Source organism: Cupressus sempervirens, chromosome 6 (genome assembly GCF_028749045.1).
Source record: "Cupressus sempervirens isolate cs-2001-9-10 chromosome 6, ASM2874904v1, whole genome shotgun sequence".
Taxonomy (NCBI): Eukaryota; Viridiplantae; Streptophyta; class Pinopsida; order Cupressales; family Cupressaceae; genus Cupressus; species Cupressus sempervirens.
This window is the reverse complement of record NC_143123.1, coordinates 9,718,008-9,790,096: the sequence shown is the minus strand read 5'-3', so window position 1 is coordinate 9,790,096 and position 72,089 is coordinate 9,718,008. Positions and strand designations below refer to the sequence as shown.

The following is a 72,089-nucleotide window of genomic DNA, read 5'->3' as shown; positions in this document are numbered from 1 at the left end:
TTGGATTCAATAATATTAGACAAGATAGTTGTTAGAGATGTGAAGGGTACACCTATCAATAGTGAATATAAGATTATAATTAATCAATTAATTCAGTAATAAGAATAAATATGATATATACCATAGATCCAAGTGAAAAGAATTAACCCTCTCTTTGAAAATTGAATAAATGTAAATGAATTTTTTTTAAATTAAAATGTATATTTAATTTAATAATTAAAACAAAATAGATAAATCAATTAAATAAATATTTATCAATTAATGGCTAAAATAAGATGCTAAACATGGTCAAAACATACTCAAACTCAACTACTAACATTTTCAATCTCATATCTCCATTATTAAAATAGATCTTATCTCAATATTAGATTATGCAATTACTAACCATTTGTTTCAATTATAATCTTTTCAGATGATCATGAGACCAATTCTCATTTCTCATTCTTTTCAATTTGATGTAGTTCCTCTTTCATAGTTTTCATCCAATTTGATCACAATGACTTCTTTTATAGTCTTTGGTTCAATTTCTAAATTTAAGCATGGGTCGACTACTTGTTCAACAATTTTACTTCTTGACATCACTCTACTCATCATAGCTCATAGTAATTTATACATACTCTAAATTTATGAGTACTACAAATGTTATCCCTATTGAATATTTGTCTATCCATAGAATTTGGAATCATTAAAATGAGAGGTTGGCCAAAGATAACCCCTAAGTAGGCATGGACCTTTCTCAAATTTGTAGGTGTAGATGACTTTGAAAATAGTTCCCATAGGTTTTGTGGCATCTCAATACTGAGATATTCAATTCACAACTTACTTGTTTTGGAAGAAAACCCTAGGTATGTATTGACCCATCCTATTTCTACCCTTTTAAAAATAGTGAAGTTTAGCCCATAATTAGAAATAGGTCTTGGGATCTCAAAAAATTGGGCACGACCAATTTTGGGAATCTGCCTACCAAGAATTCAGCTCCGAGTTCCCTTTTCTCCTATTTTAATACTATGTGCATTTAAATTTATCCTTTTCTCTTTCTACATCTACTTTTATTCTCAGTAAAATGTCTCTTGTTTCATTTAATCAATTTACATACTACTCTCTTTCATAGTTTTTCTAATTCTAAGCAATAAAGGAATAGAAATTCAAAAGAAAAAAATATTGAATTAGCATGGACCTATCATTAGGTAACATTGGTTTGACTTTTCTTGAGGTGGTTTCCTATTCCAATGTGAGCGATGAGCTATGAATAGGGAAATCTAGACTCTAGGTGATCCCCTTTTCATTCATCACACTAAGTATCATTTCTAATATGGATTTTAATCATTTTCTTAATTTAAAAGTCATAAGAACTTTATAGTAAAAAGAATGTGATATTTAGAAAACATTTTTTCTTCGTAGATAAGAGATCAAAGGAATTTAGTTGTGCATAAGTAGAAGATCTATGAGAGACAACATCATGAAGGAGAATAATAGTGGAGAACTTGATGGACATTTTGGGATTGACAAAATAGTAAACATGATTTCTCATAGGTATTATTGGGATCAGGTTTACAAGAATGTACAAAAAATGGTTAGAAGTTGCAGTATCAACTTTGTGCTTGGCTTATCTAGAAATTAGAGAGGTAATGATTATAGTTTACTGGTTATTTATGGAGGACACTTTGGAAGAATTTGGATACAAAGATCAAGTTTAGTTCTACATTTCATCCACAAATAGATGGACAAGCTGAAGTTGTGAATAGAAGCTTGGGTAACTTGCTCAGATGTTTGGTTGGAGATAAGCCTATTAATTGGGATTTTATTTTAGCACAAGAAGAGTTTGCATATAACAATTATGTAAATAGAAGTACCAAGAAGACACCTTTTGAGATATTACATGGATTGCATCCTAAGGGAACAACTGAATTGATAGATTTGAATAGTGAATTAGAGGGAAGTGTTGAAGCAGAGGAATTTGCATATTTCATGAAGACTTTACATGAGGAAGTAAAAAAGAATCTAGAAACTAGTAATTAGGAATATAAACAGAGGGAAGTTATGGATCATTTGAAGAAGCACAGATTTCTAACTTATCTACTTACAAGAAGATGAAGATGAAGAAGCTTGATCCTTATAGAATTGTGAGGAAGTTTGATAGTGGAATTACTTTTGAAGTTGAATTACTAGAAGATATGGATATTTCACCAATATTCTATATTGCAGACATCTTTCAATATTTTCAATCAAATGAGGAAATAAAGGATAACCTAGATTATCCCAAAAGGAAGATAGACAACACTGAGAAGATTTTGGATAGTAGAATAAGTAAGAGTACCTCGGGAAAAGACTACATGTAGTATCTAGTTTAGTGGAAGGATAAACTAGTTGAAGACAATTCATGGATAACACAACCTGAGTTGGATATTTATAATTCAAGCTAGAGTATCAGGATTTCCTAATGTTGACACCAGTTCTTTACTTACCCAGGGTGTTTGATGTAGGATCCTCTTGGGTCAATGATAAATTTTGCATCAACCAAAAATATTGTTTTATTTTGTGAAGTAGTTGTTGCTCCTTTTGGTTTCAAGTTGAGTGTGGTAACATCATGTTGAGGACCTATTTGAGATCCTTTTCCAATGAGAGCATAAGCTTTTATGCAATGTGCCTTGAGTTTTGTGTCATTTTTCTCTAGTCTTTATTTCATGTGATTTCATTTATCATGGCATGTAATTTATTTTGCCTAGTTTCCTTTGATGACATGGCATCTTGCACTGTTGGGAGATGACTCCTCATTTGTATTTGGACCTATCCTTAAGTGTGAGTGACTGATTAATGCCCATTTCTTGGGTTTTGGTTTACTTTTTATCCATGTATTCCATATGGATAAAGTTACTTCTTTACTTGGAAAGGTATGTGCACTAGATTATGGAGAATTAAATAATTTAGTAACTGCCACCCTTTCTTGTTGTCTTATAAATATCCAATGCTCAATGAAGATGTCACTAAAGGTGACAAACAACAATTCTAATTCTTTTTTTTTTTTTATAGATGACAATAACCTTCTCAATTTTGACATAAATAAACAAGAACTATTTCAATTCAATTTGCTCCCTGATGGATTTTTTCCACACAAATTGGTCATCACACCTGTATCTACACTAAAGAGATCTAAAATTTATAGTTTTGATGGATCTAGGTTTAGTTGTATAGAAGAAGCTTCTATAATGCTCAATGAAACTATTTAGATAAATATTCTTGTTCTAGTCCAACTCTAGTGAGTGATTCAGAAAATGTTGATGATGTTTTTGAGAGTAACTTTCTCACTTGTGAATTATGTGAACAAGATATAGTAGCTTGCAATTTCCCAAATACACCAAAAATTGATGGTGTTGGAGGTTTCCATAGCTTTGATGGGTTTATATTTTGTCCAATAGAACTCGAGAACTCATAAAGAACTTATGTCCAAAAAATTTCCATCTTTTACAGACAAGTGCACAACACACTACTTGCTTCAAGGAAACTCTGCTAAGAATAATGAGTAGTAAGCTATCTGGGAGATCATTTAGCTCTAGTCCATTTCTTCCATCAGCCATAGCTTTTCTTTTGTAATCTTTGGAGTATTTGAGAGAGAAAATAATGGGTTATGTAAATGTTGATAAAAATAAAATTGAGTAAGATACAAATTACAAAAGATAGTGTAAAAAAGTCAAACCTCAAAGTATTGCAATGCCACTTTGATGAGCTGGAGTAGAATGTAACTTTACACTATCTAATTTGCTTCTTTGATGAATTTCTTAAACCAACAGTGTAATGGTGGATTTGATCTAATAAGGATATTATATATGTATGGAACTGATATAGATTTTTGCATGAGAAGGTTATGATGAAAGGGTATTAATATATAAAATGTGGAATATGAAAAATGTCTTTCACCCTCACTTTCTACCCAAAATCAACTTCTTCTGGTGGTCGGTCATACACAATAGTGTCCTCACCATTGATAACCTCAAGGCATGTGGTTTCTAGAAGTGTAATAAGCTAGGGGGGCCTATTGTGGAAGTGGAAACCTCCTCCCCACCCCCTGATCTACAATGCGCGGGCTTGGGTGAGAGTGTTGGGAATTAATCAAATTATTGAGGGAATAGATCATTCTAAGATGAGCTAGAGGATACAAACTAAATGTCAGCCACCACCCCCTGAACTAGATGAAGTTGAATTTTGATGGATCTAAGTGAGAAGAGGGAGTCATTGAGGGAGTAATAATCTAAAATTCTCTAGGTGTTGTTATCAGAGGATACTCTAGGAAATGTGGATGTGTCTCAAGCCCTCCACCCAAACTAGTTGAAGATGAATTTTGATGGATCTACGTGAGAGGAGGGAACCGTTAAGGGAGCAATAATCTAAAATTCTCTAGGTTTTAGTATCAAAGGATACTCTAGGAAATATGGATGTGTCTCAAGCAATGAGGTTAAGGAATTTGGGCTTTTATGGGGGGTTGAGTTAGCTAAGAGTAGGGGAATTCAAAATTTGATTATGGATGGAGACTCTATGATAGTCATTAAAGCTACTAAACAGGAGAATAAGATGAGCTAGAATGCCACATCTATCATCAAGGATGCCCAATGTATCCTAAAAAGTTTTTATGACATTAGGATACAACATGTTTATAGGGAAGGGAACTAGGTGGCAGAGAGCTTGGCAGAATCCAAACATGGAATTATTAATGATCAAGTTTGGTGGGATGAGCAGGATCTTACCATGGTAATCAAATTGCTTGCTTATAAAGAGTCATTTAAATAATGATGTATAGCTTGACGTATGACAAGGGTTGTCCTTCCATGATGGGTATAGTTAAGATTATTAACTATCCTACTATTTTAGTTGGGTGTTCTATGATGGCCATGATTTTAGAAGAGGTGTTTAGTTATGGCACCATTTCTAGTGGAGAGATGGTAATCATTATTCATAAAGGGAAGAGGAAAGTTGATACTCCAAATAAAATTTGGGGAGATTTTTCATGTCACCTAAGATGGGTTTCCAAATCTCAAGACTAGGAGGTAATGAGATGTCACAAAGATTTGGTGATATGAACACTTAAGATTAACTTAATCACTACAATTCTCAAAAGGCCTTTATTCATTTGGGGCTCTCTTAGCTATAAAATCTATAGCATGATTTGCAAGGGTTTGTCTCTAGTTTTTACCAAAAATCTAATTAGTCATGTGGAGAAAATTGTGGTTGAGCTTAATGATGGAGATGAGAAGTTGGTTGTAGACTTGGATGATGACAAGGTAATGGAAGGGGTGAATTCGAGACTTGAACCATCAAGAGTTGAGAAGATTGTTAGGGATGACAAAGTGGCATGATCCTATCTAAAAGATGGCAAATTTATTATGTTTATGAAATGCATTAAGGGCCATGATGAAATGGTTACCTGACAATTTGTTGACTCCTAGACAAAGCATTGGGTCACCATTGACGAGGTCACTTTTGAGGTCATAGAAGAATTGATAGCCAATCCCACTCACCTCTCTTTGGAAGGGAAGTCATAGAGGAGACAACCTAGAGTTAAAGATGAAATGAACCTTAGGAGTTTCTTCTACTCTAATGAAGCCCCAGTACGCTTCCAAGGTGGTTTTTCTCTCAAGAAGCTTCAAGAACCATGGAATATGGTCTGCTATGTTATCATGTGCTATGTTACCCTGGAGGATAGAGTTGAGGTTTTTTATTACTACCATTTCCCTATTCTAAACTATTTGAACTAGGAAAAAAAAAAGAATGCATTTGTTTTCCTTTTCTCCTATTACACTATATGGAGGATTGTGTTTGGAATATAAGGAAAAAACATGAGGGGGGACCCCACGGCCATGACTAGGAAACACAAGGACAAGAAAATTGAAGTCATGGATGTTAAAAAAAGTGGAACCATAAGTAAGAGGTTGAGAGACAAAAAAACCCTCGACCAACCCTGCCATATCTAAATTGGATAGCTCCAGGAAAAAGTATGGTCCTCATCCTGAACATAAGGCCACTAGAAGGAACTATTGGGAACAAGAAGAAGAAGAAATGGAAAGTGAGGATAAAACTAAAGATATGGAGGAAGCCATCCCTTTACCTTCCAAGGTTTCAAACATGTTTAAAATTGTTACTCTAGATTTCAGAAAGTCTAAGATTGTTAAACATGGCACGATTACCTCATTGGTTAAGATGGGTACTTTGGGTAGCCAAGCCCACGTAGAAAGTATCGAGGGAGAAATGGAGGTTAAGGACATGATGCAGGGGGGATACCACTCTCAATAAGAAGAAACAATGACTAAAAATGAGAACACAGAGTAGGGGAATCAAGTGGTGGAGAAACTGGAAAAGTCCATTGTTGAGTTAGTTAAACAAAACGAGGACCTAGAGGAAAGTTCGATAGGGTTACTAATTTCTCGGTTTGCTTCATGCGCTCAATGGCCACTACACTCTACCGAATGAAAACCAATAAAGACCTGGGGACTGAGGATAAGGAGGTGGAGACAAACCACACCCTATTTGGCTTCCTGGCTGACAACTGGCTTCTACTTGCTGGAAAATTTGAGAAACCAGTGACGGTTCCCCTGCTAGTGTGGTTATGTTTTTTTTTTTTTAATATGGTACTTAGTTATCTTCTGAGCCTTCAGCCCCCTTTTGGTTTTTAACATTGCACTAACCATAGGGCCAATATTTATCAGATGGCCATGTTTGTGTATATTGTTAAGACTCTTTTTGCTTATTGTAGTATTTACTTCATTGTAAGGGTTATGGGTTGTTTTTTGAAATTTAGAAAGGGGGTGGGGTAATCTTGTGGTAGTAAATACCAATTTATCTTTGAACAATTTTTCTCTTTTGTTCTGGGTCAGTCGCCATTTTGATTGCTTCTTAAATTCAAAAAACATACTCAAACCCAAGTACTAACATTTTCAATCTCATATCTCCATTATTAAAGTAGACCTTATCTCAATGCCTAATTATGAAATTACTAACAATATGTTTCAATTATATTCTTATCAAATGATCATGAGAGCTATTCTCCTATCTCATTCTTCTCAATTTAATGTAGTTTTTCTCTCATAGTTTTCATCCAATTTTGATCACAATGGCCTCTTTTAGTCTTTGGTTCAAAATAGACTAATTTGTTCAACAATTTTACTTCTTGGCGTCACTCCTCTACTCATCATAGCTCATAGGAATTTATACATACTCTAAATTTATGAGTACTGCATACATTATCCAACAAGTAAAATCTGTAGAGTTCCAACTAGGGCATTTAAAATGCATCTACCTTAAGTTAATTATATTTGGTAACTATCATTGGCACCATGGAAAATGATAATTTTTCATAATTATATTAGAATTTTAGATGACAGCTATAGTTTCTTTTAATTACTGTTAATTTTCTTATTATGTCTAGATCAAAGACATGTTTCTAAATTTTCTCCACTAGGAAAAAGTTGCATAGTTCCAATTAAGACATTTAAAATACATATATTTGAAGTTAATTATATTTGGTAACCATGGTTTGTGCCATGGTGTCACAACCTACTATGCTAGTTACCAAACATTTGGGTATTCATATTGCTGTGTGGATTCATCAAAACAAAATTACTCCTTATAAAAATTATTGCATGAAATTAATTCCCAAATGTAAGTGTTAAAAATGGAAGATCAATTATTCTCTCCATCTTCTTTAGGTTATTAAAAGATGATTAGTGGGATTAAAAAGGGGATAGTGGTTTAAAAAATGTTAACTAAAAAAGGGGTAAATTTTTTATTGAATACCAAATAGACTAGAACAATAGAGGAAACAAAGATCACTAAACAACTTTATCCTGGTCCACAAGTTGAACCGGCTTATGAGATAAATCAGGTGGGAAGCATCCTATGATCAACAATGTTCAAATTCAGTGCATGCTTGGAGGCCTATTTAGCCAGGCAATTAGTCACACTATTCCACTCATGAGGGATATGCATAAAAGACACATAATCCAAAGAATTTCATAACTGAGTGATATGTTAAATAACTAGAGCCAAATGTTAATCCACATCCACAAGGTTCTATTTATTCAATAAATTCACAACCATCTATGAGTCAGTCTCACAAGTAATTCTTCTCCAGCCACATTGACATCATTCTTCCACTATAACCAAGATAACAAGGGCTTCCATAAGGTTATTTGTATGGTAACCCTTGTAGATAGAAAATAGAAACTAAACATCACCAAAGCTATCATGCCCAACTCCCCCAATGCTAGCAGATCCAAGATTTCCTGAGAAGAGTCATCAATGTTGAATATAAGAACTCTAGCCTGGGGAGCAGTCCAATGCCCCTCATGATTCACATTGAGAGCACTGCCTAGTTCTATTCCTAGAGCGTCTGTGGGGGAGAGAGGGAGTGCTGCCTTGAAGAGGACAGGAAAGACATGAGTAAATACTAGTATCTCCAAGTCCAAACCTCCACTAAAGTCACATTTAGCCATGAGTGTTTCATGAAGAGAATTAGAAATTTTCAGAGTGTGGGAGCTATTTTTGAGAAGAAGACAAGTAAACTTTTTTGGGGGGGCTTCCATCTTCCTCTTTCTTGATCAGAGGATTTCATTACTGATGCTTGCCATTGTGGAAAGAATATTTGATAAGATTTGGATTAAATAACATACTATATTCTATTGATTATGGTGGTGTTTGGGGAAGAAAACAAAGAACATACAGAGTTGGAGAGGAATGGAGTTGGCTAGAGAAGAAATTGGGGCACCATTAACTTCAAATAAATGCAAACCAAGTTCCTATTCATGCATTAATTCATTCATTCTTTCGATTCATATCTAAACATGTAATTGAATGTGAGAGAAAATATTGATATGTTTGTTAAGTTTACTTTAAGTAATTGAATGTATTGGCCTTGCATGCTAAATATTGGTGTACTTGTTTTGGGTTGCATACTTGAATACTACCTCTATAGACTGCATGTATAAACATTCTTATATTGTGGTTTTCCAACAAACTACTTTATATATTTCTTTGGATGAAAAAATATTTGTATTCATTCTCACCGTACTATCTCAAGATTTGATGCTTTGTGATTTAAAAGAGTTTACAAAAGGAAATGGGTGGTCTTCCCTATTGTTTGGTCAATCTTGGTGAAAGCTTAACTATGGGCTTGGGGAATTTTGGATTTGATAATATATATTATTATGCATGCCACCATTGATTAATTGTTTAGATGTAATCTATTGGATCTGTGCAATGACCTATTTACTCACCGAATTTTGATTTCTTTTCAAATCATAACAAGAACAAAAGTCTTTGATTTCTCAATGCTTCGATGTTAGTTGACTTAGGCAATGCTACCTTTGGAATGTAAGGCCTTGTGTTAGTCTATGCGAACAAAATAAGGTCTATTGGCACATACAATTGGTATTAATTATGACTAAGAAGAAAGATACCACTCACTATTTGAGTGGCTTAAACCTATATATATATATATATATATATATATATATATATATATATATATATATATATATATATATATATATATATATATATATATATATACATGTGTGTGTGTGTGTGTGTGTGTGTGTGTGTGTGTAGTTCATATCACATTCACATTAATGAAGATATTGGGAACAACAGACACAAGTCATTTTAATCCTTGATTTGTTTCAGACATAGAACTCCAAGATCAATAATTTTATTCAAATCGTTATTAAACTCTAGTGTTTAGGTCAATATAAGTGATACAATATTCATAATATCATTTTCATATTTACTCTCTTCCTATCTTTGAATATGTGTAAATCTTACAAGCTCATCTATATTTTGTTTATAACTCTACTTTGATTCTCAATCTTGCTACTTAAACCCAAATCTCAAAAACTATACGTGTTATGTAATTGTTTGATGTTAATTGCGGATGAATTAAGAAGAATACATCTCTAGATGCATAGAGCGTCTTTACTACTAAACCAACAATAATTTATATTTTGGTAAATGCCAAAATAATGAGGAGTTGATATGTCATATTCAGCCTATCATTTTTGTATGAATGGACTTACCAAGTTCCCCAAACTGTGACCACCACTTCTGGTTTAGTGAAAAATAATACTTTTAAATGTAGACACTTTGAGAACTATTGATATAATACATGTTTGGTTTTCTTAATTGAAGTGTCTATAACTTGCATCTTCTATTGTTTAAGATTGTGAAGTTTTGTATTCAAATTGTGATTTAGGAAACTTCTAATGCATTCAAGTGTAAACAACCTCTATATACTCAGATTCATGATTGATTAGAAAGGTGTTATATTTTTTTCCCTATCTTGCATATGGCTATAAATAATGCATAGAAGACTTGAACTATACAGTCTAGGGTTGATATGCTCATTTTATCTTTTGTATGCATGCATCTTTTACATTAAAAGGAGAGAGGTACTTAATGGAACACTATAGAAGGGCAGGACATCTAATTGTCTGAAGTTAATGTTTCGGTGTTTTTTTTAAAGAAAAAGGGGTTCCTTTCTAGATGATCTCTATTTTAATGTCTTTTATTTTTGTTTAATTTACTTCACTATATATTTTAGAAGCATCAAGGATGTGATCCTTTATAATGCATATAAATGAGTACATTGCTCATTATGAATTGAACTTAATGTACTTTATTCTTCATGTGATTCACCATAACCTTTGCCAGAACCTTATAAATAGTGTTATAAAGGATAATGGGTCTGAACTCTTCTAGTCTCCAAGGGTCCTCAATCTTGGGGATGAGAACATTGAAGGTCTTGTTTAGTTCCTTCAGTAGCTTTCCCATTCTTACGAAGTCACAAGCAACGTGGATGATGATATATTTAATAGTGTCCCAAAATTCCTAAAAAAAGGTAGGAGGGAAACCATCAAGCCTAGGGGCTTTCTACTGATTCATACTGAAAACAACCATTCTGTCTTCCTCCTCCTTGACCTTTCTCATTATCTCCTCATTCATTTAGTTATTAATCACTAGTTGAAACAATTTTAGTATATCATTTTGTAAAACACTATCAGCCTGGGTAACTAGAGGGTTGTACATTTTGTGGAAGTAAGAGTTGACTTTATCTTCTATTTGTTCCCCTTCGGTGATTTCCTGATCATTATCATCCATGTAGTTCCTCTTTCATAGTTTTCATCCAATTTTGATCACAATGGCCTCTTTTATAGTCTTTGATTCAAAATAGATTAACTTTTTCAACAATTTTACTTCTTGGCATCACCCCTCTACTCATCAGCACTCATAGTAATTTATACATACTCTAAATTTATGAGTACTACATACATTATCCAACGGGTAAAACCTATAGTGTTCCAACTAGGGCATTTAACATGCATCTACCTAAAGTTAATTATATTTGGTAACTATCATTGGCACCATGGAAAATGCTAATTCAACATAATTATATTAGAATTTTAGATGATAGCTATAGTTTTCTTTAATGAATGTTAATTTTCTTATTATGTCTAGATCAGAGACATGTTTCTAAATTTTTTGCACCAGGAAAAACTTGCACAGTTCCAACTAAGACATTTAAAATACATATATTTGAAGTTAATTATATTTGGTAGCCATGGTTTGTGTCATGGTGTCACAACTCACTCTAACAGTTACCAAACATTTCGGTATTCATATTGCCACATGAATTCATCAAAAAAAAATTCTCCTTATAAAAATTATTGCATGAAATTAATTCCCAAATGTAAGCGTTAAAAATGGAGGATCAATTATTCTCTCCATATTCTTTGGGTTATTAAAAGATGGTTAGTGGGATTAAAAAGGGGGTAGTGGTTACAAAATGTTAACTAAAAGAGGGGTAAAATTTTTATTGAATACCAAAGAGAATAGAACAACAGAGGAAACAAAAAGCACTAAACAGCTTTATCCTGGTCCACAAGTTGAACCAGCTTATGAGATAAATTAGGGAGAAGCATCTTATGATCAACAATATTCCAATTCAACACATGCTCAGAGGCCCTTTTAGCCAAGCAACCAACCACACCATTCCACTCACAAGGGATATGCATAAAAGACACAGAATCTAGAGAATCACATAACTGAGTCATCTATTGAATAACTAGAGCCAAATGCCAATCCACATCCACAAGGTTTCATTTATTCAATAAATTCACATCCACCTGTGAGTAGTCTCATAGGTCATTCTTCTTCAGCCATGTTGACACCATTGTTCCACTACAAACAAGATAACAAGGGCTTCCATGAGGTTATTTGTATGGTAACCCTTGTAGATAGAAAATAAAAACTGAACATCACTAGAGTTGTCATGCCCAACTCCCCCAATGCCACCCAGTCCAGGAGTTCTTGAGAAAAGCCATCAGTGTTGATTTTAAGAACTCTAGCCTGGGGAGGACTCCAATGCCCCTTATAATTAACACACTAAGAGTGTTTCCTAGTTCGTGTCTATCGGGGAGAGAGGGAGCACTACCCTAAAGAGGAAAGGAATGATGTGAGTAAATACCAGAATCTCCAAGGTCCAAACCTCCACCAAAGTTACATTTAGCCATGAGTGTTTCATGAAGAGAATTAGCAATTTTAAGAGTGGGGGAGCTATTTCTGGGAAGAAGACTAATAATCTTTTTGGGGGGGGACTTCCATCCTCCTCTTTCTTGATTAGAGGACTTCATTACTGATGCTTTCCATTATGGAAAGAATCTTTGATAAGATTTGGATCAAAGAACATATTAAATTCTATTCATTATGGTGATGTTTGGGGAAGAAAACAAAGAACATACAGAGCTAGAGAAGAACGAAGTTGGCTAGAGGAGAAATTGGGGCACCATTAACTCTAGATAATTGCAAACCAGGTTCCCATTCATGCATTAATTCATTCATTCTTTTGATTCATTTCTAAACATGTAATTGAATGTGAGAGAAAATATTGATATGTTTGTTAAGTTTACTTTAAGAAATTGAATGTATTGGCCTTGTGTGCTAAATACTGGTGTACTTGTTTTGGGCTGCAGACTTGAATACTACCTCTGTAGACTGCACGTATAAAAATTCCTATATTGTGTCTTTGCCAAGAAACCCAATGAAAATAGCTTTGTATTCATTCTCACCGTACTATCTCAAGATTTGAGGCTTTTTAATTTAAAATAGTTTACAAAAGGAAATGGGTGATCTTCTCTATTGTTTGGTCAATCTTCCCTATAAGCCAATTAGTGTAGCATCACTAGTACATTTGACCCCATTTTTTTACCAATATTGGTCAAAATTTTGACTCGGGTTGGTCAAAATTTGGACCAACCAATTGGTCAAATTTTTTAGTCAAAATTTTAACCAACTTACTAGTTGGTCAAAATTTTGACCAATCCATTGGTTGAAAACTTTCCAGAGCCCTGGAGCAATTTCTAATAGGAATTGGTCAAAAACTCCCAGGCATTGGTTAAAATTTTGACTAATGCTTGGTAGAAAACATCCGAGAATTGGTCAACATTTTGACCAATGCTTAGTTGAAAAATTCCAAGAATTGGTCAAAAGTTTGACCAATGCTTGGTCAAAAACTTCCAAGCATTGGTCAAAATTTTGACTAATGCTTGGTAGGAAACTATCAGGCATTGGTCGAAATTTTGACCAATGCTTGCTAGGAAACTGTCAGGCATTGGTCAAAATTTTGACCAATGCTTGGTCAATTTTTTTTTGAGGTATTCTATAAAACAGTTCACATGCCTTGCCTATGATTTGACATTTTGCATGCATCCCGCACTCTTTCATCCTGATGATGGATTACAAAGAGTGATCTGAAACAATGATGCTAAAAAACACGCACAATCAAATCCAAAACAAACTTGCATTACAAATGGATTGTGGAAATCTAATACTGTTAATTTTGCATGCATGTCTACCATGACAATCACAACTTAAACATATATAAATCTATTATACATACATACATACATACATACATACATACATACATACATACATACATACATACATACATACATACATACATACATACATACATACATACATACATACATACATACATACATACATACATACATACATACATACATACATACATACATACATACATACATACATACATATATATATATATATATATATATATATATATATATATATATATATAAGTTATGATATTCCTGGTAGACATGCATGCAAAATTAACAATATCAAATTTCCACAATCCATTTGTAATGCAAGTTCATTTTGGATTTGATTATGTGTGTTTTCTAGCACCATCGTTTTGGATCACTCTCTGTAATCCATCATCAGTCAGATGAGAAAGTGCAGGATGGATGCAAAATGTCAAATCATAGGTAAGGCATGTGAATTGTTTTATAGAATGCCTCAAAGAAGCTAAGAATATTGAAATACTTACAAGGGTGTGAGGCACTTCATATTTGTTGATCACATAATATGGTTTAAGAACTCCTCACTGATTAACTTGCACCATAGACCGACAATATTCGTCTTTTTTGTGGGCTCCTATCCTCTATGTGAGTGTTGATGTAGAAGCCGAAGCAAAAAAAAAAAGTGAAAGCATGTTGAATAAGGTTTCTAATTTCAACTTGGTCAACATTGTTTATTTAAGGGCTATGCACTGGGTAATTCTTCAATGTTTGGAAATTAGGGGTAGCATTGCATCCTCTTTAACTATTACATGTATAGCCCTAGGAGGAAATAGGTTGTTGCCTGCTTCTTCTAGCCTAGAAGGATATGACTACAATAAAGACTAAGCTCAATCAAATATTCCCAAGTTCATAATAGCTTCTACAATTTCAACTGACTAGCATATGAATGCAGAAAAAAACTGTTTACCAAATGTATGTAGTAGTGGATTCAATCTCAAGCACCAGAAGAAAACTATATATATAATACATTCCATTCAGACACATGAAAACAACAAAGATTTTGAGTTCATTTGAATATCCTTGGTTTAGTGTGGTAAGCTCAGCAAAATAATTTAATCAAGCCAAAGTGAAACCCTTAGATAGGTTGCCATTTGTCTTGTGATTTCCATATTCAAAAAATAATGTAAGTGGAGTGGATATTTAATATACGGTAAATAGTGAAAATAAAAGACAGCCAACAAAGCATGGAACTACAAGCCCTTCCTAAAAGGTAAGGTTTAAAAAAACAATATCACAAATAGTTGCTACAGCTTATGCTATAAAGCCTTTCTAAAATTATAAGCATGTACAGATGCATATGAATTCTCCCTAGCCAAGTACTCTAGAAGACTTACTAGGCTTACAAGTAAACTCATACATTTTTGGAGATTTCTATGGTTTAGTTTATGATGCTAGTTCAAGATGGAATGCTTCTCATTCACAAGGAAGATGTCAAAGCTATCCACTATCTAAATCAATACAAAGATATGGTGTATTCTACTAAACTAAATCAACTAGATAAGATAATGAAAGATCTAAATATTTCCAATGTACAGTATAAGCCTCATGCAAAACTTCACTTCCTAGAAGTAGAAACTTTCTTGTCTAAGGTTTTAATGATCTGGACCACCTTGTGCACAATATATATGATCTATTTTTCAACAACCTCACATAGCCACCAATGAGGATATTTGATCTAAAGCACGAGTAGATTTCTATTGGTAGAAGTATAAGACTGGATAGTAGGAAGTGTTGCAAAATAGGATAAGGTGACTCTAGTTATTTTTGTCCTTCAAATGGGTTGAGGTAAGTTACAGTGCCTTCATTTCGGTAGAGGTTTCTTTAGTTCTCACTTGTAAATCCCTGTAGTTGAGAGAGTTTAGTTACCAACAACTCTAGAAGTTCTTATTTGGTCGGTTGTGTATACTTGAGGAAATTAGTGATGAGTTAGTGCCACTATTTGTGCCATGGGTTTCCTATGTTTGGGAATCGCTGGTAGATGGGATCATTAAATAGTACCTAAGGTAGAGAAATCATCTTATAGAATTGAAAACAAAAGGTTTGTTTCTCTTAGAGAAATGCAACAGTGCTTTCAATAGTTCTGAATGCTTGGAGGTGTAAATCTATGGGCTATTAAGTCAGTTCCTTGGGGATTGGATTCTTTAGAACATGAAAATCATAGACTGGAACTTCAACAAGATTATCCAAATGTCACAACTGCAGACTGTAGTACTTCAATCTAATTCTCAAGGAGCCATATAATAGGCCACCATGGGGATAGAAACACAAGAAGTATTCAAGATTTAGGAATTTGCATTAGAAAAGTATGTTCATATTTATTATTTATATTAGATGGTTAGATTTCAAGTTGTATATGTTTGTGAATAAATATTAAAACATAAAAATATTAAATGTTATAATATTTCTTGATTATCATCTATGTCTATATAGATAGGTCACTTTAGTGGCATAAAACTAAAAGCTAACATTCTTGCAGCCAGTGAATCATGGAGAAAATTTTAACAAAAGTAAAGAGGGAAAATCTTTTTCAATATATAGTGATGGAAATTTTGAGGAGCCAAGATAGAATGGACGAGCTACTCGAATGAAAGTTGTAGCTTTAGAGTTGTAGGAAAAATATAGATATGTGCAAAACATTGTAGATAGAAGGAAGCTTAATTGTAAATTACTGAGCAGGGGTTATTACCATTCCAAACCTGCCAAACCCACCAAACCCCCTTACCAAATGCTCAAATAAAAACTTTTTGCTAACTAATATGGATTTCTACTAAGAGTAAGAAAACTTTTGGGAAGGGAGGATTCATCACATCCCATTTGCTAACTGATAGGGATTACTACTGAGGGATAACAATTGTGGTCAACATGCACCACAAAATAACCATCTTTAATAGAAAAAGAGATTATTGAAAATATATTTGTTCTTGAACATTGAATACAAAGGACTATAGAAGTAATGTGTTGCTATCAAGCAATGTAATTGTTGAAGAGTTCACTTTGGTTGTATTCATAAAGACTATGTAAGTGCTAGAAAGGAAGACAAGAGTTAATTTCCTTTGGCTTCTTGGAATGATCATTGGTGCAATCAAAACAATCTAGTACAAACTACACTATTTTTGTTAGAGCTTTTGAACTTACCTGTCATCCAACACCAAATGAGTTGGGAGGAGTAATAGATTCAGGGGTCCCGATTGCTAACTAATGAGATGATGAAGCAACTGATGTAATGGAAACTTCATTTTCTACAGCCAGCCAACAAGAAGTAACAACACATGATTATTTTAGAAGTTGTGAAATTGAAAAACTAACCCATAAATGACATAAATAGGAGAGAAATTCCCTTCACACTCGACAATTTTATATGAGAACAATCTTCTCAACCCATAGACTAAACTTGATGGAGAAGACCAATATTTAAATTTCCTACTATTTGATAAATGGTTTTTGGTATGTAGATAATAAGGGGAACTGCTCTATAAATCATACCTAGAAAGTAAAATGTTTCAGATGCCACAATAAAAGATGTGGAATGGAACTCATTGCTGCCAATAATAGACAAATTATATTTTCAATCAGACAATATGTAAAATATTTTCTACAATAAGAGTTACTTTTTGTCTTCACAATAACATTTGAAGAAATGTAGAAATAACTAATGAGCATAAAACAAGATAAGTATCAAAAACCTATTGCTTGTATGTTACATGGAAATACCTAAATGAAGTATTTGAATTTCCATATGAGGTATTCTAAGCATCTACTACTAAATACCATGAGAGAGATCTATTCACATTTGTACCTGGAATTACCTCCACAAGAAAACCCTAGGTTTATACAAAATAATTTATGAATATAAGAATGTTCCCATTATGATGGAGAAGGAACATTCTAGTTTTAACCACACCTACAAAGAAGAGTAAGGAACTTGTTTCAAATGGAAAGAGGATAGCATCATTTATACATTAGAAATAGAGTGATACCAAAAGGCATTGCTTGAGGTTTTGCCTGCTCATTGTCCTAATTTATGCTTGATAATTTATCTACATCATGGTCAAGTCATCCAATTTGTGGGCCTTTCACATTAAACAAAGACAAGGAACAAGTAAGATATATTAATTTTGTACAATAAGTAATAAACAGGTCAATTAATGATGAATATTGGACTCACTTGGGAGAAAATAGTGCTTGTAATATCTTGGAACAGTATCTAGCAACTACTGTTGCTTGATTCCCTCTTTATTAGTATGTTCTTGGCATGTATAAAGTCTCTAAAATTGCAAAAATAGTATTATACTGGATGTGGTCAAAATATGTAATACATAAATGCAAACCAAACATAACAAATAATATTGGTCATTTGATGTAATAACATAAATACAACCCAAACATAGCAAATAATTTTGAAGTGTCTTGGTTCAATGTGCTACAATGTGAAATAAACAGTCAGGAATGATATTTTCATGTCTTCATTAATAATATACCAAGTAAGCTACTATTTACTACACATGCAAGTACCTGATCAAGGCAATCTATATGAAGTTCCACGTTTGAGAGCTTAGACGTTTGTTAATTGAGGAGATCATTGAGCTTGTAGGCAATAGTGCCTAGATCATCAACAACATTCACCAATGCCTTTACTACATATTCTTTTAAATTTTTCAATTCCCTACACAAAGAATTGTGATGAAGCTTCGTTAAAACAATTCAAGAGGTGGTTATGTTTTATATCTAGTTCTTCAAATGCTTTTTTTTTTGGTTCATATCTATAACTCACTTTCCTACAAACCACGTACGGAACTAAAAATGCAATAACTACATCAATCTCATTATATATTATCATCTAATTACATACTTCATTCATTCATTCATCCATTTATGAACTATAACATTCAATTGATACAATCACATAGCATTCATTAATATGATATAAAATTCATTAATACACAATACTAATCAAGACTTCATTAACACATAACAATATTCATTAACATAAACTAAAAATCAATATTAATATGCATCATTCATAGATAATTACTTAAAACAAAGTTCTTTCATTATCCAACAAGGTTTATCAAAGAGCATTTTTAAAACATCATTTCTTCTTTTTGTTTTTCTTAGCTCTCTTAAGAAAAATGCTCATAGGAGCATCCACATCTTCCTCATTCTCCTCCTCTTTTGGCTCGTGTAATGTCAAATTAAGATGGCTCCTTCTCTTTGGAGGAGTAGGAGGCTGCTACACTAAAGGGGGCTTTGTTGCAAGAACAAGTAAACGAGATAAATTGGCATACTCTTTTTCTTTTTTTAACTGTTACGAGTCTATAATTAAGTACTAGTACAACATAACATGCATTTTTCTTACCTAAAAATGCCACATCATGTACATTAACATTTTGATCTGCCACCACATCAACATGTTGAACACTTGGAACATGTTCCCCTCCTTCACCATGATGTTCAACATGCTCTAAAATATTCAAAAAAAGGATACACGTCAAATTGCAATTGAAGTTGTTAAATTATATTCATAATTGCATAATTAATTTTCAATAGCAAATTAATACCTCGACCACTATAATGTACATCATGGCCTTCGTCATGAGTAGGATCTATGATAGGATATGAAGATTGTAGTACAATATTATGCACATTGTTATGCAATCAATTTACGTTCAAAACTAACACCAAAAAAGAATCTTCTCAACTATTCAATTTCATTTACTTTTCATCTGACCAATTTACTTGTGAGATATCATTTGGTGCACTGGATTCTTGGGTAAGGCTTTCAGATTCTTCACATAGGCATGCAGCCATGACTTTATAGCTTTCCTTCAAGGCAATTTTTCTATCTTCATTTGTGAGCTCCACATTGAATTCTGTGCCCTGTATTTTTTGCTTAATATTGTCAATTTTTCATGTATGGTTTCATTAAACAAAATTGTTTGCAAAATTATATAAATAAATAAATATGAAATTTCATTGCTCCTACTTACAAGTCGAGACTGGAGATTCATATAGCCACCAGAACCAAGTTTGTGTTGGCCAACCTTTTGTAGTCTTGCTTTTGTAGCCATGGATGTGTCCTGCAATCTATGAACAATTTCAAACATCTTAGATTATATATTTACAAATATCACTAATTAGTGCATGATTACAATGTACTTAATACTATCATGACATACCTTTTTTTGCCATATGCTGCTTCATTTACTCTATTTTCACATAGCCTCTTCTCCTTTGCATCTTCTATTATCTCATTCCACTCCATTAGTGGAATCATAGGAGGATAGTTATACTTTGGGTTCTCCTTAAGACCCCTTCTATGTTGATCCCTCACGGTCTTTATATGTGTAGTGCTTGCCCCTAGTTCGCATTTTGCTTTCATTGCCAAACTCTTTTAGGCTAGTCTTATGTTTGATGATTAGTACTATTATTTTGGAGATTATTAGATATTGTTTTACATTCACTTTATTATATGATGAGATTACTTGGTAATCTATATTTCACATATGTATGATGATTATTCAGTATTTTCAGTTATCGATGATGATTAGTTAGATGGTTTATTATCACATGTGTTTTCTTATGGATACTTACCCCATACTGCATGTGTATGGTGTGCGTGTTTGTTTTCTTTATGTATGGTGTTTCTGATGTGGTTAAGGAAGGGAGTCGTAGTCACCTACTAGTTAGGATCTACAGGATGCACCACTCCATGCCATTGCTTGTTTAGCTTAGAATGTTGTGTATGTACATGCGTGGATTTTAGGTAAGTTGCAGGTACTGGGTATCGACTTCCCTGAATTGCCAGGATGAGCGTACCCTATCGCATTATCTCAATGGTAAGAGAGGGGAGATAAATCTTAAGTCCAAATCCTAAACCCTTTAACCATTTGTCCTAATTGATAATTAGGACAAGTATTCGAGTTGAGTACCCTCCGAATACATCGAATAATGTTAATTCATGATTATAACCCCTTGTTTGATTTAGTATGTGTTTTGCTATGATGAGTTTTCGTATCTTGCCTTTATGAGTCTTTGGTGTATTTTCTATTAATTAAGTCTAATTAAAAGATTAATTAATGATTTAATTAATGGGAAATTATTATGATATTTTGAATATTTAATTATATTTAATTAATTGAGAAATTAATTGAATAAAAAGAATTAAATTTGGAGATAAAAGTTTAAGGATAAATTTAGAACGTGATAATATTTAGTTAATTTAATAATAATATATTTAGAGTTCATTTTTAAATAAATGTTAAATATTATTATTTGATTTAGTAAATATTTTATCAATTAAGTTTCAAAAATAATTTTTAAAAAATGAAAATATAATTATTTAATAAAAGATTTTAGATTGCATGAGTTTAAATAGAAGAAATTAATTAAATTTTAAAAAAAGATATTTTAATTTCATAGAGTGCACATGGGATTAAAAGTAATTAATTAATTAAAAATAGTATTCGAGTGAATATTAAATAAAGTAATTTAATAATTCATAAATGTGCATGGAAAAGATTAATGCAAGATAAAAGAAAGATCAATAAAAGTTAATTTTGAGTTTGAGTCTGGTGAGCAAGGAGTCCTCTCGGGTGAATGCACAATTAGTGCCTCAATTTGAGGAGAAAACTCCTTATCACAACTTTGGAGTTCATTTTTGAGGGACCACAAATTTTAAGAGACAAAGCTCGGGAGAAGAATCTAGGGACACGAATTTTGAAAGCAAATTTCAAAAGGAGGATTCTGGAAAAAATTTTAGAGAAAGGTTCTTGAAGAGGAGCAAATTCTCTCACAGTTTTTGGGTGTTGCGTATTAGCATCATGTTCAGGTAGGGTCTTGTGTTTTAATCACTGATTAATTATGCAGTTATCCCTTCCTGTCTTCTTTGTGCCTATGGATTGTAAATTGGAATTCTCTGTGATGAAAGCTTAAATATTTTAATATTGTAAATTATTAAATGCTTGTCAATATATTCGGCATACGTAGAGATTAGAAAAGTGACTAGGAATCCTTGTTTGCTAGATTAAAGAAATCAAGATGTAATTGGGAAGGGTTGAATTTTAAATTAAAAGAAAATTTTAGATTGAAAATTCAGATGGTTAAAAATATCTTCTCTATCGAAATATTGATGAAAACAATTTCATATATGTATGTATATATATATACATATATATATCTATACATATATATATATATATAGATATATACATATATATACATATATATATATATATACATAAAAAAGAAGAAGGTGGTTTTTTTCATAAACTTTATATTTTATAAATTTAATAAATTAAATAAATTTATTTAAAAACATTTATTTTTAAAATTAATTTTTTTTTAAAAATTATTAAAAATTTAAAAATTTATATAACTAAATTTTATATTTAAAAATATTTATATATAATAATACATTGGGTGGGGTGGAGAATATCCCACGCACCCCCCCCCCCCCTTATGACATATCACTGTCGCAGTGTACTCTGTTGCGGCAACAGAAGAGAGCTGCGACGGCCACACTAAGTGGTAGGCCGGCGGGCCTTTTAATTTGTGTTTTATTTATTTTTATTTTTTAAAGTTTTAAAAATTGTGTTATTAATATAATTATTATTTAATTTTAATTATATTAAAAAAAAATTATATTAAAATTTAAATTATATTGAATTTATATTATTATTTATTAATAATTCTATAATTAAATAAATTATTAATAAAATTAATATAGTTCTTTTATTTATTATTAATTAATTTAATTAAAGTTTGATTTAATTAAGATTAATTAATAAGGAAATTTGTTTAAGTAAGTTTAATATTATAATATTGATTTTAATAAAAGCGTAGATTATTATAATTAAAGATTAATGAGTATTATTAATAATTTAATTATTACTCTTAGATTGTTTTAGGACTTTGACTTGAAATCAATTAAGGGTAATTGTTCATTTCATTTGGATATAGGAATGGGATAATTTGTAAGGGTAAACTATGGGTTCTATCTATTTAAAACTTACGTTCAACTAGAAATGGAAACCTTGCATTAACTCAATAGTAAATTATCAATCAAATCCAACTATAAGACGATTTTCTTGAACACAAACACTAAAAACTGAAACCTTATTGTTTAACTCAAACTATGTGTTTTCAAATCAAACCTACTATGAAACTATGATGTTTTCTATATACTGGTCATGGTTGGGGTTTGGGTGGTCCTAGAGTGTTGACTAGTTTAGGATGTTTATCAGAGGCTCAAGGGTTATGTGATTGTGTTGTCATGTTGATTTGATCTCGATCTTTTTTACCCAACCATGGTAATGTGATGGTTTGCTCTATGATATGGTTGTATTTAATACTTGTTATTGTTTCCAGTCTTCTTATGTGAAGCTGAAGTGTATGTATATGAGATACCTGACTTAACCATTTTTGAGTCATTGATCAATCATGTTTGATTTGCCTTCCAGTTGCTTTGAGAGGACTGAGATGTTTTGGATGATTTGTTCTTGATGATGTCATATTGTGACATGTTTTGACTTGACCATTACAGAGTCTTCAATTAGTATTGTGATTTATTTTGGGGATGCTTTATGGTTACTCATTGGAGAACCGATGGATATTGTGAATTATCATTTGATGCTTTTCAGTTGCTCATGGAGAAATGATGTGATCATTGTGGACTATCTTTTGATGCTTTCTAGTCACTTGTATAGGGCTGAGGTGATCTTATTATGATTCTTTGATTTTTGATTTCATGAGCCTAGGGTAGGATATCTATGTGTAGTGTCGGGAAGTGGCTTGCAATGGGGACCGGGGCCCTAAGAGGCTGCTAGTGTAAACCCATTGTAAGTTGTTTTAATAAGTGAAAACATTTACACTAAATGAGAGAAAAATGAACCTAACAAGATAATTGTATGTTCTCTCCCATGCCTTGAGTGCTAATACAGACTAGGATGGGGTAGAGAGAATGCTTGGTTGTGACCTTGCATTCCGTAGTATGCCTCGCCAATTCGAGAGGATACTAGTGGCCACAGGGATCACTAGGGACCCAAAATTCTTAAGGGATTGCTCGGGTAACTTCTAAGTAACTTTTGCAATGACACTTTTCCGCTTGCATAGTAGGTTTCCTATGTGTCTTTGTGTGCCTCTGGGTCTAGATGTCTATCTATGTTAGAACCTTTGAGTTAGTGTACTTTTAGGATTTTCCAGACTTAGAGAGTACTTGTGTTTTGTGTTTTGATATCTTGTTTGGGACTTGAGACTATCTCCTCAGTGCGGTGGGAGTGGACCATTTAGGTTCCATGCGATCAGGTGGTAGTGCTTTTTACTCTTACCATTGAGATCCGTCTGTGGTCACCGTGGCTGGAGCTTTCTTGGTTGGCATTTACCTTCATTCTGTTCATGGATTATTATGATGGATAGTTAGATTTTATTATGGATGTTTTATCATTATGAATGTATGGATGTATCATGCATGGTGAATGATTTTATTTATTTGACTGTACTTTCTATTATGGATTTGAGGATGATGTATCTTTATTTTTACATATGTATATTCTTTTAAGCCTTTCATACCCTATGACATGTACAATGGATGATTGAGCATTCTAAATTAATTTTCCAAGAGGCATTCAGAACAAATGTATATTATATGGACATTGGACTTTCTAATTATTCTTTCATGTGGATGTGGTAGTTGTTAGACTTAGGATTAGATTAAATTTAAATGTGACTCAACATCTTGGAATCCTTATGGAATGTAACCTGTTATTATGTTTGTTGATTACATGTTATTGCTTCCACTACTATGTGTTTGATGTGTATGTTATACATTCTTACTTCAAAAAAAAAATGTTTAGAAAACTTAGTAAAACTTTAGGTTAATTTTTTTGGATCCCTTGGCGGGGTGTTACAATATGCTTTGATGCTCTTTTGAGAAGTAGGCCAATGTCAAAAATGTTTTTTCCAAATTTCTCCTCAAAAGATGTAATCAGCTGATTTTTTAATTCCACAGATTGTAAATTCCACCTTTTTAAAATAGATTAGATTGTTAGATCAATAACTTTAATATAGTACAATAAATGGAAGAAAAGAAAAATTATGTAGCAATGATATGAAACTACATACCTTTTATGTATGGTGGGTCCAAATAGTCTCAATGTCATATCAAAAAGATAATCAAAGAAAGCATAAAACATAAAGGGATTATTAGTCCAAAACGAGTAATGTAAAAGTAAACTAAATTTACACTTTAAATAATAACAATTTTAAATCACCTGGAAGCTTTGGTTCTTTTAACGAAAACATAGTTTTCTTTTTCAACAACAATTTCCCTGCATATGAACTAGTGCTAATCACATGAACTACTCCAGGAAATGGATCAACTTTAGTAGTACTACTCTCTATTCTCTATCAACTGAAGGTCTATCTGTTAGTGCACAAAATAGGAGTATAGTAAGATCTATCTGGCATAACTTTTATCACTAGTTACATCTATTGATGAATTAGGGCAAACATTTTTAGACCATACTATTCTTTTACTACCATTCCTTGTGATGAGTTTGAAGATTTAAAATATTTTACTTCATTGACATCCAATGACCCTTAAAGTGGAATTGAATGACATGGTTTTGTAGCTAAAATGACATCTTAAAAGATAAAATGCATGGTTTTGTAGCTAAAACAGCTGTGAAAAACACATTCTAACTAAATTTTCCCTATAATGTATCAATAAAATCATCGAATTTTTATCTACTCTCTATCAAGATCACATATTTATCTATGGAGAGAACTACAAAAATGTGTCCCAAAGGTGATACAATGTAGTTCTAAGATGCATTAGTTCATTTTGGTAAAATTAATGAACCTTCTGGTTAAGACTACCTAACTATGTTATCCTGGAAACACATTTAATCCTTCCAAGAAAACACATACACAAACATTAATGCAAAAGGATCAAAATATGAAGTTTATTAAATGTAAATGAAACAAAATGACAATTAAAGCACACACCAAATGAAATGAAAGACAGAGAGACATCACCAGTCACACTTTCTTCATTGGTAAATGCATACATAAAAACATACAAAAGTACTGCCACCAATCAAAGTATTGAAATTGTTGCCATATGAATTTTTTTACTTCAAACTAGAGTACAAATCTGTCAAACGGGACCTTAAATAAAAATCTTTAAAAAATATATACTAGAATACATCTCTTCCCAAACATATGCATTTCAAAGTTTCCAAAGCTTGTAAGCCAACATATACGCCTAAATGATTACAAGAGTTTTGCTAGTCATCTTGTATCTGAATAATGACAATTTGGATGAAGCGTAAATGAGCATAGGGACACATGGTGGCTTCTTTCCCAATAAGAGTTACAGATATCTGAAACCCACCACACTCTTTGGCATGATTTATGATTGATGAAAATGAAAACTTCACCCAAACTTGTACAAAAGCTATAGAGATGTATCAATATAAACACTATAGGCATCATAGACACTTTTATCAAAATTACAATCTCTCCTAGCAAACAAATAAGCAAAAACCAAGATCCAATAAACAAAAAAGTTGATAATTAGCTTCAAGAATGAAGATGAATCACTTAATAGAGCCTTTCTTAAGCAATTGGAGCTACTAAAATGTCCTGCCCTAAATAAATGGTAAACACAAAATAAATTCACAATAACCAATTTTATTAAAAAACTGCTGCTAGCTAAACCACAATTGATGATTGAACAAAAAAATTAAATTTTTCAGAAAGAACCTACATAATATATATTAGAGATGACTTGAAAAAATACCAAAAAAAATTCATCAAGTCACTAAGAGCTATCCTATCAATAAAATAAAAAGATGAAGATAAACTCATAAAAATTTGGAAACTCCGGTTTAGTGACTTCCCTTCCACAAAGAAGAAATAGAACAATAAAGATAGTTATATCATATTGACAATTGTTTTACAAGATAAAAACAATTACTAAAATAAACTATCAAGTCATCAGTGAAAGTGCTCATATTAACACCAAAACAAATACATTATACCTACAGCTTACATATGCAATACCAAAGATCATATATCAGAAGTATACGCTCGAGACAAATATTAAAAAATAGAATAATAACATCTTGAAGAATAAAATGTCAATTAGGGCATTCTTTTGCATCCTTTAAAGAAAACATAAGTAAGAACTTACATTCAGTCACATGTACCAAAGTACTAATCACCAGATTTTGTACTCTGGTACGTATGATAGGTACATGAGTAGAAAATCCACCCAACAAAAAAAAATGCATGATTAGAACATTACAAAATACAGAAAAACATGGTTTTACCAATTGTAGTGGGCATAGATGAGGATGTTTGCATGGTCCTTGTTGCCGACAATGTACAAGGTAATACTGGACCGTCAACCGAAGGAGGTTTCTGCACTTCATCATGAGCTAAAGAATACAATATTGTTAGCAAAGGCATTTGCAATGGATAAAGATCAAATGGGATACTAGCTAGAAGCATCCACACAAAAAAAAGGTAAGTGTTATAATGTTGATGAAAACAAATAAAGAAAGTGTTACTTACATGAAGGTTGTGCGCTACAACCCTCACAATGTTCACCATGTGATGTCACAACTATCACATATTTCTATACAAGAACACATAAAATTAGAGATCATGTTCCATAAGGTACTATAAAATATTAAAATCTATTGAACTTCTACTATTGCTTCAGTCGAATTACTACTTACCTTCAAAGATTGGACCCTACTGTCCAATTCTTTTCTGAGTGCCTCTTTCTCCTTACTTGTGTCACCCTCGATGATAATGTTAACAATTTCATCAATGTATCTTTGTTTGATTTGTTGGGACATGAACATAGGTTCAACACTAAGGGTGATGTCATGTAGAAATAATGCTTGTATTTCAGATCGCATTTTATCAGCTGTCATTCTAGCTTTTTCCTATCATTTGTGATATCAAATATCAGTAAAATTTCATCAAAATAACTCAAAAGTCATAAAAAAAGAACATAATAATATGATATTTGTTTCTATATTAACATTAAAAATTATGATAACTAATGTTTACCTCCATTGAAGGTGTGTGAGATGGTGCATCCATGTCACCCTGTAAAAAAAATTAGTAAGTCTTAGAAATCAGCAACAAAGTTAAAGTAATAGACTTACCAAAAAAATAAATTAATAATAAAGTAGATTGTATATGTAAATCATATGTCTTGAGTTAGCCAAAAAAAATTTGTAACTAATGTGTATATCTAAAAAAATATTTTACATATTCTACTTAATGTTTATATTTGCACATATGGTTTGGAAGAAAAATTTGGTCGTACATGACCCCATCATAGTTGACATTGATCCTACCTGGACATTTCATTGATCATCATGATCTTCATCCATGTCATCATCATCATCATCATCACCATCATTGTACTTGTCACTTTGATCATCGTCATCACCACCACATCTTCATCACCATCATCATCATCATCATCACCATCATTGTACTTGTCACTTTGATCATCGTCATCACCACCACATCTTCATCACCATCATCATCATCTTCATCACCATCATCATCATGATCATCACCATGATCGTGATTTTCATCAGCATCATCATCATCATTATCACCATTATTGTTAGCATGACCAAAATCATCACCATCTTCTTCTTCTTCATCACTAGGTAACTGTTGTTCCTGATAATCATTTACTTCATCTTATGCTTCTTCAATATCTTCTTCCATCACATTATACTTTACCATCCTTCCTCTTGGGTCATGTCTAACAAAAAATGACCAACCTAATTTGTGGGGAACACCAAAGTAAAACACTTGCTTGCATTGGCTTGGAAGAACATAGGGCTCATCTCTGACTGGCTCAAATGACCTTGTATTAATCATAGTAAATCCACTATCATGTTCAATAACAGTCCTAACAAGATCATTTTGATTCATTCATAGCCTGAACCATTTGATGACAAATAGAACTATTTTGAATGAATTAAAGTCACACTCAAGTATATCATCCAAAATGTCATAGTATCAATTTCCAGATTGTTGAGGATGTATGTCAATTTTAGATGAAATGTTGGTGACCGCAAAGACAACACTTATCCCGAAATCACATGTTTTCTTCATTTCGTCTAACTTTTTTTTACAAAATTTATAGCCATGGTAGTACATAGCTTTGTGGTGTTTCACCTACAATTATTCAAACATGTCAATATTTTTGCATTGATCTGTGAGTTGATATTAAACTTATGTCTCATGATTAGTAATCTTATGTGTACCTTTGTATCTCTTAAGCCATATACTAGATCAAGTACCATTGGCATAACATTGGAATCTTCATTATGATGAGCTTCTTTAACCAATGATGCAACACCATCCCATGTTAATGAGTGACCATTTTCTTGAGACTATTTAATCCATACCGTCATCTAATCAAGATTGTTTGCAATATACAAATGTAGTGCATCTCACTCATAACCAACTATAAAGAAGACAATTACACCGGTTAGAAATAACTTATATATATTGATGATGGATAAGAATTATTAAACTATTAAAAAAATAACTTATAATTACCTCTCACTCTCCTCAATCTACCTTTCCCCATCAAGTACTCCCCTTTGAATTTGTCATTAGAGTTGGGATCCCAAATGCGATCTACATGGATATTTTCTGCAAACTTCGGAAGATATTCACTAATGTACACCATGGTCTGGTATACCATATATCCGTCTACCATAGAACCCTCAGGACATGCTCTTTGTCGAACCAATCCTTCGTAAATTTCAAGTGCCTCTCAACCATCTACATTGATCTAGTTTGTATAGGTCCACACAATTCAATCTCCTCAACTTGATGTATGAGGTAGTGTTCTTGAGCATTGAAAAATGTTGGAGGTAAACACTTTTGTATTTCACACATAAGTTGTGGAATTTTTCTCTTCCAATATTTTATATCTTTTTTATCAATTTCTTTAGATGATAACCACCTAAAAGAGATTCAACATGCAAAAACACATAAATGAGATTTCAAATAAAATTATACAATAGATTTCAAATAAAAAGCTACAAATCTAAGAAAAAACACTTCTAACCTCATATATTTTTCAAGATCATATATAACGTGTTTAATACTATTGTCAAACTAGTGTGGAAGGGATAAAGGTAGGACGTACTGCAATCATTTCAATATATTATTAAATAATGCAATAGGTAGTACATTCGATTTTATAAATATATTGTAAATAGAGAACATGACTTACCTTGACAAAGGTATGTCAATCCTGGCCCAAAATCACCTTTCTTTGATAGAAGAGTGCTTATATTTGCAATAAATCCTATTGGAAATTTTTCTTTTTTTATGACTTCTTTTAATGCATCACTTTGTTGCTTCGTTAATAACCAAGGAAGGGCACTTGTATTTATGCAGTCTCCATTGCTATTTGATTCAATGAAATCTTTTAGTGCATGATAGGATTCATGAATTTTAGTAAAAATTTTGGCAATTTGTTCTCTATCACACCTTTCATCTAACATTTTCCATAGTGTCTATGTTACATTCTTTCCAATATGCATAGCATCAAACAAATGCACAATTGGGAGAACCTTGTAGTATGGTAATGTACTAAATTGATTAGGATAACTTTTCATTCCTATAGGAAGTTGTCATTGATTTCTTGATGACCTTAATGAGCATCAATTACAGCATTAGTAAATATAAGACAATATCAAAATATAAATTTTAAACTTTGAACTAGAAATTGGACATTACCTCGATGATTTAGTCGATCGTATTCCAACTTCCATAGATGAGGTGTCATTCTTCGTGGTCTTGATGATGTCTCTTCTTTCCCATTGAAAAGATGTTTTTCAAAAATTTGATACTTATGATTATTTTGCAGAAAGTGCCTAAACTCATCGAACAATTTATTTCCTAAACTTCTTGAATGACGAGATTTCATCTTTGGACCACAAACTAGACATACAAATTTTTCCTTTGTCTGAAGACCTAAAAGATCATGTACAATTATCATGCGCAACTTAAGTATATGATAGTAATGTGTAAGCACTATAACAGACCAAAAATATGTGATCTTAACAATATAACATACCACAAAAATCATTTAGCCCAAGGGCATTATGTATTATCCATACAAGCATTACATGGAATTGAAATTGTTGGTGTCTTATTAGTCTAGAGATGTCATATATAGTGATGTCATTCCATAACTTCAACAACTCATCAATTAGGGGCTCAATACACACATTCATATCTTTAACTTGGTACTTACCTAGTAATTGAATGAACATAAACATTATATAATTATTACGACCATTTTCATTCACTATTTATAAATTAATTTAGATAACTATAAAATGAAAAAATACCTAGCACAATCATTGACAACATTATGTGCTCCCTCTTTATGGACATCCAAGGAGGGATGTTATTGTTAATAACAAAAATAGGCCACATTGAGTAAATAGATCTCATATCTCAATATGGATTGATACTGTCCATTACCAATGAAAGCTTCAGATTACTAGGTTCTTCTTTAAAGTGTGACCATGTTTCTTCTATCTATTTAAATGTAGAACCATCAGCAGGCATTTGCATAATGTCATCTTGACTTCTATTGCATGCATGGTAATCCATAAATTGTGCCAAGCTAGCATACTTAAATAATCATTGAAGACATAGAATAATAGGAATGTACCGAAGAACCTTGTGAGGCACCCTTTTTGTTATTTGATATGACCGATATCTACTAATATGACAATCAGGGCATTCTGTTGCAAATTCATGTTGTTTATGATATAGAATGTGATCATTGGGACATGCATGTATTTTCTGATACTTCATTCCAATCTGATTCATAATGGTAGATAATTCTCGGTACGAACAAGGAAAAATATTTGATGGCGGTAACAAAAACTCACCTGTCAACCTACAACAAAAAATATGCATTGTTAATTTAATGAATAGTAATTGTATGCTAACATTGAAGATGACAAAAATGGCATACCTTAGCATATGTGACATTGCTATATTGGATGTACCATTCATAACCTTTAAGTTCACCAACAACACTATAGCTGAGAGTAGAGTTGTTTGGGAGCCTTCATATAAGGACTCGTGTGCCTTCTCAAGTAAAGGTATATCAAGACCATCTTCATCATCATTATCAGATTTGATAGTACCATCAATGTGAGCCTCTTCATTATTTGTCTCAATACCATCTTCTCCAATCATGTCCTCCGGAACATTGTCATCTTCTTCCATGGGAGTGTTATCCTCGACTTGGATATTCAAACCTCCATGTTCCTCTAGTAGGAAATCCACATTCAGTAATGGATGAAAATTGTGGCCTCCTTCAATGTGACCATGTTGCCTACAATGACTCTAGGCTGTTGTGATTAGAATTCTTTGATTCTTTAAGCCCTTAAACTTTTTGCAAGGACAATAACATTTATCAGGTTTTCTTCATAACTGAGACCACAATGCAGCCATTTTCTCATTATTTTGTTATGGGTTCATATTGTCAGGCATGGTGTTTCTTCATAGAAAAATATATCTGCAAATAAATTGGACATGTTGTAGATAATGTTTATATCTGCATATATGGAAATTGTTGATTAATATTTTCAAATGTAACTAAAATGATCCTATAATTTCTAGAAGGCCTAGATGTTTGAAAAATGTGGAGTTATAGACAAGGTATCTTAATTATTTGTAAAATGCCTCAAAGAGATGTCACAAGGTGAAAGTTACTTAGGTGCTATCAGGAGCATGCCTTGACTAATCCTGATAGCAATGACTGATCTGATTAATCCATCAACTAATGAAGATGACTAAAAGATCGAAATATATTAATGTATAGCAATGTTTTTCTCAAGGAAATATATGCTCTTCAGTAAGATATAAAAGGAAATATGAATTAGATGTGATCTATGTGTGCTCTAGGCAGATGGACATTACCTTTTGAAAATTGTTTGACAGGGGCATCATATTTTCATCAATTTATTAAGAGGTTTGTATAGTTTGAGATTGGAGTAAGAGAAATGTATCATTGTTTATGAAGATTATTATCCTAAGGACTGCAGACTAAGTGTAATTAGACATTTCATTGTCTATGGCTTTACCAATCCCAGGAGGCTAGCTAGGAATAGGAACTGCTCTAGGAACATTTTGTGGACAGGCTTTTGGAATGAGACAATTCAATATACTTGGCATTTACATACAACAATCTATTGTGATATAATGTCATATTTTGGATCATATAGTGTCATCTAAAACATTACTATTGTACAATCAAACCTAGAAAAAATAATTCATTAATATGAATTGTGAAAATCTGATATCACTAAATGAGAAATCTATTTAAAAATAGAATGCCAATGTGAAAGCAATCCTAGAGAATATATATTTTTCAATGCTAACAATCAGCTATAAGCATAAGGTTTCCAATTAATACTAAACTATAAGCATGATACTCCAAAAAAAATGTGTGATTGTGTGATGAAACAATATGTACAATTATAACTAAAGTGTCATCTAGTGGCTCTATCTTGCAATTGTAAACATGATTTGTCAAAATATTTTGGGTGTGAGAGCCTCAAACATAAATTCTATCATGGAAATGGTTCTATCTTGCAACCATAAACATAACAAGAGTGTCACCTAAGAGCTCTATCTCACAACCAGACACATGATACTCCAAAATCTTTTGGGAGTTCAAATGCATACATTCTATCTTATGGAAATCTTAGCTGGTATGACAAGGTCCATGACCTAACTAATCTAGGTGAGCCCTTTAGTAGTTTCCTTTTCAAATAGCCATGAGCCTTAATGGCATGCATCTTCATAACACATGGATCCTATAGTTTGCTACTAGTTAGAACATTTGTTTCATTGGTTTTCATCAAATGATTTGGTTGCAAAGAAGGCATACAATCTTGCAATTCATATAATCAAGAATGGCCATGGCGTGCATTAACTCTTATTATATGTATTGTAATACTTATTTTAAGGCCCTTTAGGTTAGGAACCGCACTTCTCTTTGATGGATTTGCTAAGCAAGATAAAAAAAACTTACACAATATTTGTTGAAGAAATGTACCATCAAATAGAAAGACACATGAACTTTGAGAAAAAAAAATGTGTATCAAATAGCTAGCAAAAATCTAAAATTTGTATCAATACCATGCTATTTTGAGAAACAAAGGTAGAAGATGCTATGTATATGCAATTTTCTACCATAGTAAATGTAGAGAGGAGGTGACAAAGGAATTCCTAGACCTAGAATCTGTGATCCTTGATTTTGTTGCAGTAAACATTCTCACATTCCCAGAATTCCAAAACTAATAGGAAAATGTCAAAATTTGCTCTGATGTCCTTATTCTCAATGGCCATGCTGTAGAAGCTCTAAAATATCGCTTTCCACATAGAGTAAAAAATAAGTTCTTCCAAACCACAAATTTTGGTTTCATATATGATTTGAACAAAGACTATATAAGAAATGTGTTAAGAAAGAGACTAGAAAACTAAACAAGTAGAAGCCAGTGTGTAAATACAGGTTTGTAAAATAGAAAGCATTGAACTTATAATTGAATCAACATGACTATGTACACAAGTCCAAGCCCTCACCTATCCTATAGTTTAACAAATCTCCAAAAAATGAAGAGACAAGTAAATTGATTCACATAGCTGACACATCCACATAAAAGGATATTTTTATTGGCAAAGCTGTTCACAATCTAGAAAATCATATCCAAATCTTAATTGTGGATAGAAAAGAATGTTTGCAAGCAATTGCCTATTCTAATCCCTAGATTCTTGGGTCAAAACACACAATGATAGACATGTGAAACATGGACAGGAAAAATAATATAGGTCACAACTAGAAAAGAGTCTAGAGATGGTAAAGTTGATACTAAAGTCGACCAAGCAACAAATAACATGAAATCATAATGGAAGAGTGAACAATGGGTAATGCACGGTATGCAAAAAAGGAGATTGGAAAACTTGGAAGACAATGACCAAAAAGGAAATTCAAAACTAGTGAATAGCAAAATCAAATTTCTTATAATAGTCATGAGTGGCACTATAAGACTGACTAGCAAAATTTGTTTTCAATTGGCTATTACTTCCATTTCTATTTCATGAAGGTAAATGTTTATAGATCTTGCATTTTCTAATCTGGTATGGTTTACATAGGTCTGAAGCTACATGGTTCTCAACCAACACAGTAGTTCACATTAAGGATTCCACTTTCCATCTTCACAAGGTACATGAATTGATCTTGGCCCCCTTATATTTTTCATATTTTGTATAAGATATGAATGCATTTCAACTTTTGTACATGTCTACATGCAGTTACCTTTGGTTTCCATGAGTGGATACTTGAATTGGAAGCTGAAGGAAGCCAATGAAATACATTTGAATTCTTGTCCAAGTGGGGTGGATACTTTTGAGCTCATAGTAGCCCATTTCTATGGTTGTATGATACACATGGAACCATCCACCATCTCAGCAATGAGGTGTACATCAGAGTTTTTTGAAATGACGGAGGACTACTCCAAAGGAAATCTTTGCAAATGAAGCAACCGATATTTCAAAGATACAATACTCAAGAACTGGGACCATGCCATTGAATCCTTCTGATGGTGTGAGGAGCTTAGTCGCATAGCCCAAGGGCTTGAGATAGTTAGCACTTGTATTGAAGCAATATCGCTCTTAACCTACTTTGCAATTGAAAAATGAGCTCCTGTACTATTTCCATTGGCACCCATGGAGATCACATTTGGGGCTGGCCACATGGAGAACCTAATCAATGACCTAATAACCCTTCCTTTGGACTATTTTAGGCAGATAATAGAGTCAATCAAAAGGAAAGGCATTAATGAGAAATTTACCTACAGAGCACTATTTTTGTACATCGACAGGTGGGTGCTCTTGTTGTTTTAAGGAAGCTATATGGGCTCTTGTTATTCAAGGAAGCTATATGGGAAATAAGTCCTTCATGGATTACATTTCCACATTGCTTCTTTGAAATGAGAGAAAATTTGTTAAAAATAATTCAGTGGAGATCTATAACTCTAACAAATACACTTAAAATGAAATTTGAATAGAGCTTTATAGTCCTTTGATGATTTGAGTTGATTTACATCTAGATTCATTTTCCTAGATTCTAATGAATCCTTTATCATTACAAATGTATATTTGATAGGGTGGACTTTCAAGGTTTAAACATGATAAAGGACAAAAGCGATGAGATGAAAGCAGAGGTGGAATGTGTGGTTAAGATGATCCCTATGAACAAAGATATAGTACCTATTACCTTCCTATTTGGCCTCATTCACTATTCCCTTGCATGGAGTGCAGATAGAGAGTGCACCTTTAAGATTGAAAATAGAATTTCAAGCTAGTTAGATCAGGCTATGGTAGCATATTTCTTATTGCCATTAAAGAATAATGATGATGTAATTGACTATTTGGGTATTTTGGAGGTAGAGAGCATGCAACACATAGTTTCCATGTTCATGTCTCAACAAAGTGATGTGGGGGAATAGTCTGATTAAACCCTTTTCAGTGAAGGGAATGCCAGTTCTCATAGATCCACTAGCAATAATCCATTTGTATGTAATGTGGACAAAGTGTGGGATGAGTATCTCATAGAAATTGCTACCTATTCCAATGTTTTGCCTGCCATTTTCTTGGATTTGGTTGAAACTATGCCATCCTCTTGTAGGCCATTCTATGATCAGCTCTACAAAGCTATTGACTTATACCTCAAAAGCTATTGACTTATACCTCAAGGTAAGGTTTACTACACTTTCTTTAATTTCATATTTTAGTTTTACCTAATGTTCTTTGCTGAAGCTAGATAATGATTAACCATTGTAGCTAATCATGGTCTCTATGTAATTATTGACTGTAATTAACATCAAATGATGCTATGTGAATGCTAGTGCACTAGTGACCAAAGAATTTCATAGTATTGTAACATCCTACTAGGGAATGCAATTGCAGTTGTTCTATCCTTTCTTATCATATGGAGATTTATTGCTATATTCAGTGGATGTAATCTTGTATTTGTACATTGGGTTCCCTAGTAGGGCATTTCAAGTATACTCTGAACATAGAAATATAGATATATATGGTAATCTCATTTAAAACTATATTTTGGCCACTTTCCATTATCCTTGTTGCAAATCAATGTTCCATGCTCCATGGTTTGATTTCTACCCATACTAGGGAGCTTCTGGATCATAGCCTCCAACATATTTTCTAACACAAGGAAAATTTGTTATCTTGAAATCTAATTTCTAGTACCTTGTGAATGATATATCAATTCACCATACTCTCTATTTGTATTTTCATGACTTTTACTCTGTCTCACCTATTCGTTGATTTTACTCCTAGCTCTATAGCAGATGGATTTGTTCTATGGGAAGATACTATGGAAGGTGTCAATTGTATCAAATGTCTTGATTTTGAAAAGCAATCAAACCCATACAGAAGGAAATCAATAACTGAAGTATTGTCTTTTTTTAGAGAAGATGATGGACTATTAAAGACAATGTCTCTATTCATGTAAACTAGTCACATTAAATATAAGAATATCCAAGGAAATTTATAAATTATGATCATTTAATGAATAGGCAGGTTAAAAGTAAAATTGTTGCAGTGCATATCATCCAATTTAGTATTTGAAAAAGTAGATTGTAACTATTAGGACATTCATCATTGATGGCACTGCCCACATGTTTGATAATCATATGAAAAGCCTCTTTGCAAATGCATTGTAGTGAAAGGGAAAATCATAAAATATTTTTGTCTAAAGTAACAGAATAATGTGCTTGATTACAAAGGTGATTGAACTTGATGAATGCCTATTGATTTACCATAATGCCATTTCAAGTACAATCATTGAGATTCATATTTTGTTTCAAGAAATTATGAATAGATAGGAGTCATCTGCATTTAGGTCAATAAAGAAGAGTTTTTTGCATGCCTGCATATTTTAAGATTTTACTTATATTTATATGAATGATTTGCATGTAGTTCTTGAAAGAAGGCTCTATGTGTATGAACTAGTGGTTTCAATATATTGCCTTTGATGATGGAAACTATATGTTGCATGTAGTCCTTGCATTACTCGGCTTGGATATCCTCTATGGACAAACCCACTAGAAACTATAGGATTTACAAAAAAAAATGAAGCAATAGAAACAAAATCTAATGCATATATGTTCCTCCCTTGTAATATATAAGTTGATATATATTTACCATTGAAGAGCATGCTCTTCTTAATCTATCCATAGAGGAAAAATTTGAGTAATATATCTGGGTTTGATTCCTTTGTGCAAATGCATTCATAGATATCAAAGACTGAGAGGACAAACATATGCAAAATGCTTAACTACCAAAGGCTGTCAGAAGAAGTTTTCTTTAAGCCATAAGTAAATGAGTGGTCATGACCTATTCCTAAAATACATGTAACCCCATAAAATTCCATACAACTGAGTAGCATCATAAAATTCCACATAGCTTAGTAACATCATAAATCTTACAAGGCCTTATGATAGAATGTGAGCTTCCTTCTCAAAGTTATTATAATGAGATTAAACAATATTTATACTCATAAACTCAAAAATTTAGAAACTGATATTTCAAATCTAATATAATTACGCTGTGGGATGTGTGTGCACCTCTGCAATAATTTGATACTATTGACAGTCAAGAAAATGACAACAAACAAAATCAACATAAAAATATCTCACACCTTTTTACTGGCTTCCTCTTAGCCTTCTTGTTTTCTATCCTGGCAGTTCCTTGGCTTCGCCCTTGCAATCACCATTTAAATAGGTTGAAATCATTCAAATAAATATTAAAAAGAGTATAAATTATTTAAATTTCAAATTTTACAAGGAAACTCACATTTATTATAATTTTCTAGTTAATATAAGCCAAAACGAGAAAGCACATTTTTAGAGATAATAATGATGAATTCAATCTAAAATACAGACAAAAATAATTTTTAGACTTTGCAATAAAAAGAAATTATTTATTTTCAAAAAACTACATGCATATAGACTATATTGTTGAAAAATGATGTAGAATTGATAGGTAAACATCAAAAATGAAAAATTTCCAAGCCATGGAGAGAAAGGTTGTGTCAAATTATTCTCATGATTGAATGAGGAAAGGTATAGTTCAAGGTGACATTGATATAGGATTGTCAATCGATTGGAAATTCTTTAGGCACAAAAGCCAACTTAATGACCTATTAATATGCAAGCTTTGTGAAGAGCTGACTTGATATGGTTCCCAATGAGGGGTGCATAGGTTGTGGTTAGGCATTATATTAGTTTTTAAATGTCATACACAACTGGTTGAGAGAATAAACCAAATCCGATAATAATCATGAGTGGGTGCAAAATGCAAGCTTGATAAAAAATCACCTTGGGAAAATGAGGGCTTTGAGCCCTAGACAAGGACGACAACTAAACATACCAATTTAATATCATCAAGACCAATCACATCTGAATCTATTAAAAATGAAAAATGAATGAGTAGTGTTGAAGCTTACATATATGACCATGGAGCTTTAGAACCTTAAAAAAAATTGGCCCAAAATGGCATAGCAAGAGCCAAGTACAAAGTAGTTTCTCTATTAAAGTACATGAACAAGATAGAGAAGCTAATCAAGTTATCTAGGGTGCATCAAATTGAGATACAATGGTAGAAAAATGTGATAAGTACAATGAGGAATAAGCTCCATCTCTTCCTTCATAAAAGAGGAAGGAGGGGAACCTCACCCAAAGTGAATGCAACCTCAATAATTGTGTCGGTTGATAGAGCCAAGACCTCTCCTGTGTGCAGATGCTATAATGCATCTTCTAATACAGCTCATGGAAGAGAGAAGTCTATCTACAAGCCCTATCCCATCCTATTGACAATGAAAGACCTCCATCTACAATAGGATCACTTGCAACATTAGGTTTAGAAACAAGGTGAGCAACCTTTGCTTATCGATCCTCCAACCATTATGCTAACAAAATTTCTTCTTCCTCCTCATCAAGAGGTTGCACCAATCACCCCCTACTTTTTCTCAACTAGTTGACTTCACCACCCTTTCATTTTCATCATCCTCCTCTCCAACCTACAACATTTCCCTTCTCAATGGAAACTCAAAGCACTATTTCCTGCTCAACCTACTTTGCTCAACATGGATAATATTTATTTTCACCATCAAATTTATATGATGTTCTTCATTAGTAGACAAGAATCCATTAGTCATGAGCATGAATGGTTCAATCAACACTTATTATATCTTGATAGTGCTCATAGGATGAAAGTTAATCCATCTTAATAATACACCAAATTAAAGACTATACAATCAAGCTTAACTTGTTGCACTGTATTCAAAACCTTAACAAGTGTTTTGCCTTATAGTTATACCTTATATAGCTCCCTGGCTTATTCCCTTATTTGTTTACATGAAGTGGAGTGTTTGCAATCTATCAACATAAATATGACATTTTATATGCATTCAACTATGTAATTTTAGAGTCAATCTTTACTGACCATATTTCATTCAAGTAGTGTTTAATCATGTTACTAGTCCAACAATGTTTTGTTATTTTGCATATAGATGAAATCAGAGAATGAAAATATCTCATTTAATGACATGGGAACAATTATGGGAGAAAAATAGAAGGTTTTGAATTCAAAAGAGAAGAAACGATACAATGATAAGTATGAGGTTGAAAAGGAAGCATGCCTGTAGGTAGTTCTCTAGGTTGTGTAATCTTGTGTTTGCATAAGATCCTTAAAGGACTAGAGCTAACCTCCTAATGATTTTGAAGTTCGTTGGATAAAAGAAAAAGAAAAGTGAAGCACAAAAGCTTCTTCATGATGAACAAAAACATAATTCAGTGTATAATAAATATAATATGCAAAATATGTTGGCTAATTTTCTTGTTATCCAAAGACTGCCTCATCAAGTGCCTTATGCTAGTAATTTTTTTGACTTTCCTCTGTTCTACAAAAGCAGCAGCAAAATGAGGAAGGCACACTAACCCTAATAGACCAAAGAAGTCCCCAGCATCATTCCTATTTTCCAGGTTTGAGCTCTTTGATTGCCAATCAACTTCTTTTCTTAGTTGATTAGCTTTCACTCATTAGCATTCAGTTCGCTAATTTAGATCTTATTTCTATGTTAACAGCAACAAAACAAGGGAAATGCTAGCAAATGAAAGGCCCAAAATTAACAACACAACCAATGATGCACTCTTTTTTATTTAATGCAAGGTAATGATTTTGGCAAGGTAATAAAATTCCTCAATATGTCTTTTATAGTTCCTCATTTTTTATCTTTTAGGAATTGAAAGATGCAGGTAGGGAAATATGGGATGATCATGTAGTAAATGTAATCGTGAAATACAAAAATTAGATGAAAGAAACACAAGAAAAAGATGGAGGAGAAAAAAATGATAGAAAAATGTGATAAGTACCTTGATTCCTCACCTCTTCCTTTGTTCCCGCCTCTTCTCCTACCTTGGTATTGTTAAAGTGTTCAGTTGATCATGCTATGAGTAATTGTTGATCACATGCACCAATTCTTGTGCTTGTGCAGCTCCTGCGCATGCACTGTGTTAAACAAAACAATGAAATAGGCCAAAACCTTTTTTCATTTTAACATGTTAAGCTCGTGTTGGTCAAAATTTTGACCAACATGGGCATGGATTTTTTAAAAAAGATATTTTTCCTTCCATATTCTGACCAATCTAAAACATTTTAATAGATGGTTGAAAATTTTGGTCTAAAAATGGGGTCAAATGTACTAGTGCATTGGTTAAAGCTTAACTATGGGCTTGGGGAATTTAAGATTTTACAAATATATTATTATGCATGCCGCCATTGATTAATTGTTTAGATGTAATATATCAGGTATGTGCAATGACCTATTTACTCACTGAATTTTGGTTTCTTTTCAAATTAAAACAAGAACAAAAGTCTTTGATTTCTCAATGCTTCGATGTTAGTTGACTTAGGCAATGCTACCTTTGGAATGTAAGGCCTTGTGTTAGTCTATGAGAATATGCAGACAAAATAAGGTCTATTGGTACATGCAATTGCTATTAATTATGACTAAGAAGAAAGAAGCTAATTACAAAGGCCCATAGACTCCTGTCTATAATCACTAGGATAATCATATTTCTATAATTTCCAAAGTCTAGAGAAATGTCCATATATTTTGGGATCCACTTGATGAATAAACATACTTAGTCCATGTACAATTTTATCAATCTGATGTAATCAGTTAGACCCCAAAGCGAATTTGGCTAAAAAAAAATCATTTCCAGACAACTGATATGCAAACTACACCATTGACATCCTTGAATTGACCATAAACAAATTTGATCATTGATTGATCACTTAAAACTCATTTTATAACATTTTCACATTACTGTGAAATTTGTGTCAGGAGGCCTATTGCCTACTTTTAAAAATTGATTTAAACATCTAACAGAGCTCAGAAACTTAGGAACTATTATCTCTCTAACATCTTCAACAGGCTTGCCAAATCTCCTTGCATGATGACGTCGAGGAAAAAAGATATCGACCTTTGAAGTTACCTCCTTTAAATCACCTGTAGATGAACATGTCAGAAAGCATAAAATTATGTTTGGTTTGAGCTCTAAAAACTGGGCAAATGGTCACTTGAGGTTCTGAAAGTTGGGGCACTGGTAGATTTTCATGAGGAGAATATGATTCTATAAATTGGGCTCATGATGAATCACAGGGCATATTTGGAAAGCATGCAAAGTTGGCTACCTAGATTTGCAAGACAAGAAACACTAACAAGATAACGATTTTTACAAATGGATTGACCCTCGGAAAGTGTGAAGACGGATTCATCAAGACTTGAAAACTGCCACACTTGCATTATTTTTAGTATAGAACATAGGGGAACAAACCATTTGGTCCTACCAATCACATGCACAAAGATATGACATCTCAAACAGGGCTCTCGATCAATCTGCACTTTTGGTTACCAGTGAAACTTTAAAAATTGCAAATGGAATCGCGTTTGAAAATTGATCAAATGGATTTGCCATAAGCTCAAATCTAGAACATAGAAATTTTTTGACCCCTAAAATATGGTGCAAAAGGAATTTTATTATTTGGGTCAACAGTTAAAATCTATCAAACAGGGCTACCCAAAAATATGAAAGATATGCAAATTTATAACAAAGGTAACTGACCAACTTTGAGGGGTTCGAAATCTAGTCAAATGGATTCGGAATGACTCAAAATATGAAACATAAGCTCTCAGGTATAGATATTAGATATTCCCAAGGTAGCAGGTCATGACACAATTCTGGGTGCGAGATATTCAGGTGCAAACATAGCGTTTTGTCATTGTTTGACACAGGTAGAAAATGCAAAACTGACACTAGCTCAAAATGGGACTTCGCTAAATGGTTCAAAATGCCAATCTACCAATATGAGATGCATGAATAGGCTAAATGAAGGATGTTAGAAACATAAAACACCACTTAGGCATTAATTCACAGCCGGGTACTGATGCATGAGAAGCGTTCATAGGGGCTCAAAATTTGGAATGGGCACTCAAAATGTGAAGCAATTTTGAGCGCCAACATAAAGCTTACAAGATCATCTTAGCTTCGCTTTGATTCTTAATCTTGCTACTTAAACCCAAATCTCAAAAACTATACATATTATGTAATTGTTTGATGTTAAGTGCAGATGAATTAAGTAAAATACATCTCTAGATGCATATAGCATCTTTACTGCTAAACCAACAATAATTTATATTTTGGTAAATGCCAAAACAATGAGGAATTGATATGTCATATTCAAGCTATCAGTTTTTGTATGAATGGACTTACCAGGTTCCCCAAACTATGACCACCACTTTTGGTTTAGTGAAAAATAATAGTTTTAAATGTAGACACTTTGAGATTTATTGATATATTACATGTTTGGTTTTCTTAATTGAAGTGTCTATAACTTGCATCTTCTATTGTTTAAGATTGTGAAGTTTTGTGTTCAAATTGTGATTTAGGAAACTTCTAATGCATTCAAGTGTAAACAAACTCTATCTACTCAGATTCATGATTGATTAGAAAGGTGTTATATTTTTTCCCTATCTTGCATATGGCTATGAATGATGTGTGAAAGGCTTGAACTATATAGTCTAGAGTTGATATGATCATTTTATCTTTTGTATGCATGCATCTTTTACATTAAAAGGAGAGAGGTTCTTAATGGAACACTATAGAAGGGCAAGACATCTAATTTTTTGGAGTTAATGTTTTAGTGATTTTTTTAAAGAAAAAAGGGTTCCTTTCTAGATGATCTCTATTTTAATGTATTTTATTTTTGTTCAATTTAACTCACTATATATATTAGAAGCATCAAGGATGTGATTCTTTATAATGCATATAAATGAGTACATTGATCATTATGAATTGAACTTAATGTACTTTATTCTTGTTTAGTTAGTCAAGAAATGACATTTTTAGCAATGATTACAATGTGTAGGTGCAGACTGAAGTGCACGTATTAAAACTATTGAAATCATGCATTGAAATATGTTTTATTTTATGTTTTGTACTGGCATTCTTGAGCTCAAGGAATGGGATCTTGGAAATGATTATGTTTAATTATATTCCATAATGACCAACTATTTTTAGGATTTTTCTAAGAGAGAAGTAATAATGATGGAGCATAACAACTTCATGGTAGGGTGGTAAAGCACTCTTGCAATATTCTTGCCCTTATGTGTATTTGGTAACTAGTATCCGGTATATGTATTTCTTTTAGATTTAATGATAATTGAGAATTAATGTTGACTGGTCAATATTCAAAGGACCTTTACTCTCGTTGAATTTTTCTACATCTCATGGAGATGATATAACATTGGTTTGGCAAGGGCAATCTTTACACATGGAAAATGCAAATTCACCATCATTATATCAAAATTTTACATGACAACTCTGCAACATTTACAAAAGATATTTTTTAAAAGAGGGCTCTTAGGGTAGTACAAGAATTTTACTGTAGGAAAAAAAATATATAGAAATATTTTTAATGCAAACTTGGTGCATCTGAGGAAAGAATATAAGGTCATCCACTATGAACTATTAAAATTGCAAAGAACTTACACCATTCCCATTGTAAGGGAAATATAGAAATTTTGGGCTCTTATCAATGAGATTTCATTTGTAGCATCTATAATGTCTTTGTGTAGATATTATAATGTCTTTGTATAGATATTCCAAGATGGTTGTAGCTAAACCAATGAGGAAGCTCAATCTAAAAAAGATGGGATTATGAATAGCAAAGAGAATGATGGAAAATGTGGCAAAAATGTAAGGGCCAAAGGAAGAGAGTCAAAAGTTTTAGAAGACAAGTCTAACTTGGTTTCCATTAATAAATAGAAAAGGGTTGTATTGGCTGAAGAAGTGAATCCTAAAGTTAACCTCTCTTGTTCAACCAAGAATTCAATATTTGTGAAGGATAAGGCGTCTAAGAAAATATTTGTAAATGCTTCATAGTTGAAGCAATTATGGAGAAAAGATTTCAAGATGTCAATGAAGGTGACAAACAACAATTTTAATTCATTTGTTTTTATAGATGACAAAAATTTTCTCAATTTCGATATCTTTCATGTCAGGAAAGATTCTAGGGGAGCTTAGCAGCTTCGTGGTAGAGTGGTAAAGCACTCCTACATTATTCTCACCCTTATGTATATTTTGTATCTAGTATTTGGCATATGTATTTCTTTTATATTTAATGATAATTGAGAATTAATGTTGATTGGTCAATATTCAAAGGACCTTGACTCTTGTTGAATTTTTTTGCATTTTGTAGAGATTTGCTAATGTGACATTGGTTTTGTAGGGATAGTCTTTACACATAGCAAACACAAATTCACCATCATTATATTAGAATTTTACATGATAGCTCTATGAAATTTATAGAAGATTTAAAAGAGCACTCTCAAGGTGTTACGAACAAAAAACATAGAAATATATTTAATGCAAACTTGGTGCATCTAAGGAAAGAATACAAGGTCATCCAATGTGAACTATTAAAATTGCAAAGAGCTTACACCATTCCCATTGTAAGGGAAATATAGAAATTTTAGGCTCTTATAAGTGAGATTTCATTTGTAACCTCTATAATGTCTTTGTGTAGATATTCCAAGATGATTGTCGTTGAACCAGTGAGGAAGCTCAATCTGAAGAAAAAATAAATAAATAAATAAGGGGGATTATGAATAGCAAAGAGAATGATGGAAAATGTGGCAAAAATGTAAAGGCCAAAGGAAGAGAGTCAAAAGTTTTGGAAGACAAGTCTAACTTGGTTTCTATTAATAAACAGAAAAGGGTTGTATTGGCTGGAGAAGTGAATCCTAAAGTTAACCCCTCTTGTTCAACCAAGAATTCAATATCTGTGAAGGTTAAGGCCTCTAAGAAAATATTTGTAAATGCTTCATAGTTGAAGCAATGTTGGCAAGTTGAGGAAGATGTCAATGAAGGTGACAAACAAAAATTCTAATTCATTTTTTTTATAGATGAGAATAATTTTCTCAATTTTGATATCTTTCATGTCAGGAAAGATTCTGGGGGAGCTTAATAGCTTCATGGTAGGGTGGTAAAGCACTCCTACAATATTCTCACCCTTATGTGTATTTGGTATCTAGTATCTTGTATTTCTTTTATATTTAATGATAATTGAGAATTAATGTTAACTGTTCAATATTCAAAGGACCTTGACTCTTGTTAAATTTTTCCACATTTCAATATTAATGTTAACTGGTCAATAACTTTCTCACTTGTAAATTATGTGAACAAGACATACTAACTTACAATTTCCTAGATACACCAAAAAATAGATAGATACACCAAAAAATAGATGGTGTTGGAGGTTTTCATAACTTTGATGGGTCTAGATTTAGTCCAACAGAAGAGGCTTCTCTAATTCTCAATACCCCTATTGCAAACAAAGATGCTTGCAATAGTGATATAGGAGAACAAACACTTAGAGAAAATAAAATTGATCTTTATAAGTCAGAATAACTGCATGAAAAGACCAAACTCAAAGAACCCGTTTCATCCAAACTAAAAGAACCCAATAGCGCGTTAATGGTGAACTTCCATTTCATTAAATTGTTTCATCTCTAATTTTATAAAAATTAACTTGTCTTGTTTATTATCTCAATTGAAAACAAAACTACTCGAAGTAAAAAGACAAATCAAGGAACTAGGATGCATATTGGAGGTTGACTGTGACTGTCGATAAAAATACATTTTCTCTTCCTTAAATGATTTTATTATAAGTACAAACAATTCCTTGTTCATGTATATAATTCTTTTAGATCTGATATACGGGACTTTAATATTTTAGAGTTCTCTGAGGAGAGTGGACATGTTGCTACAAAAGCCTGCAAGACATGATGATGTGATAATTGCATGTTAGGAGATCTTAAATGTACAAATTTTCTCAGAGGGAAGGATTTTCTTCAAGCTTTGTATTAGCAGAGGATCATGTCAGTTATAAATATTGTTTAAAGCATTTAATCTAATTTTGTTTTACAATTTTTATATCTAAAGTGATTTGAGAATTGCTATTTTAATAGCTTAGACATGAAGAATATTCCTAATAACAAGTATTATCTAGCTTTTATATTACTAATGTCAAGTATTATCTAATTTATTTTTAATTTGATTAGTATATATTATTGATAGGAATAATAGTTTTGTAAAGTAAATTCTAATTTAAAGTGATGATGCTTACATAAGTAATGATTATATTCGTTTGTAAAGTAAATCAAAATAAAATTTATAATTTTTTTTGTTTTATTTTCTTATCATAAATAAATCTAGAATAAAAATACCATGCAATAAAAAAATATTAAAATATTACTATTTTATATATTATTAGATAAATAATAAATAAATAAATAGAAGAATTTTATTATTAATTAATATTTTTTAATTTATGCACATGTCTCATTTTTATTATACATCTTATTATCAAAATGTGATGTCTTGTAGATGTTACTATTCTTTAATTGTTCAATCAAAGATGAATTTTGACACATCATAAAATGAATTTAGTATATCTTTGTGTACAGTCTAATAATATACATATAAGATAAAGTATTGTCAGTATTAAGATTGAAATAATTAAAGAAAGCTAATTTACTTAGCTTTCACAAGAGTTGCGAACTTTTTTGAATAGTTAGCTTACAGACCTTCTGTATGCTCAACAAGACTTGCATTGAGGAAAGCCAATTTCCTTAGCTTTCACAAGAGTTGAGTTTTTGAAGTAATTGATAGCAGCCAATAAGATGGGGGCTGACCCCGAAGTACAAAAAGGTTGAATAAATAGCACGAGGTAACCTCCCAAATCAGCTAACCAATACCAACTTTAAACTTCAAAAAATAATAAATATTCATAGTCAGCTTAAAAGTACTAATAGTCTTCAACCTAATATACATAATAGATTATAAAATTACATAGTAACCCATACAAAAATTGTTGCTATGATTCCTCTTAAACAACATAAACATAAAGACCCCATGGAGTGTCCCCATCCTCACCTTCTGCTTTAACCAGTTTGTCTAGGATGGTTTTTGACCAATCCTTAGCCAGGAACTCATAGATGGATGGAGTGGTCTCAGTGACTTTTTCGAGGTCCTTATCCTCTTTGTTTTCTTGTAGAAATTAAAAGGTGGTGGCCGCAAAGTGCATGACCTTGGTGGAAAACTCCACCAAGGTTTCGAACCTCTAGCAAATAGCAGTATGGTTGTTGACCAGGTCCCTCATGGAATTCTCCAGCCTTTCTAGTCTCACCTTGCTATGGCTATGCTTGCCATTATTTAAAGCACCTTTTGGGGTTTCTTTTCTTGGAGAGGTAATATCATCCTCCCCACTCATAGCCAAGGTAGTCTCAGGAGTGAGAGGTAATATCATCCTCCCCACTCATAGCTGGGGTAGTCTCAAGAGTGTCGAGACATGGGAGGGACTTCTAGGGCTTGGGGTTGGTTTAATTCTTGAGGCATTCCCTTCTTTTTAGCAGGTTTGGCATCACTCCCGAAGGAATCAAAGCTGGAATCATGCATGTGGGGGGGACTTAAATTTTTCCATCTAGAGCTGTTTGTTGGACCTCCTAACATTTTTTGTACTTTTCCTAGTGTCTGAATCTGACTCAATCAGGCTTATTTAGGGAAAAGGGTTTTCTTAAACTTCTTGTGGCTAGGGCTAGGGCTAGGGTCAAGGGAGGCTTGGGGGGTGATAGAGGCAAGGGGGTTAATCAAAAGTAGTAGATTTAGGGCAAGGTGTTGGGTATAAAATTTATTCATCAGCCCCTGATGGATGAAGTAGAAGGTTTTACCCTCATGTTCTCTCCTTGCCTTAAAAATACCATCCTCAAGCAAATGCAAAAATAGAAAAGGGAAGGAGATATGGTCTATATTCTTGAAATGATTTAGGATCAAGAAATGCTAGTAGTATAGTACCTAGAAATGGTTCTCCAAGGTGATGTACCACATGATAGCATAGCAGATGATGTCTCAGGGCTTAGGAAGGGCAACTTGAGAAAACCTACCACGCATTCTCTCTAGTTCTTCCTTGCCTTTGAACAATTTTCACAGGCTAGCTTCCTCATTGACCTTTTCTTGCCTCTACTAGTTCTTTCCTTCCATCAAAATCTCACCAACCCTCGCAATAGTTTTTTTCCAAAATATCGAAGCTCATGCCAATGATAGTCACCTTCTTATCCTTCCAAGTCTGGAAGAACTACATTGATATAACATCATCACACTTTGTTATACCCTCCATATGTTGTAAATGGCTACCCTCCTACAAGTACACCATCACCGCCTTGCTACAATGAATGTTATCTTCCACACCCACCGGTTCAATGCAATCACTATTTTCCATGATGTCACCCAGATCAACCACTAATTCATCAGACGACATAGCCTTGTTGCAAGTTTTTACATAGGTGGATATAAATTGGAGAACCTCAACAAATAAAATGAAAAGGCATTGCATGAAAATCATAAGACCACAATATTTTCTGAAGAAAAAAAATGCCGGTTGTATCTTGTGCCGGAATTCATTAACCCATCATTTTGATCATTACTAGATCTTTCACTACATCTTGCCAAATCTGCCCTCTGCATCCTTTTTTGGCAATAATTAATATTCATAACAACTAAAATCATAATGCAAATTAGTAAAAAATTGTATGAAAAACTCCCTTTATGAAGCATCTTGTTCATACACCCACATGGAGAAATGGAGACCTACCACCCATTTTGGTTATTCATATGGTATTAATGAAGGTACACTCCCTTTCCATCACAACATGACTTGATGATTGAAATATTCTAACATCATCCCATTCCATAGGGCACGTGACATCATGGCCAAATTTAGCTAGCCCATCTGCCACACCATTTTCCTCGCGAAATATATGGGCAACGTAGGTCTCTTGAAAATCTTCCATCAACCTTCGGATTTCCTCTATTATAATTTTAATTGACCAGTTGCTTCTACCTTCTCCCTTAGTAGCCTTAATCATTAACATTGAGTCTTTCTCAATAACTAGCTTATTGACCCCCCGAGCTTTCGCAATTCTCAGCCCCCAAAGAAGTGCCAGTGCTTCAACTTCATTATTAGATCCCCCTCCATAGTTACCTATGTAGGAGACAACCATATTTCCCATACTTTTTTGAAGGATACCTCTCGTGGCAGTTCTACCCAACACAACTAAACCATCAAAGTTTAGCTTGAACTAGGAGTCAGGGGGGATGCCACACCATCTTCTTTCTAGCCAAAACTTTGGAATTGTCACATTTAGCCACAATTGGACCAACATTCCAAGCTGAAGCACATTTCATATCAAGCTCACCTGGGGGGTTCATGGGTAAAGGGGGCTTCCACCACCAGACCCTATTGCATTCTTTTAGAAGCCTTACAGTGATCTGGGCCACCTACCAACTGGTAGTGGCTTGGTCCCTAAAAATCTTGTTGTTCCTCTCCTTTCGAATATTCCATGAAATCTATGGAGGAAGAATTATCCATAACTTTTTGAGGTATGGTTGGTCACCTAAGCCATCCCAATGAATGAATTGTTTTAGATCTCTATCCATGCACCATTGAACCTCCCATAAAGCAAGAACCTCCCTCTAGAACTTTGTGGAAAAGGGGTAGTGAATAAGAAAGTAACAAATTTAGCTTCATGGAGACATAAAATGTAGCAATTAGTGAGTTGGCACCCTCTACGCTAGAAGTTGTCAATAGTGAGAATCGACCTATGCAAGGCCATCAACCAAAAGAAGTTTATCTTGGGAAGGATCCAAGGGTGCCAGACTTTGCACTACTTCCCCCCAATTCACAAAGGTGAATAGACTTAACTATGAACTCCTCCAAAGGTGTGAGTTTCCAAACTAAGGAGTCCTCCACAGGGGCAAAAGGAATCCTGCAGTTACGTAGGAGGTCCTACAGCTCATAAGAAAGGCCCAACTCCCTGGGCACAAGGTTTTTGAAGGTAATCCATTGTTTGTTAGGAGTGATAAAGTTTTAGGTCTAGGGGCCATACAATCTAGTACAACCCTCCCTTAGAGTTAAAAACTTAGTTTGCATGAAGGGGTTGTCATGAAGCCATTAATCCTCCCATAAGTCAATCTAATTAGCATTCCCTAAAATCTAGTGACACCCTTTTCCTAGTATCTTTTGGGTATTAACAACATTATTCCATATCTTGGACCCCTTGGGGAGAGTTTGAGCCTAAGGGAATTGGCAGAGAGACAAATCTCCAAGATATTTAGACGACATTATGTTACACCAACCTCCCTGGTAGTTCACTAAATTCCAGCCAATTTTGGCTAAGAGAGCCCTATTAAAGTGACCAATTCTTCTTAAACTCAAACCTCCAAGAGCTTTCAAGTGGAAAACATTCTCCCAGCTGACCAAGCTCATTCTGGTCTTCTTCTTAGTACCGGACCATAAGAAATTCCTCTAGATTTTCTCAAGAATATCTCTAAATCTACCAAGGATTTTGAAGATGGAGAGGAAATACATTGAGATACCTTATAGAGGGGAAAAGAGAAGCTAGAGTCCCTTCTAGCCCACCAGCTTCCATTAAAAGCGTTCAACCATACCATTCCAATATTGGTTGGGGACTTCCTTTATGGTAAGCAATAGGCCAAGCTAAGTGTTAAGGAGGGAAGCTTCCTAGAAGCCAAGAATATTAGTCACCTTTACCCTCAAACTAGCAATGCTATTGAAGAAGTAGACTTTTCTTTTATGATAATTAATGCATTGACTAGATATCCATGCATAGTGGTTTAGAGTGTCCTTCCATTCTCTAGCTTCATGAATGGATGAGATTCCAAATAGGAAAGTGCCATCTATAAATTGTTGGATAACTTGCGGGGGGCACTAGGAGGCAAGTTTAATGCCCTTAATTCTGCCAGAGTTAGTTAAAGAAACTAAATTTCTACTTAAAACTTCTGCCACAATAATAAAAAGATAGGGAGATAGGGGGGAACCTTGGTGCAATCCCTGGGAGGAGGAAAAGAAGTTTCCTATGATTCCATTAACAAGTATCAAGAAAGTAATAGAGGTAACAACATTCTTAATAATACTACTAACATTCTCACTAAAGCCAAGTTTTTCAAGTATAGAAAAGAGGAAATCTCGCCTGACTTTATCATAGGCTTTAGAAATGTCCAGTTTATGGGCCATACCTAGGATCTTAGACTTTTGCCTAGAATGAATCACCTCATGGGTGGTTATAATTGCATCTAGAATTTTCCTCCTAGGCACAAATCAATTCTAGTATGGGCCAATGAATTTTTCCAGGAGGGGCTTGATGTGATTCACCACAACCTTTGCCAGAACCTTATAAATAGTGTTACAAAGGATGATAGGTCTAAAGTCTCCTAGTCTCCAAGGGTCCTTAGTCTTGGAGATGAGAACAATGAAGGTTTTGTTTAGTTCTTTCAATAGCTTTCCCATTCTTATGAAGTCACCATCAATGTGGATGATGATATATTTAACAATGTCCCAAAATTCTTATAAAAAGGAAGGAGGGAAGCCATCAAGCCTAGGGGCTTTATACTAATTCATACTGAAAACAACAATTCTAGCTTCCTCCTCCTTGACCTTCCTCATTATCTCCTCATTCATTTGGTTATTAATCACTAGTTGAAATGATCTCAGTATATCATTTTGTAAAATACTGTCAACTTGGGTTACCAGAGGGTTGTACATTTTGTGGAAGTAGGAGTTGACTTTGTCTTCTATCTATTCCATTTCAGTGATTTCTTAATCATTATCATCCAGCAACATGTTGATAGTGTGTCTCTTTTTTCTTCTCAAGCCTGATCTATGGAAGAATGTTGTGTTTTTCTCCCCCGCCTCCAGCCATTGTACCCTAGATGTCTACTTCTTGAAGACTTCCTCCCTACTGAGGATGGTTTTCCATTTGTCTCTACACTCCCTCTCCTCTTGGTGATGCTCAGATGTATCACTTTGTGCAAGTTGATTTTGGAGAGCTTCTAGCTTTTTTTAGTGGCCTTCTTTTCTTTGGTTAGATTTCTGGAAGAGGATTTACTCCATCCTCTCACCTCTTTTCAGATTATGTAAAGTTTTCTAGCAACCCAGAACATAGCCATGCCTTCCATAGGCTCCCTCCACCATCTTGCAATACAGTCCCTAAACTCATTATGTGAATCCCACATTGTAACACAAAAGTGCATAATGACAGAGCTTTGCATGGATTGCCTTCAATCTACCGTAGCATCAAAATCTTCTCATAGATAATGTTGATGTGTGTTTTATGACTCACCAAACAGTAGAACAAAATACTGAAATATCTTATCCTCTCTTCAATAAAGTCTTGTGTATGCTAAGATTTCTAGAAGATCATACAATGACTTCAAGGTTCCTTTAATGCCAGGTCTTGATTGTGGATAAGATCGGTGGTTGATGTGATTTTTCGATGATCACAAGGGGCCTTACATGTTTATTTAGATCCATTTCAAGCCATATTGGATGTGGGAGCTATCCTAAGGTTTTGCAATGAAGTGTTTTTTTTTTTTTGGGAGTTTTCACAAAATATACAGAAATTCAATAGGATAGGGTTTAGGAATTCTATTCTAATTCTAAGGGTAGTGATAACAACAAATAGTATTGTAGTGGACAAATTCCTCAATTTATCGAATTTCACTTCACCAAGTTATACTACAACTATGCGTGAATCAGTGTAATCTTCAAGGGTTATACTAAAGATTTTCGTATCACCGCATATGTCATCATAAAGAATAATGTATATGAATGATAGAAGTTAAGCATATGCATGAAAGGGGTTCAAGCTAACTTTGCACGACAAGTTAGAATCACTAAAATGTCAAAAGTATGAACCAAAGGAATTCATCAATACACCATCATATTCTTCATTGTAATCACCACACATTAACTAGGCTAAACTTAATCTAATTGAAGAAATTTAGGAGAACAAGCAAGCACTAAGACACATCAAGTATTCACCAAACTCCAATGAAAACTTTATTATCTCAGTAGCTCATAGCAAAAATCTCATAAAAATCTACCCTTACAAATGAGAAATGAGGCCTTTATATAGGTCCTCGATTACAACAGGTGGCCTAGATGACCACAATAACTGATGGCCAAGATCATGCCACATCAGCCTTGATTAGGGTTAGGGAAAAGGAAAGGAATCTACATTAATGCAACAAGGAATCAACTACTGTAGTGGGTAATAAATGCCCACTATGCATGCTCGTTTAGGAAGGAGTGGGGTGCAATAAATATCCACCATGCATGTCCATTACTCAATAAATGCTCAGTCTTCCTTGAATAAATTATTCTTGATTCCATTCTCTGAATGCATAGAAGTTTGACTTGGAAACCTCAGTTCTTCATCAAAGATAATTGGATGCCATGAAATGATGATGGAGGCCATGTAAGCTCGAGTCTTTTCCAACTACATCATTTTAACTAAGATCCAACTTTGACTGACTTTTATGAAAATCTCTCTTCGAACATTCTCATCTTCCATGTACTTGCTTGGAAATTTATCTCCCTAAAATGGATTGGAATCCCTTGCTGATGATTATGTTACTCTAGAATTTCTTTATATTGAACTTGCTTCGCCATGTTCTTGGATTTTTGGATTTGAACTTTGATCTTTGAACCTTGAATGTCTGGGACCAGATCACTTAGTACTTTGATCTTGGTACTAGAATTTTGGATTTGAGCGTCTTTCTTGAATTTCTAGAACTAGAGGTTTCTCCTCCTTTTTCTTCAAATGCTTTCAATTCATTGTTATGCCTTTTCTTACATTTTGAAGAATTCCCCCTTTTTTAATCATCATCAATCATTTTTCTAGTCTTGGGTACACACTTGAAGAGGGTGAAATTCAAGATCTAGAGGAGAAATTTCCAGCACTTAATCCTTTTTCATTTTTCCATGAAGGAGGAAGTTTCCAACACTTAGCTATTTATTCTTCCATGAAGGAGGAATTGAGAACACTTAGCCAGTTTTTCTTCCATGAAGGAGAAACTTCCAACACTAGCATTTTTTCTTCCATGAAGGAGGAATTTCTAACACTTCGTCATTTTTGCTTCTATGAAGGACAAATCTCCAACACTTAGCCATTTTTGCTTCCATGAAGGAGAAATTTCCAACACTTAGCCATTTTTTCTTGCATGATTTCTAATTCTCTTGTTCGTGGAAATTTTGAGTGGTCATGGATTTTGTCCATGATGGAAGAATTCCGCAACAACCATTTTTCTCCAAGGTGGGATTTTTTGAGTGATTGTGGATTTTGTCCATGATGGAAGAATTTCGCAACAACCATTTTTCTCCAAGGCTAAATTTTTTGAGAGATCATGGATTTTGTCCATGATGGAAGAATTCCACAACAACCATTTTTCTCTAAGGCTGGATTTTTTGAGAGATCGTGTATTTTGTCCATGATGGAAGAATTCCGCAACAAACATTTTTCTCCAAGGCTGAATTTTTTGAGAGATCGTGGATTTTGTCCATGATGTAAGAATTCCACAACAACCACTTTTCTCCAAGGCAGGACTTTTTGAGAGATCTTGGATTTTTGTCCATGATGGAAGAATTCCACAACAACCATTTTTCCTATTATTTTCATGCCTTTCTACTTTTGGATATTTCATGGGTGATTCTAGACTTAACCATTTTTTCTTGATTGACTGTCGTGCTTGCTCATTCTTTTGGATATAGACACATGTACCTTTTTGGCTCTTTATCAACCATAGCTCACTTGTTGTAGAAATAGACCTGCCAAAAATAGACATTCTAAAAATAGTAAGTTGTCCCAAAGTCAAAATAAGGCTAATTTGAGAGGCAGTGAAATTTACTAAAAATAGACTTTCTAAAAATAGTAAGTTGTCCCAAAGGCAAAATAAGGCCGATCCGAGAGGCAATGACATTTACTAAAAATAGACTTACTAAAAATAGACTTTCTAAAAATAGTAAGTCAAGATAATCAATTCTCAAACAAGCAAACAATTTCCATTCTCAGAGCCACATGCACAACACTTTACCAATTCTGGTCAATTTTACCAATTCTCATTTGAAGGAGTGAACTTTAGAAGATTGACCCAATACTACCAAGAACTAAAGCCAAAAGGACAAGACCAAGAGACAAAAGGGGGCCCCCCATTTGCAATGGGGTGATGGTGTGAAAAGCCCACAACATCTAGCAGCCACCCAAAGAAATGTTTTTGAACATTTAAAGAAATAATTAACTTAGAACAAAAATCTTAGGATGGCCTATTCGAAAATCTACTTACGGACAAGCACTCAACAAGGAAAAGAACTCTCAAGTTGACCATAAGTACCCTGACCATAAGTTACTCACATGTGTGCAAATGATTTATTCTCCGCTCGACAAGAACTTGATATTCTCTCAAATTCATTAAACTTAGCTATTATAATATCCTTACTTCAAAAGCAACCTGGATAGAGCCCCGTTGCCAGTCAGGCATCTATAGCCCCAACGGAGTTATCGCTATGGCACACAATCATGGTTCTACCTTTAGTGATTATTTTGATAGCATCGATAGAGATGATTGCACACCCTTGAACCAAATTTCATCTTTATTTTCACTTTGATACTGCCTTTCCTTTGCATAAATTCTCTTTTCTTTTCTCATGATATTTCTTTTTCTCAATCTTTTGTTTAGCTTGCAGGCAATGAAGCTTGTGAAGGGTTTGGAAGACCACAATGGTGCTAAAGAAGGTGTAAGATCTTTGCCAAGTCCAATTTCACTTCAAAACACCAAGAGCTCAGAGCAATTAAGTGTGAGTAGAATGTTGTAACCATGTCAAAGATAACTTAAGAACCTCCATCGAGTTTGACCTAAATTTAGTACAAGTCCTACCATAGACTAATGACTAAGCACATCCTTTAATCTCTGAACCTTGTCAAATGTATTCAAGAAATGAACAAAACAGACTTCATTTTGTCACCAAAAATGTGAAATCTACACACCTCGCCCATGAGTGATAACATGGACCCCCTTTGCACTTGCAAAGGCCCCAAACCAAAATGCTCTCCGACTGAGGGAAGCTAAAAGATTTCAAGTCAAATGACTAGATACAAATCAAACTCGAGCTCCCTCACAACAACTAAACTAAGCAACTGAAAGAAAACTATTCTAACCAACTCTAAACTAAACAACTAAAAGAAAACTATTCTAACCAATTGAAAAGGAAAGTAAACTACCCAACTCAAAGGAAACTAAACTACTCTCCTAAACCAAATGGTCCAAAAGAAACCTACCCTAACTATGTACAAGAATCCTGAAGGGATGACACAAACCAAACTAATATATACACCTGATTTAGCATGGCTTCTCAAGATGTTCAAAAGTATCAAGGATTGGTTAAGGGTTCTTAGTTTAGCATTTTTATCCTTGTACTTTGAGAAAATATTTATCACCCAATTTTCAAAATCAGGAAAACTATCATGCAAGACCAACAATTGAGGCAATTCATGTGGTCCGTGGTCAATCCAAATGCAAGTTTTATTTCCTAAACCTCCGTAATCAAAATAATAATTATCAAAATTTTCAACATTAGAAGCAAGGAAAGAAACAACCTAGCATGTCTCAAGTAGTAGTTCATGTTGAAATCCTTGTTGATTATTCACATGTTTAGGAGGACACAGTTGGTGGTGGATTCCCCCTCTGGCAGTAACATCAAACTCACAAGTGTTCAAGATAGGATAACTCTTGTGATCAAGCCCTTGGAATACTATTTTAGGTGGCTTGTCCTTATATAGCATGAACCATGCATCCTTGTGTGTATGACTAAGTGCATCCTCAAAAATCAAGGATTCCTTAATGAGGTCTCCTTCATATATATTCCCAACTTGTTCGAATACAATATCCAATTGTGACATCAACCCAAGTTGCTCTTCATCATCCTCACCCATGGTGTTGCTTGTAGATTTCTCTTTAGGAACATCTTGCAATTTTCTATGTAGAATCTTATCAAGCATAGAATTCTCATGATTGAAAGGAAGATCATCAAATTACTTCATAAATTCATCATCAAATTCAATAATAAGTGGTAATGTTTCAAGAGGTCGAAGTTGATGGTGAACCATGCCACTTGTAGTAACTTTATCATCTTTAAATACATTTGGAAATGAATCAACTTCCTTCATGATATCGTTTAGCACCCCCCCAAAGGTTGTAGTATCTTTGATGGTTTTGTCAACTTGTTCCCTATACCTTGATTCATCTATGATAACTTTTAATTCCTCATTTGTCCTGTCCACCCAATTGCCTTCTATTTCATGGGTATGTGAAATTTCTTGCAATTCATCCTCAAGAATTTGACTTTGTAGCATGTGGGAAAGTTCACCAAGGACCACATCCTCAAACTTGGGGTGATTATTTTCTAGTTCTTCATTATGTAGATCTTTTTCTTCTATGTCTCCCCTTCCTTTGATGAAATTAATTGTGTCCTTGATTTTATTTTCAACACCTTCTTGTGAAGTGACATGTGAAATTTCTTCCTCTCGATTGTCATCACCATTATACTCAACCATGATTCCTTGATGCAACTAATTTCTTTCTTCACCATTTAGCTCCCAACATGAGTGACGGCTACCACCTTCCTTCGACATCCAACTCAAAATTTGGAGGAAATAGTTGTCACCCCCCAAAGATATCTCCTCGTACCAACCCATTTGGAACTTGATCAAGTCAATTATATCTTGGCAAGATGGGCATCTAAATTTTGAATGTGAAAGACTATGCACACGGCACCAAGCATCTCCTCCATATTCACTTCTTGGTTTCTTATTGATATCTTCTTTGAACTCAACAAAGTCTTCTTCTGAATTGACAAGCACCACAGGATCATACACTTGTGCAAAATAAATCATTCCTCGTAATGCCAAGTCTACCCTCAAAAGGAACACCAAACAATGCATCTCCTCATGCTCTATGGTACCATGTATCCTACATTGACCTGATGCTGCAAGTTGAGATAAATTACAAGGATGCAATTGTTTGTTCAACTCAAACCAAATTGGGAGAAGATCAATCTGCCTATCCATTGAGAAATCTTTTCTACTTTTCTCAAGTTTTCCAAATTTTCACTCTTCTAGTTTTTTCAAATTTTCACATTTTTTTGGATTTTTCCCTTTAAAGAGATCTCCTATCTTGGATATACTTGAAAGCTGACTACTGTTGAAAATTGCATGGATACACTTTATACGGCCCTCCTTCTAGCGCCAATTTCTGTTGATGTGTGTATTATGACTCACCAAACAGTAGAACAAAATACTGAAATATCTTATCCTCTCTTCAATAAAGTCTTGTGTATGCTAAGATTTCTAGAAGATCATACAATGACTTCAAGGTTCCTTTAATGTCAAGTCTTGACTGTGGATAAGATCGATGGTTGATGTGATTTTTTGATGATCACAAGGGGCCTTACATGTTTATTTAGATCCATTTCAAGCCATACTAGATGTGGGAGCTATCCTAAGGTTTTGCAATGAAGTGCTCTCTTTTTTTTTTTGGGAGTTTTCACAGAATATGTAGAAATTCAATAGGATAGGGTTTAGGAATTCTATTCTAATCCTAAGGGTAGTGATAACAAAAACTAGTATTGTAGTGGACAAATTCCTCAATTTACCAAATTTTGCTTCACCAAGTTATACTACAACTATGCGTGAATCAGTGCAATCTTCAAGGGTTATGCTAAAGATTTTCATATCACCGCATATGCCATCATAAAGAATAATGTATACGAATGATAGAAGTTAAGCATATGCATGAAAGGGGTTCAGGCTAACTTTGCATGACGAGTTAGAATCACTAAAACGTCAAAAGTATGAACCAAAGGAATTAATCAATACACCATCATACTCTTCATTGTAATCACCACACATTAACTAGGCTAAACTTAATCTAATTGAAGAAATTTAGGAGAACAAGCAAGCACTAAGACACATCAAGTATTCACCAAACTCCAATGAAAACTTTATTATCTCAGTAGCTCATAGCAAAAATCTCATAAAAATCTCCCCTTACAAATGAGAAATGAGGCCTTTATATAGGTCCTCGATTACAATAGGTGGCCTAGATGATCACAATAACCGATGGCCAAGATCATGCCACATCAGCCCTAATTAGGGTTAGGGCAAAGGAAAGGAATCTACATTAATGCAACAAGGAATCCACTACTGTAGTGGGTAATAAATGCCCACTATGCATGCTCGTTTAGGAAGGAGTGGGGTGCAATAAATATCCACCATGCATGTCCATTACTCAATAAATGCTTAGTCTTCCTTGAATAAATTATTCTTGATTCCATTCTCTGAATGCATAGAAGTTTGACTTGGAAACCTCAGTTCTTCATCAAAGATAATTAGATGTCATGAAATGACGATGGAGGCCATGTAAGCTCGAGTCTTTTCCAACTGCATCATTTTAACTAAGATCCAACTTTGACTGACTTTTTTGAAAATCTCTCTTCGAACATTCTCATCTTCCATGTACTTGCTTGGAAATTTATCTCCCTAAAATGGATTTTGTCCATGATGGAAGAATTCCGCAACAAACATCTTTCTCCAAGGCTAGATTTTTTGAGAGATCGTGGATTTTGTCCATGATGGAAGAATTTTGCAACAACCACTTTTCTCCAAGGTGGGACTTATTGAGAGATCTTGGATTTTTGTCCATGATGGAAAAATTTTGCAACAACCATTTTTCCTTTTATTTTCATGCCTTTCTACTTTTGGATATTTCATGGGTGATTCTAGACTTAACCATTTTTTCTTGATTGACTGTCGTGCTTGCTCATTCTTTTGGATATAGACATATGTACCATTTTGGCTCTTTATCAACCATAGCTCACTTGTTGCAAAAATAGACTTACCAAAAATAGACATTCTAAAAATAGTAAGTTGTCCCAAAGTCAAAATAAGGCCAATCTAAGAGGCAGTGAAATTTACTAAAAATAGGCTTACTAAAAATAGACTTTCTAAAAATAGTAAGTTGTCCCAAAGGAAAAATAAGGCCAATCCGAGAGGCAGTGACATTTACTAAAAATAGACTTACTAAAAATAGACTTTCTAAAAATAGTAAGTCAAGACAATCAATTCTCAAACAAGCAAACAATTTCCATTCTCAGAGCCACATGCACAACACTTTACCAATTCTAGCCAATTTTACCAATTCTCATTTGAAGGAGGGAACTTTAGAAGATTGAGCCCAATACTACCAAGAACTAAAGCCTAAAGGACAAGACCAAGAGACAAAAGGGGGGGGCCCATTTGCAATGGGGCAATGGTCTGAAAAGCCCACAACAGATAACACGAAATATAATTTTATATTTATTTTCTAGGTGTTTCTTAGAATGTATTTAGAATTCTAGATTAGACTGAAGACTCCATAAACAAAACATATGCAACATGTTATTTTTTGAGGTTAAAAACTACTCAGGAAGTCATGGGGTAGAAAAGGGTCGAAGCTCTTATTGTATGTAATATTTTATGTCAATATATAAAATCTTGTGTCTTCAATTTTTACTCCCTATAGTCGCTTTATCAAAGCAGGGAGATAAGAGAAAAAGATATAGAAAAAATCAATGAGTGAATAGAGTGTCATATTAATGGCCCAAGAGTGTAATGTGAATAATTGTTGGAAGATACAAAGAATTTTGAAGAATTAGATAAAAGAGAATGTAAAAGAGGTGGGGATTAATGTTGTTATAAGAAATTAAGTCAGTCAATTAAAAGAAAAGAGCTTGTTGTAATGGATTAAGTTGGTCATTCTTAGACATCATATATTTAAGAAAATATAATCTTTAAATAAATGAATCAATATTAATTATTTAACACATTTGGTTTAAGAGACAGTTAGTATTGTAAGATGTTTATACTACAGGATCAAGTTGCAGTTGTTGGGAAGAGATAAATCTGCCAGCAAGAAAAATCATTGCTTGAAAAAAAAGAATGTTAAGAATGGTTTTTTTTTTTTCAAATTCTTACCAAGGAAGAAGATAATAGGTGTCTCACTTTCTACAAAGATTTGAGACTAAAGTTAGTAGAGAGAAGTTTTTGTAAGAGTTGAACAAAGAAGAAATGTAGACAAAGAAAGTGATGGATAGTAAAGTTTGTAAATTGAAAGTAAGAGCATTTTAGCCACCATTGAAAGGAAAGAGTTGAAGAATGTCATTCAAAGGAAGTATTTGGCCATCATAGTTTAGAAGGGAAAGAAGACAGACTAATTTACTATTGTTTATAGGAAAGAAGATGGCCTAATTTACTATTGTTTATATTTATTGTTCAAGAGATTGAAGGTGAATATTGATAAAATCATAATGCGTCACTATTGTCCATATTGAAGTTTATCTAAGAGATTAAGAAGTGTGTGGTAGTTTTGAAGAAACATATAATCAAGCGTATAAGTGAGGTAAGATAAAATTTTGTTGCAATAGGAAAAGGGAATGGGGTAAATAAAAGGAAAATAAATAATTTGGAAGAAGAAATGAAAGATGTTAAACCTTTAGATATTTCTAGGTTTCCTCTTAAGGGAAGAGGCTATATGGTGTAGAATACCCTCAAGATTAGTTCTCACCTAGTGAAGAGAAATCTATTTTGGATCTATAATAGAGGCATTGAGGCTATGTTTTGGAGTGATTCCATCCTCCTCTCTTGTTCTCTTATCTACACTTACAGCCTCTTTGTGATTTTTTCCTTTTTGCTGGATGGAATAAGATGTCTCATTATAAGGAGGCTCATAACCTAGGCCTTGTTGTTGGTTATAGATGGAAGAATTCTTCTAATTAGCTGCAGGGTGGCTCCCCAGTGGATCAGTCAGAGCTTTCTTAGATATTGGCTTCTAGGGAGTGTAGCTCTTTGTAGGAATGTATGTTTTGGCTTGGGGAGGTGCTACTTCTAGCAAGTACTCTATTTCTTCAGGGTACCTTGCACTGACTAAGCACCTATTTGGCAAGGTGGAGGTGTCTTGGTGGAAGAAAGCTTGGAATAGTTTTTTTTGGCCTAAGTGTAACTTTTTCCTCTGGATTATTGTTTACAATCGTTGTCTTACTTGGGAGAATCTCTATAAGAGAGGCTTCTAGGGGCCTTCCATCTATGTCTTATGCTACAATAGTGAAGAGATTATTTCTCACCTTTTTTTCTAGTGCCCCTTTGTCAAATAGATTTCACACTTTTGGTGGAGTGTGCAGGGATGCACATGCTAGCATGTTTCCTCCTTGTCTAAGTTTTGGGACCGTCTGGGCCACCCCCCTTCCAAGACCTCTTTTCTTCAAGTTGCTTAGACTATTGGCCCTTCCCTTATTTTATGACATGTTTGGGTTGAGAGAAAGAGGAGGATCTTTCATGATGTGCAACTGAGGATCAGGCACCTGTGGGGGAAAATTGTTAGTTCTCTTCATGAAACACTCCTAGCTAAATGTGACTTTGGTGGAGGTTTAGACCCTGGAGATGCTAGTATTTACTCACACCTTTCCTTTCCTCTTCAAGGTGGCACTCCCTTTCTCCCCTATAGACACTTTGGGAATAGAGCTAGGCAGCGCTCTCAGCATGTTTAATTGTGAGGGGCATTAGACTCAATCGTGAGGGGCATTGAACTCCTCCCTAGGCTAGAGTTCTCAAAATCAACACTGATGGCTCTTCTCAGGGAATTCCTAGACTGATTGGTATCTGGGGAGTCGGGCGTGACAGCTCTAGTGATGTTCAATTTCTATTTTCTATCTACAAGGTTTACCATACAAATAACCTCATGGAAGCCCTTGCTATCTTGGTTGCAATGGAATAGTGCTATCAACATGGTTGGAGAAGAATTACCTATGCGATTGACTTGCACTTGGTTGTGAATTTATTGAATAGACGGAACCTTGTGGATGTGGATTAGCATTTGGCTCTGGTAATTTAACAGATCACTCAATTATGCAATTCTTTGGATTCTATGTCTTTATGCATATTGCTCATGAGTGGAATGGTGTGGTTGATTTCTTGGCTAAATGGGCCTCCGAGCATGTGTTGGATTGGAACATTATTGATCATAAGATGCTTCCCCTCATTTATCTCAGAAGCTGGTTCAACTTGTGGACCAGGATAAAGCTCTTTAGTGCTCTTTGTTTCTTATGTTGTTCTCTTATCTTTGGTATTCAACAAAAAATTTACCCCTCTTTTAGTTTAAAAAAATTCAATATTCAAAGAAGAATTAAGAAAATAAAGTTCTAAATTTAAAACCATTTGTATGTGATTTATCATGTGGCACAAATAATTATGTGGATTATAGGTAGGTGTAATTGTGTTTTTGATAAATAATTTAAGAAACAAAATATCAATGTGTTTGAAAATCCCATGGTTGTAAGGGATTGGGAAGGGAAAACATGAGAATGAAATTAGAGAGCCTATTGATCCTATAATGAGGCCAAAATATGAAGGCCTTGGATATAGTAAACCTGACAATGATGTCCATTATGATATATCTTAAAACCATCTGTATGTGATGTATCATGTTGCACAAATGATTATGTGGATTATAGGTAGGTGTAAATGTGTTTTTGATAAAGAATTTAAGAAATAAAATTTCAATGTGTTTGGAAATCCCATGGCTATAAGGGATTGGGATGGAAAAATATGAGAAAGAAATTAGAGAGTCATGATGTCCAATATGATATATATTAAACAAACTAGTTCAAAGAAAGAAAGAAATTTAATGTTTTCATTGTAAGTGAGAAGGTCACATTGAAGAAGTGTTGAGATTTGCATCCATGTAAAATTTGATGTTTATAAAATCATTTCCAAAAGATGTGTTGAACAAAGAATGTAAGATTGAATTTATGACAAGTTGTATAAAATTGGATTGTGGATGGACCTATGAATCTAGTTGGCAAGAAAAAACTTATTTATGCTCAAAAGATTTTAGGAAATTTATATTAAATATTTTTATATCAAAAAAGATTTGAATATTTAAAAATATTAAAAATATTTTCAATCAAAATAAATCATTGTTTAGAAAGACAATTACATATTGTGAAGATGCCTAAGAGATTGTCATATAATTGAAGAAATTATATTAATAAAAATAATTTAAAAATGTATTAAAAAAAGTAATTTGAAAAGTCTTAATCATTGATAAATTGATGCTAATTATTATTAAGAGGAAATGTTGAAGATTATAATTCCAACTACCAAAATATAGACTTGCAACAAAAAATTGTTTGGATTGCCTCCACAAGACTACCTAGCATCTGAATATAGTTGTATACTACATTTTTTTAAGTTTCTTAGAATGTATGCAAAATTTGAGATTTTTTTTATTAAAGGAGGCATGATAAGGGTTCTGAACTCAAATAACACAGTGTAGGAAAACCCCAAGCAAAAGAAAAGACCATCTCTAACTAAAACAATTAGAAACCCACCAGAGAATAAATCTTAATAGAAATAAAATAAAGTACTTAAAATATCAGAGTCTAATTTATCAACCAAAACACAGTTGATAATCTCAGTTTTAGAGTATAGATCATTAAGGATAACCATATTAAATATAACAGTTTTTAAACTGTGTCAACCAGAACCACAGAAATCATATTAGCAAAATAAACTATTAACTAAATAACAAAGAAACATGAACAAAAAGATAAGCAAAGGCCCAGAGACATTAGGTCTGTTTGATAATTTGAAAATTCTAGATTGTTATGAAGACCTCCACAAACAAAACATATCTAACAACTTATACTTACATTATGATGTGAGAAACTGGTCTGGAAATCATGGGCTAGAGAAGAGCGGAAGATCTCATAGTATCTAATGTTTTTTTATTAATATATAAAATCTTCTATTTGTCTTAAGTTTCTGCCCCTGCCCCTAGTTCGTATAGCTTTTCTTCCAACTTGTACGTATAATATGTGGGCATTAGTAATTTTGCATCTACTGATTTTTCTACTTCTACTAGATCATTCAAACATTTTTATCATCTTGGTGCCCATGTTCGATGTGTTCTATATAAGGTTTTGATTACAATTCAAAATTCTATTAATAAGGGTACAATCTGTGTTTTAGTTTTTAGGGTGTTAGAATTTGCATTTAGTAAGACCTTGATTTCTCATGGATATATTCGAAATTATATAATTTTACAAACAAACCAAAACCTATTGACAACCAGTAAACTTTTGATATATAAAAAATGAAAAATTTATTAATTGAGAAAGGAAAGATGACTATAATGTGATGATCATAGCCTGACCGACTTCCACAACCTTAAAACTCTAGACTGAACAAATTAACAAAAGTGCAACTTCCTTTAAATTGAATTTAACTTTCACTGTTATTGGCTTGGCTCACGTTGGGTGCATATAATTTTCCATTATTTTATTACAAGCCTAATGCACCATTTATCTATGTTGATGTTACCATTGTTGATCAACTCTTCTCATTTTATGGCGGTGAAATAATATTCGTATACTTTATCTTCCACAGACCATCAAAGCTGAAAAGTTATCAAGTTTTTTTTATTATATAAATAAATTGTCTAACATAATTAGAAATAACGAAGTATTGAACTTACTTAAATAAACATATCAATGATTTGACGATAGAAACTTTTTGCTGAATATTTTGTAATTTATGTAGAAACAAAACAAAAGTACAGCAAAAACAATGAATGTTAAGATCAGAAAAATTATAAATACCTTAGTTAAGAGAAAGTGGTGTGAGGAAAATATAATATGAATGATTTGCTGATCAATTTAAACTTGGTCTTCGCTGAATAAGTTTATATAAAATTTGGTACATAAGCCTTCACTTTTAACATTAGAGAAGTTCCTTTTCACCACCCATCAAATAAATTCCTTTGTGGTAAGAGAAGTTTGATTTCTGTAGATTTCTTCTTGACCTTCAATAACTTGTTTACAAATCATAGAATTAAATAGTCATGGAAAGTCAAAGGGTGGTAAAATAGGGTTTTGGGTTTTTGGGTTTTGGAGATATCTAGAATTTAAGTTTCCCAAGTAAAGAAGATGTTGAGATTTCTGATTTAGGGCATGACAAAGTCAAGAAAGCATACCAAAATCAAACATTATAATCAGAAATGAAGTTCCCACCTTCAACATTGGACATAATCCCAACATCATGATTTCAATGATTTTGCCATTTAGGTTAACATTCTCAAAATCTCAACGATTTCAAGGCAAGTAAAGCCAACAAAACAGTTGAATCCATTTCTGAGAAGAAAAGTTTTGGCGTTCAAAGATATAAATTGATGTGGGAATTCAACTTGCTGTGAATCCACCCATAGATCTTAAGGAAATTTCAAGATGACTTGAATGACAAAAATACAATGGAATCATTTGACAAACAATTAAGGCTGGGTAAGGAAGTCGAAAAGAACATCCGTCCAAAATAATTTCCATCTTTTATAGACAACTGCACAATGCACTACTTGCTTCAAGGAAACTTTGCTAAGAATAATGAGCAACAAGCTATCTGGGAGATCATTTAGCTCTAGTCCATTTCTTCCATCAGCCATAACTTTTCTTTTGTAATCTCTGGAGTATTTGAGAGAAGGTGTTGCTCTAAGAAAAAATAATGGATTATTTAAATATTGATGAAAATAAAATTGAGTAAGACACAAATGACAAAAGATAGTTTAGAAAAATCAAACCTCAAAGTATTGTGAAGCCACTTTGATTAGTTGAAGTAGAATGTAACTTTGCTCCATCTGATTTGCTTCTTTGATGAATTTAACGGTGGATTTAATCTGATGAGGATATTATATATAGATGAAACTGATATAGATTTTCGCACGAGAAGGTTATGATGAAGGGGTATTTTCAAAGGAAATGAAATTTTTTCAATAATATATAACATGTGGAATATGAAAATTATGTTACTCTCATAATGGTTTTTGACACTTGAGTACCAACACACTTAACCACTTTCTACATTAGAGTTGAGTATACCATGTATGTTGAGCCACAACATGAGCCGAGTAAGGAAAGTCTTCAGGTGCCAAGTGATCTTCAGGTGTCGAGCTAACTTCAGGTGTCGAGTGAAGATCAGGTGTCGAGTGAAGAACAAGTGCCGAGTGACTTTAGGTGTCGAGCATGAAACAAGTGCCGAGTGATATTTGAGTATCGAGTCATAGACGATGCCGAGCAATACAGAAATACAACAGGAGCCAAGTAAGCTAGTTTAATATAAGTGTCGAGCATCTGGAATCAGTAAGTGTTGAGTAACACAGAATGTACATATGAGTTTGTAATTTCATTAGTTCTGATGTAAACTATTTTCATGGCTGACATATGATGAATCTCGAAGGATTAAATGATAAGATCGAATCTTTTGTATTTCCTATGCAATCTACATGCAGCCAATAAGAAAAATGGAGAAGGCATGCAACCAATAAGAAAAGTGCAAGGAATGAGTGGGAAACAGAGATTCAATATGGATCGTTGATCCATACCTAACCCTAAGTCTTTGAATGTCTTTATAAGGAAGACTAAATCTCATTAAATTGAGAAGTGGATGGACGAAGGTGTGTAAGGAAAACTATTTTTAGAGTGAAGAGTATCAAATCACAGAGGATCAAGATCAGAGAAAGCATATCAAGTGCTTGTATTCAGTAATGGAAGGATTGTAAGCTATCAGGTTTATTATACCTAATACTCTCTAGCAATTGTATTAGAATAGAAACCCTATGGTGATAGGTTAGCTTAATAGCTATTTTGTAGATCCTTTCAATAGGTGATTAAATCCTTTAACAGGGTAACACTTCATGTAAAGTGTTTGAAATCTTTTAATCAGGTCACTATTGATACAATGTAAAGCCTTTAACATGGCAGACCTTTAACAGGGCAGACCATCAGAAGTGGTTAAACATTATTGCTGCAGTAATTTTTGTGGATATCATCCCCACCCCAGTTTTACCTTCTTATTTCTGGAGGGTTTCTGGGTTACCAAAATCTCAAGTGTTATGTGGTGATGCTTATGTGTTTCTCATAATTGTTTGATATGTTTATATTCATGCAATCTATTTTTAGTTAAAAGGTTTTAATGGTCAAAGTATATTACTTCTTATTCACCCCCCCCCCTCAGAAGCATTATTCCTATTTGAATATTCCAACAATTGGTATCAGAGCAATTAGGTTCTCACAAGAAGAAGTCTAACAGCTTGGAGAAAAAGGTCTGAATATGGAAGTCTTCAAACTTGGAAAGATTATTGACAATCAAGTGATTGATGTGCAACTGGCTCTACACAAAGTAGAGGAAGCAAGAGAGGAATTGAGAAAATCCTTGAAAAGAAGGAAGGATATAGCCATAGCTGAAAATGATATAAACTACAAGGAGATTGAGACCACAAAACTGCTTACCAATGGAGACACTAAAGAATTTGATGTAGCAATAGCAGAACTGATGGAGAAAAACAAAATTCAAGCAGAAGAGATAAGATCTCTCAAGATGGAACATGAATCATAGGCCATAATGTTGTGTGAAATCACTGAACAAAAGAAAAGAGCAATTGAGGATAGAGTCATGATAGAAGATGACAAAAGGAATCTTGCAAACAGACTTGAAGAAAAATGTACTGAATTGATAAGGATCTCAAACATGCTAATGGATACACTTGCCCAAATGATGAACCTTCATCATGAACTCAATATGAAAGATATTGAGATCTCTACTTCGAAGATGCAGAATGAACTACTACAAAATGAATTGAATAGAGAAAAAGAGGTAGTAGAGAATCTCAACAAGTCAAGTGAAGTCATCAAGTACTTTGAACAGTTGATGAAATTCCCAAGATCCATCCATGATACATCAGGACTTGGATACAACAGCACTAAAGTTGGAGAATCATCAAAGAGTGTTGAGCAAAGAAGTGACAAAGTTAAGGATTCTAAACCCACTTGTCATTACTGTAATAAAAAGGGGCATATTGTTAATGTTTGCAGGAGTAGAAGATTCAATCAGCCAAACACACCTAAGAACAAGAGTTACTGTCACAAGTGCAACATGCAAGGACATAAGACACAAGATTGCAAATCCAGAGTTACAAGGACACAAAGATTTGATGGACATTGTCATAATTGCAAAAAGTATGGACGTAGAGCATTTGAATGTAGATCAAAGCCTATGTGGACATCAAATCAACCAGCAAAAACAAAAGGGAATGAAAGTCAGTACCATTGGGATTACAACACCAGGTATAGCTATCATTATTGTCAGGAACATGGAAATATACCCTAGAATTGCATAAGAACACATTTCGGAGGGAATTATAGCAGGTGGCTAAGCGGCCAAACCACATGTTTCAATTGCCTAAAAACTGGTCATATCAACAGAAACTGTCCTACAAGGTCAAAAGCACCAAAAATTGAATCAAACAAGGACAAAGAAAAGATTGATGTGGAACACATCAGAACAGACATGAAGAAGACATGGCAGAAAAAGAATGAATCAAGTACATCCAATGAAAGGGTCACTTCATCCACAAGGTCAATTGATCATTTCTCATCCAATTAATCTCAAGATGAGTCTATAGGGTTGATACATATAAGGAAGTATCATACATCAGCCCTAAACCATGAAGAAGCAATGCAAAATATAAATCTACATAAAACAAGATGCCAAGACAAAATTTTAAATGAAGATGCCGAGTTGTCTTTGGATGCCAAGTAAAATTCTAGTGGATGTTGAGTTACTAATAGCGATCGAGTTGATGACTGATGCCGAGTTGGTTAACTCCAATGGAAGTCGAGTGAAGTGGAAATGTCGTGCAAGCCGAGTTTATAGTTGAACATTTAATGTGATAGAAATAGGGTATATTATTGCGATTCCAATCATTTTCCTCATCGCGATCAAGAAGCAAAGGAGATAAAGAGAGCAGAGCGACTTCATACCAGAGAATCCAACATTCTAAGTAGATTGCAACCTCTTACAATGTGCTTTCATCGATTTGGAGGTATTTTCATTCAAGTGTCAAGCTACGTAGAGTTTGAAAACTTGTTTACATTTTAAAACCCTAGCTTAGTAAACAATGGCATCTGGGTCTAGAACCACTAAGGGGAAGGAAAGTCATGAAATACAACTAGTCAGTAATGAAGTCAAACAACCTAAATTCAAGCCCATTCCAAAAGTTGCCTACAAAAATGACCCTGCCGGCGCATTATCCATTATTCCATCCAAAGTAGTTATGGTGCAAGATGTAAGGAAGTGTTACAAATGTAAAATTGGTGCCATAGGTGATCTTGAAATTTTCCAAACCTATGACAAACTATGTGAGAATAAGATTTTGAAGGATGAATACAAGATAGTCGAGAGAAAGGGTTTGACCAATGCCCTAGTTTATACTATAGTATTCAAAATTGAATGGATACGGATTATTCTAAGCAGAATACACAATGGATGTTTTTGGTTGGAAACAAGTCCAGTCAAGATTACTAAAGGGATAGTTCATAGGGTTACAAGTTTCCCAACCCTAGATCAAACTAAGACCCTACGCAATGATTCCA

The 72,089-nt window shown here is 33.5% G+C and overlaps 3 pseudogenes; 2 read left to right on the top strand and 1 right to left on the bottom strand.

The window, feature by feature from the left end:
* Positions 1 to 17,030: 17,030 nt before the first annotated feature.
* LOC149550754 (protein ABIL1-like) lies at positions 17,031 to 32,237 on the bottom strand (annotated as a pseudogene).
* Positions 32,238 to 34,939: 2,702 nt separating this feature from the next.
* On the top strand, positions 34,940 to 35,921 carry LOC149550753 (BTB/POZ domain-containing protein At5g48130-like; annotated as a pseudogene).
* Positions 35,922 to 36,205: 284 nt separating this feature from the next.
* On the top strand, positions 36,206 to 36,760 carry LOC149550752 (BTB/POZ domain-containing protein At5g48800-like; annotated as a pseudogene).
* Positions 36,761 to 72,089: the final 35,329 nt, after the last annotated feature.